The sequence below is a fragment of the Gastrolobium bilobum genome, unplaced genomic scaffold (genome assembly GCF_033153095.1).
Source record: "Gastrolobium bilobum isolate Gb01-03AN ecotype WA unplaced genomic scaffold, APGP_CSIRO_Gbil_v1 utg1374, whole genome shotgun sequence".
NCBI lineage: Eukaryota > Viridiplantae > Streptophyta > Magnoliopsida > Fabales > Fabaceae > Gastrolobium > Gastrolobium bilobum.
The window spans coordinates 29,221-101,309 of NW_026897474.1; the positions used below are offsets into that span (position 1 = coordinate 29,221).

General features: G+C 36.0%; 2 protein-coding genes and 1 non-coding gene across 4 annotated transcripts; 2 read left to right on the forward strand and 1 right to left on the reverse strand.

Annotated features, from left to right (window-relative positions):
* The first annotated feature begins 2,944 nt into the window (after positions 1-2,944).
* LOC133307227 (ABSCISIC ACID-INSENSITIVE 5-like protein 3) lies at positions 2,945-7,994 on the forward strand. Its single transcript, XM_061507707.1, has 4 exons — positions 2,945-3,209; positions 3,484-4,169; positions 4,302-4,373; positions 7,405-7,994. Exons 2-4 carry the CDS (start codon positions 3,507-3,509, stop codon positions 7,483-7,485), a joined length of 816 nt encoding a protein of 271 aa, XP_061363691.1. The 5' UTR covers positions 2,945-3,209; positions 3,484-3,506; the 3' UTR covers positions 7,486-7,994.
* Positions 7,995-24,628: 16,634 nt separating this feature from the next.
* On the forward strand, positions 24,629-24,734 carry LOC133307230 (small nucleolar RNA R71). Its single transcript, XR_009751017.1, has one exon. It is a non-coding gene; the product is annotated as a small nucleolar RNA R71 (small nucleolar RNA).
* Positions 24,735-47,031: 22,297 nt separating this feature from the next.
* LOC133307218 (calmodulin-1) lies at positions 47,032-49,380 on the reverse strand. Of its 2 annotated transcripts, none has more exons than XM_061507693.1 (2): positions 49,154-49,380; positions 47,032-47,797 (listed from the first exon to the last, which is right to left on the reverse strand). In XM_061507693.1, the coding sequence occupies exons 1-2, from the start codon at positions 49,234-49,236 to the stop codon at positions 47,413-47,415; spliced, it is 468 nt and encodes a 155-aa protein (XP_061363677.1). In that variant the 5' UTR covers positions 49,237-49,380; the 3' UTR covers positions 47,032-47,412. The 2 variants fall into 2 exon arrangements, with proteins under 2 accessions (XP_061363677.1, XP_061363676.1); XM_061507692.1 differs by having other exon boundaries at positions 47,037-47,786; positions 49,161-49,370.
* Between the last annotated feature and the right edge of the window lie 22,709 nt (positions 49,381-72,089).

Sequence of the window (72,089 nt, forward strand, 5' to 3'; positions counted from 1 at the left end):
GTTAAAGGTATAATTTTCATTTCTAATATTGATTTATCTGTCTTGTTTGATTCGGGAGAGACACATTCGTTTATTGCAGAACATGTGGCTAAGGGGTTAAATTTAAAGGTCACATGGATGATTCCCCTCATGCATATTACCACTGCTACAGGAAAGGTTAGTGATTCCTCCTTTATTTGTAGAAATGTTGAGTTTGTCTATGAAGGCCGGGGTTACATTATTGATTTGATTATCTTGCTTGTGGTCTCTGTTAATCTGATTTTGGGTATCAACTGGTTGTCTCAAAACTGTGCAATGATTGATTGCTGCAGAAAGAGATTGATATTATTTCCTGAGAAGCCCGCTATTTGTCCGACTCCTTATCTGTCTGTCTGTCAAACTGTTAAGGCCTTAAAGGCTGGTGATCTGGGTTATGTGTTCTTAAGTGAACTTGTTGGTGACAAGGAGGAAGAAATTTCAAATATTTCGGTGGTTAATGAATTTGCTGATGTATTTCCTGATGAGATACCAGAATTTTCACCTGAGAAAGATTGAATTCTCTATTGATTTGTTGCCTGGTGTGGGGCCTATCTTTTTGGCTCCATACCGGATGTTGCCACTGGAGTTGGCTGAGTTGAGGAAGCATATTGAGGAGCTATCTGCAAAGAATTTTATCAGACCGAGTGTGTCTCCATGGGGAGCACTAGTAATATTTGTGACAAAGAAGGACGATAGCATGAGATTGTGTACTGACTACCGGCAGTTAAATAAAGTTACGATTAAGAACAGGTACTCTTCGTCGCGAATTGATGATCTTCTGGACCAGTTGAGGGATGCTTATGTATTTTCTAAGATTGATCTCTGGTCCGGATACCACCAGATCTGGATTATGTCGAAGGATGTGCCTAAAACGGCGTTCCGATCCAGATACGGATATTTTGAATATCAGGTTATTCCTTTTGGGCTTACTAATGCCTCGACAGTGTTCATGGACTATATGAATCGCATTTTTAAACCATATCTGGACCAGTTTGTTATTGTGTTCATTGATGACATCTTAATTTATTCCAAAAGCAAAGAAGAGTATACAGATCATCTAAGAATTGTGTTGCAGGTGTTGAAAGATAAGAAGCTTTATTCTAAGCCGTCTAAATGTGAATTCTGGTTATCTGAGGTCCAATTTATGGGTCATGTTATTTCTGCTAGTGGTGTTGCGGTGGATCCGAGTAAGATTGAAGTGGTAAGTGACTGGGAACGACCTAAGAATATAACTGAGATCAGGAGCTTTCTGGGTCTTGCTGGTTATTATCGCAGGTTTATACAGGAGTTTTCTGCTATGGCACTGTCGTTGACCTGATTGACACGAAAAGATACTCCTTTTGTGTGGACCCAGGAATGTGAGGAGTGCTTTTCGACTCTTAAAGAGAAATTGAATACTGCTCTTGTGTTGACTCTTCCTGATTTGGAAGGTGAGTTTGAATTATACTATGATGCTTCCAAGAAAGGTTTGGGGAGTGTTCTGATGCAAGAAAGGAGAGTGGTAGCTTATGCTTCTAGGCAGTTGAAGCCTCACGAGGAAAAGTATCCGACGCACGACTTGAAACTTGTTGCTATTGTATTTGCCTTGAAAATCTAGAGGCATTTTCTGTATGGGATGAAATTTGTTGTGTTCAGTGATGACAAAAACTTGAAATATTTGTTTGATCAGAAAGAGCTGAACATGAGACAGCAGAGATGGGTGGAATTCCTAAAGGATTATGCGAGTGAGGACAAAGCACACTGAAAAGTCTCATGTTAGTGTGTGGGGACAGTCATTGATTCTTGCAAGTGGCCGGACGATACACCTATATGCCAGCCTATTCGTACTATTTATTTTAATTATAAAATTAAATAAATATTTAAATAATTTAATTAATAAAATAATATTATTTTATTTAATTTTTTATAATTTTTTATTAGTATTAAAAGCTTGGCAAGTTTAAATAGACTAATAGGCCTAGGCCAGAGTTTGATTTTTTAATATAGGTCAAGTCAAACTTATAATTTAACTTGCATTAGACTAATAAGCCAGTAGGCAAGGCAAGATTCAAAATATTTTATATAAGTCTAACATATTTAAATTAAAGCCTAATGCATCTCAACTCATTTACACCCTTAAATGCAATAATAATCCTTAGCATTGAAAAGTAAATAGCAATGGACTCAGTTCAAATAACGATAATAATACAAATGGATCCAGTAATTAATTTTGCACTCATCATATTGTACTTAATTTGTTTAAGGGGGAGTAATTGTATAATTATATGTAAGTCAATAATAACATATAATATCTCTTTATCATTTATATGCATCACAATTCTTGTACATACGTTGTCGGTCAACAACACTGCAAGGGGGTTTGATTGAAAAAAAATAAATTTTAAGACATAGATTATGAAAGTATGAAATCACGGGGCATATATAAAATAAACAATAATTGCACTTAAAGTTAATTTTTTTAACTAAAACTAATTTAAAGTTGAGAAAACGTTATGGAGTAGTTGAAGAATGACGAAAGCAAAATTGATGTTATATGCATTATATGCAACCTTTTAATTAAGTATATGAAAATAATAGGCAGTATTAAGTCATTAAAATGAATTTATTGTGAAAAGCTTAAATAATTTATATGATGTTATAAATTTGAAATATTATAAAAAAATACTTATAGATAATTACTACAGTCCCTTAGGAGGGATTAATTTGAAAAAATTTGAAAGTATAAAAATTTATTAAAAGCTTTTAAGTTATAAAAGCTTATATGAAGTATTTGTAAAACTGTAAAATTCAGAGACCTGGACTGCAATTTGATCAATTTTTTTAATTTAATATAAGAAAATAACAACTTGAATGAATAAAAAATAAAAAAAGGAAACATACAGGGAGAGTTTAGACGATTGTTCCCTAATAAGAATCCACAGGTCCCTTGTCAAACAGTGCCACTTACCAACATTTCCCACAAAATTCCTAATTACTCCACAACACAACGAAGTTCACAGCAACTAGACATTTTCCCTTTGCGTTTTCTTCTCAAATTGTTCCCAATTCCCATTTTCACTTTGATTCATCACACACCCACCCGCCAATGCGTTCCTCTTGATGTGTTTGCTCATGTTCCTTCTGCAGTTGCCAACCCCCAAATCATAGGGTCTCTGTTTTGCTTCAGACCCTTTCAATTTATTTTCCTTCAGGTAAAATTCTCTTCTTGATGGTTCTTTGTTGCTCTGTGATCTTATATGACGGTTTTGATAAATGGGGTTGATCATTTTTTGTGAATCATAAAGTTTTAATCTTGATGGGTACTTTTTTTTTTGGTAACAATCTTGATGGGTACTTTATTTTGATGGTTTTGGGAATTTGTTTTAGGAAAGGCTCTAGATAATGTTTTGATTTTGGGTTGTAATTTCTAGGGATGTAAGTTCAATGCATAGTGATATTTTATTCAATTGGTCCTTGTGGTTACAGGTTTTGGGTTGAGGGTTTGTTGAATGGGGATTCAGACAATGGGTTCTCAAGGTAATGGGCAACAGTCTCATTTACAGCCTTCTTCGTTGTCTAGGCAAAACTCTTGGTATAGTCTCACTCTTGATGAGGTTAGGAGTCAATTAGGAGACATGGGGAAGTCATTGGGGAGCATGAACCTAGATGAGCTTCTTCAAAATGTATGGACTGCTGAAGCTAATAATTCTGTTATAGGCTTAGACAATGAAAACATATTGCGGTCATCGTCTTCTCTTCAACGTCAGGCGAGCCTGACATTGGCTCGTGCTTTGAGTGGGAAGACAGTTGATGATGTATGGAGAGAAATTCAACAAGGTCAGAAGAAAAGGTATGGAGAAGATGTGAAAAGTCAGGATAGAGAAATGACTCTCGGTGAAACCACTTTAGAGGATTTCTTGGTGCAAGCAGGGCTTTTTGCTGAAGCTTTTATAAGTCCGGCCAGGGGGTTGGATACAATGGATTCCTCCACTTCTCAGAGTTTTCAACATAAAGCAGGCTTGTCATCCTCCCCTTCAATTGGGAGTTTATCAGACACAAGACCAGGCCGGAAAAGGTACGGTCCAGATGTGTATGAGAAAACTCTGGAAAGGAGGCTGACGAGGAAAATCAAGAATAGGGAATCCGCTGCCCGCTCACGGGCACGAAAACAGGTCTAGCTTTCATGTATTACATAAGCTAATATGCTATAGTGAATTGATTAGATTATTCTGTTGTTTCTTGATTTGTTTTACCTGTTGGGGATATTATTTTTTACTATCACCTGTCAATGTTTAATGGTGCAGGCTTACCATAATGAACTGGTTAGCAAGGTTTCCCGTCTAGAAGAAGCAAATGTAAAGCTCAAGAAAGAGAAGGTACCAGGCCTCATTCATGTTTTTATTTTTCCCCTATGTTCAGCATTCTTTGTATTTCTTTAGCTTAGAAATTCTATTGAGGGTTTTATTTATGGTTTGTTGGTCATTAATTTCCCATTCTTGATTGAAAAGTTTAGGTTGTGTGCTATGGATTAATTTTTTTTTTTTTTTGAACCTAAGAGTAGTTGATTGTCATTGAATTTTTTGATCCTTGGGGAAGTAGAATATTGCAAATTCCCCGTATTTATAAGATTCTAATTTTCTAACTAAATAGAATGATATTTGAGAACAAATTGTTGTAAATGATTGAAATTATTTTATTTTATTTTATTAGTTTTTGGGTTTATTCCCTTTGGCCCGTTAGTCTTTATAAATAGTGTAACCCTTGTACATGTTTTCCTGTGAATTAGTAATATATTAGAATTCTCCTTTCAAGTTGGCATCAAAGCTCTGGATTTAGGAGTTGCCTTTTGCTTCCACAGATGCCGCCTCTAGTGCGGATCTTTCCTTTTACGCTTCTAGTGCGAATTCTCTTTTGCCATCATTGTGCCTCTTCAACCGATCACTTTTCCGGTCACCAACCACCACTGGCCACTATCAGAAAAAAAATTCGAACTACTTTTTTGATAAAGAAGACAACTTTCTAACTCAGGAACTTCGCTATCTATCATTCTACATCACTCTCGTGTCCAAGAACTTATCCATGTGCTTCCAAACATAGTCACAACTGTCGTTGTCTCTCCGGCCAACCATTTTCATATCACTTTTCTAACTGGTCAACAAAGGTGGAGTCGCATGGCCTAGATCGGTTGGAACAAAGAAGCACATCGCCTAGAACAGCTCCACATGTTGGCCTGCCTCCTGCGTATGAGATCCACGTGCCATCACTATGGAGCGTGTGTGAGCCATCTCCTCAGCTCCAACTTGTCGTCGTCTTGCTTATGCTTGCTTTCTCTATCTTTATTTGCCCTCCTATCCTTGATCCCAACAACGTTTGGGTGGTGGGTGTTTTTGCTTTTATCATAAAGCTTCAATTTTTTTTGTTCTTGTTGGCCTTCCTTTCTCAGATTTGATGTTTTTATTTGCTATTTGGCATCTCCGGAGACCTTCATGATAATTACCCACCCCTTTTTGTGTTACTTTTTATGATTTTTTGTTCTTTTTCATCCATGCGATATTGGTTCATCCATTGTAATGGTTTTGGACACAAAAGATATGTGCTTTCTCCTTCCTTCATGGGAAGCAACAAGTTCTGGAGAAGCTAGGTAAAACAACCCCGTAGTGACTATTTGGTGAGGAGAGTTGTAGCATCTTAAGGTCATTGCTGATACTCTCAGTAATCCTCTTGACGCATGTTCTTTTGCTATGTAAGAACACACATTCTATATCTCTTGCTTCTTGCCTTGATTTCAATAATTTATGGATTATGGATTTTTGTGCAACTGATCCTATGACTTGTCTAGCTAAGCTGTTTCTTTCTCATCACCCTGCTCTTGGTATCCATACTATAGTCGTAGCTGATAGATCCTACAAATTAGTGAGTTCTAGTAACATTCAAATTCAACCCTTTTTGTGTCTAAAAATTGTTCTTCATGTTCCTTAGCTCTCCACCAATCTTATCTCTATGTATAAGCTTACAATATGACTTGAATTGTTCTGTCACCTTTTTCCCTACTCATTGTGTTATTTAGGATCTCACCATGAAGAGGACAGTTGGAGTTGTTGTGAAGTAGGGTGGGTTGTACTATCTCATTCCCGAGCATGTTACAACTAATACCTAGAATCAATTATTAATATTTCCTTCTTTGTGATGTTTCCATTTTGTTTTTGCTTGAGTCAATTGACTCTTTACATTGTGATATTTGTGAGCTTGCAGAATACCATTGTGTGTTTTTTCCTTCAAGTGCCATAAAATGTAATTAACCCTTTACCCTTATTATTCTAATATTTGTGGCCCTTCTAAAGTGCACAATGTTTCAAGTGCTAAGTGGTTTATTTACTTTGTTGATTATTGTACTAGGTGACGTGTTAGAAATATCAGATTTTTTTATCCGATTTTATCACATGATCGAGACTCGATTTAATAAAAGTGTTAAAATATTAAGATCTAATAATTGTACGAAATATGTCAACCAGCGTCTGTTACAAATCATTTTAGACAAGGGTATGTTCATGAGCTCATATGTGTGGATACCCCTCAACAAAACGAGGTTGTTGAGAGAAAAAATTGTCACCTTCTTGAAGAAACTAGAGCATTACTTTTTCAAACATTTGTTCCCGACTCTTATAAGGGAGAAGCCATATTAACTGCAGCCTATTTGATCAACTGCTTTCCTTCTTAGGTTCTTGGCCATATAAATCCAGTCTTTCTCAAAATAACTAAGCGCATTGAGCCTAATTGTCACTTTGTTTGAGATAAAATTTAGTTTGGGGAGATCAAAACATTTGTTAACTCACTTGATGAACTAACATATATTTTTACTAAGGCCCTTAGGGTCCCCGATTCAACTATATACATGACAAACTTGAAGCATATGATATATGCAAACTATATTGAAGAGGAGTGTTAGGATTATTAGAATATCCTCGCATATTAGTATAACAACAATTAGGATCATGTATATAAGGAAGGAAATCATTATCTAATTTCATACTAAGCTATATACACAAATGTGTGGTCTGCTAAGGAATCTCAGAATTCTCCTCAATATTTTGATCTTCAAGTTACACCTTTATCCTTGTTATCAGCTGCAGTCAAATTAGTATAACTATGTACTTCCGTTTTAATTTTATGGCAACCTCATTGTATAATATTTTAACCAGGCTGTTGATTGGTGCATCATTATATTAGTGTGTTTCAAATTCAAAAAACCTTAGTGACAGTTATTTTAAGTGTAATAGAAATCTGCCATTCTTTGTTAATTGTTGCAAGATAATTTTACTTGAACCATTAGATTATATGTTGAAGATTTGACATTTGAGCAACAACTGTAAGTTCCTGATTTCATATTGCATTCTTATCCTTTAATAGGAATTTGAGCAGAGGTTACCGTCTGAACCATTGCCTGAACCAAAATATCAGCTTCGAAGAATAAATTCTGCCTCTTTCTGACATGTGACCTTCCATGATGTTTTCTTATTTACAACTTTCTTGGCTTTAATGGGGACATGTCCAGGATTGCGTTACTGCATTGCTCATCGCTGCTGCTTGCTTCCGTCGGGGAGTTATCTCTATCTCTATAATTAACTAACTAAAGGGTACATATTGCACCAAAGGTCTGATGTTCATAAGTTTTAGCTTTGCTGGGAAACAGAATCAGTAATGGTTTGAGTCTAATGGAAGGTTTGCCTTTTTGTATAATGATTATCCGAGCATGCTGGGGTGATTACCAAGCATAAAACAGAATCAAAACAATTAACAAAATTTTAAAATTAATAGAGATTAGGGGGAGAGGAGTGCAGATGAGATTTATTTTGGTTCAATCACCAATCAGCGGTGATCTATATCCTGTCATTAGGCAAATTACCCCAGATTTTCTTTCACTATGTTTTAAGCTCTAAATGGTGCATGGGAATCGCTACAATACAACCGCTAAAAGTTATGGTCTTTGGAAAACTGTGCAACAACAATACCACATTTTTGAACGCATTAATTTTGTAAAATTGATTAAAACCTCTGAAAAATACAGCAGTTCGTGACCAAAGAGACAATGGAACCATATATATAGAAGATTGATTGCATTAAATGAGTAACTAATAGTTACAATTGATAACTGATCTTAGATTCCAAATATATTTTGGGCTATATTTGGATATATCCAGTCGTATATCTAGATATATCATGACAACTGACCTCTATTACACTTGAAATAGAATCCCTTTTCCTTTTAATTGGATTTTAACACTAATACACGTGACTGTAGAGAAGGTGACTAGGTGATAAACTTACATGAATAACCATTTTAGCACACTTAGGATGTATGCTATGGTGCAATGCAATCTTGATTTTCATTATTAAGGCTCATGCAATGCCATCAATCATTTATCTTTACAATTGAATCTAAGTGTAAAAATTATACAACTCAGATTTGCAGATTTACCTTCATGAGCTTTGAGTCTTCAATCAATACTTGTATCTACATTTGAACATGATTATTCACTTGGGCTCTTGAAGACTTTAAGCTTCATATGATCTTTGACTTAGCTTTTCTCTTGAATACTTTGATTTTTCAACACTTGAATTCTTCTTCTCTCTTTTGTGTGTTGCTAGGGCGAAGATATATGTTTGTCATCGTCAAAACACTATGTGAATTACCATGATATCTATCTTCAAATGCTCTTGATGCCACTATGAATACTAAATTTTGTCCTAAATATTAAAATAAAAATAAAAATTGAAGACACCCCAATTTTGTCTCTAGTCATAAATAATAATAACAAAAAATAGTAAATAAATTAATAAAAAAAAATGAAAGGAAGGGGCTTCCAAAAGCTGAGAAGGACATTTACTCAAGGAAGCACGGACACTTGTAAAAGCAGGGAGAGTTGTGTCGACACACGGCGACACGCTCTGTCACGTTCTGACACGGTGTCAGACACGTGGTCAACTTTTTCCGACATGTTGACCATTCCGACACGCGAATTTGACTGCGTCCGACACGGTCAATTTGACGGTGTCCGACACAGTCAAATGGCATTTTCTTAATTTTTTTTTTTTAAATTATTTTTTAAAAAAATTAAAATATATTAATAAAGCTTATACCTGATCATATCAATTTTATTTTTTTGTCTTTTTTTCCTTAAGTAGATAAGAGATCATCTCAGTATCATTGTTGTCAATTCCTATCACGCTCTTGTTGTATCTCCTTGTCTCTGATCTCTCTCTAATATGATTTGATCTCTCTATCTGATATTATATCTCTCTCTCATCTCAATTCTTATTTTTTTTATTAAAGCTTCCATCTTTATAACGTGTTGATGGGTATTATTAATTTAGTTTCATTTTTTGTTAAATTATTAAATATTAAATGAAATATACACTATATGAATTAAAAATATTATTAATATTAAAACGTGTCCCAATGTGTCGAAATCCACAATTTTTTAGGATAGACGTGTCGAAGTGTCGTGTTGTGTCACGTGTCGCGTGTCGTATCGGTGCTACATAGCATTTACTCTCCTTGGTCAATGGTATTTTCAGCTGGTACAATTTTTTTTTTTTTTTTTGAATAATCTCAAGGATATCTTCTATTGTAACAGAAGATTAATCCCCATTAAGCACTGTAGTATCTTTTTGGGGTAATTTTTCAAATCTTTTTTTTTTTTCCATTTCCAAGGTTTGCACTCAAGACTTTAATTAAGAGGCCCAGATTCCTTACCACCTGTACCAAAGAAGTTTGGTAGCTGGTACAAAACTTTGATCTTGTAGCTAAGTCAAAACAAAATAATTTAAAGTAGACAAACAAAAGTATGCTAAAAATAAGCAAGTATTGGAATTTTGAAAGAAAGGATTGTGCATAATATACAGCAAAGTAGTGAGTCAAAATTGCCTCTGCATAAAAGGAAAAAGCATGCTTATGATGCAGTCTGGTCACCAATGGTAAGAAAATAGAGGGAATCAAGAAGGGATGACGTTAGGCAGAAATTTTGGGGGAGTTGGCTGTAGAAAAGGGGGCAGAGAATAAAGGGCACAGAAGAAAATTCTGGTGAGAAAAAAAGGAAGTAAAGGAGCGATGCAAAAACATTCTGGCAGAGAATATATATATGTGTGTGTGAAACTTCAGAAATTTCATGGGGTCTTTTGGTTTTTTGATGATGATGGAAAAAAACATTCAATGTTTTTTAAAATGAGGTTAACAATTCCAACGTAGAAAATAATGAGAATTTAATACAACTGTATTCTACTGAAAGATGTTAAACTATTTTTCCATCTATATCAACTTCAAATTTTGAATTTTAAAAAAGAAATAGGATATTAATGCACCTGATTGCAACTAATTCCCATGTAAAAAATAATGGTAATTTAATACAGCTGTCTCCCACTAAAAGATGTTAAATTATTTTTCCATCTATGTCAACTTCAAATTTCGAATTTTAAAAAAAAAAAGTGGAATATTAATGCACTTGTCTGCCACTAATTAATACTGAACTCTTTTCGCACTAACTATTTATTTTTAAATATTTTAATTTTCAAATTAAAATAAAATATTTTTCATTTATTTGTGTTTTTAAATTCTATATCTCGTATAATTATTTTTTCGTTTTCCATATTATCATTATGAACATTGACAACTCTCATTTTTATAAGGTTTAGGTTTCTGGTCGAACTTTACCCGGGTACACCCCTCCCTACCTGGGTAAATAATTCAAACATTTTTCCAGATTGAAGAACTCTATCCGGGTACACCCCTCCCTACCCAAGTAGGCAAAAAATTTCAAAAAATACCCGGGTAGGAAGGGGTGTACCCGGGTAGGCTTGGTGGTCAACGGTCAAATAGGGGCAGATTGGTGTTATGTTTTCTGAGGAGGTTAAATTTTCAAATTAATTTGAAATGAAGGTCAAATTGGTAATTAATTATTAATTAAGGGTCATAAGAATCAAAAAGCCAGGATTCCATTCATATCTCATTCATCTTAGGATTAACTATTTCCCATTTTCATTAATGGAATTGGCAACTCATTATTAACATGAGCAACTCATTATTTGTAATAGGTATATTAATTACTACTATTTTTTGTATTTAAATTTTAAATTTAAATTATTTTTTATCAGCTCTACATATATTTTTATAATTTTAAATATTTTTTCATTTAATCTATAATTTTATATTATATTTAAATTTATTATATACATATATTTTTTCTCAGTGTAGAAACATTAAATGTTGAATTCTTCCAATACCAATCAAGTTCAAAATTTAAATTAAAATAGTTTGAATTTTAAATATTAAATATTTTCCCACCTAATAGACATAAAAAACACTATTGATAGGCTTAACAAATTTTCATGCAGAAAGTAGTGGGAAAATTAAAATAGTCTGTAAAAATACATAAGTGCTAACATCTTTTTACTGACACAAGAGTTGGATGGTCACTGAATAATCATTCATTTTTATATTGATTAAATTTTTTTAATTTTTTTTTTCAGAGTGATAGATGTCATTTTTTATTTAAATTAAAAATTTAAATCTTTTGTATTTTTTTATTCAAAATACTTTTGTATTAATTATACGTATTTTTTGTAAAAATAATTTTTTATCTTTTAGTTTATAATTTTTATATTGGTTATACATATATATTTAAAATGTTTATGTTAAAAAAAATTAATAAAAAATACTTGTACGAAAGTTTTTAAGGAGCATGAATGATTTCCTGATATGAACTGAATTAATTTATTAAGGATAATCTCTATCTACGTTTGCCTATGAGAATAATAATGCCATGCATGTCTAATATTTTTCTAGTAAATAATGCAACTAAGTTTACCAAATTGGATGGTCACTGGTTACTAAATGGTCACTCATTTTTACAGTGATTAAATTTTTATAATTTGTTTTTTTTTTTCAGAATGATAGATGCCATTTTGTTTATTTAAATTTAAAATCTAAAACATTTTGTATGAATTTTACATATTTTTTAAAAAGTTATTTTTTTTCTCTTTTAATTTATAATTTTATAATTTTATATTGATTATTACATGTTCATCTAATAGAAGAATAACTTGAGAAGATGATGAAGATAAACAGACAGAGAAGAGAATAAACATGTGCACAAAAGCTAGTTACCAAATGAAAAGAGCCGATAACACATATCCTATATATACATAAAATAATTTCATTTTTTAGTAATTAAGCCCAATAGTGAGATATTATTAATAGGGTTAACAATTACCCATGCAGAAATTTTTTTTAGGCATAATAATAAATATCATTAATAGACTTAACCAATTTCAAAGATGGTGCTTTGAGATGGAGAAAAATATGAAGCTAAAATTCCCCTTTTTTAAAATTTTCTCCTTGTTTTTAGGCAATAATTTTGGTTAATGTACAGTGGGAGAATTCATTTCTTAGAAGACGAAAGAAAGAAAAAGGAGATATAGATGTTAGCAAGCAATGGAAAAATCTGAAACTTCTGCAACTCTTTTAATGTCTCTTGATCTTGTTCTCCAGGCTTAGTTGGAAAAGAAAAAGAAAAATGTAAAAAAGTCTAGAATAAAAAATTCCAAAAAATCTCGATATAATTTTGAATCTATTTTCATGATTTGCAAAGGCATAAATTTCAATTCGTTTAGATTCCAATCCAAAATCAGGCTTAGTAGTCTTTTACACGGCGGGGTAACTAAGTTACCAAATTTGAAAGTAGCTAAATCAGATGAAAAAAAGGGAAATATCACTCAATTGATGTTAGTTTCAGTTGAATATGCTGTTTGTATAGGTACCCAAAACAAACATGTTTAATTTAGAATTTGTATTCATAACTTGAGTATTCCCCCTTGTGCCGATTAAAGATAAAACTAATATTTCAATTATCAATGGTTTAACAGAACAGGAGGATATGAACTGTACCAACCCATTGTACACCAGTATTGTTAACATTGATTATGATATTAAGCGCAGTTATAATCACAACAATTCATTTATAAAAATACGAGTAAACTTTTTTCTTTTCATTACGCGAGAATTTAAAACAATAATAAAGCGTAACGAATAAAAGTTGTGACCGTAACTGAAAATTAATTGCGGAATAAATAAAACAATTGCGTAAATATCATATTATACTCCTCTCAAGTCACTAAGGGGTTCCCATAAACTCACTTAGCCTAAATCTCACCTTTACGGTTTCTACCTATCCGAACATGGTTCAGTTATTTAATTACTGCCGAAAATATGCAAGTCACGAACCTCCCATCTTTTAGTATGTTATTCTACACTTAATTATCTTTCTAATGAGCTATTACACGCTCCAAAAAGTTCTCGTTTGCACCGGATATCACCGTTTGAAGTTGGACAAGCAAACCTGCCAGCCAACCTCAAATAGGGCTCCAAACATCCCTCACTCTTTGCTAGATTCCTGACAAACCACTCCACCAAATACTCTCAAAGTTTTATACAGAAAACCTGACACCTCAAGCTTCAATTTGAAATATCATGCACCTAATTTTACCAAGAAACGAAGCAGGAATAAATTTTTCAAAAACCGACAGTGACAGCCCCATGTCGAGGGAAGTTTTGGGCAGTCTGTGTTCACTGGTTTCTACAGGGCAGCGTTTAACTCCTATGGTTCTCAAATTTTGACACACGGTAGTTGACATCTCAAGCTTTACAATGGTGTATGGCACGTCCCTATTGGACCATTGTGGAGGAGATATGCTCTCCCAAAGTTCACTCAAAAGTTTCCCTTTTATAGAAATTTTGTCGATATCCCACTTTTCATAGTGTGTTATCTAACCTCAAATGGTACGTAATAAACATGGGTGGCACTCAAGGACCAACAATTCCTTGGTGCTCTTACAACCCATCACAATTTATATCAAAAGTTTACTTTACAACTAATTGATTACATTATCAAATCTTAAACTATTTCAATCACATTAGTTCCATTGCATGCATTCATTTGACATAAAACATAAATCATATCCTAGAATAGGCCTATTGCCCTTTCATCATATAGCATGTTTCAATATTACACAAGGTCTCAATATACCAATTACAATGCTTCTTTACAACAATTACAATAATCCTTCAAATATACATAATAAGTGCTCAAAATAAATCATGAGCAATAATGACTAAACTTAGACAAAATGTGAAATGAACAAAGATGAAAGTAATAAATCCTAGATCACATGCAATGTTCATATCCTAAGTCTAGCCTAGGCCCAATGGCCACAAAATGCAAATTAAACTCCAGCTACCATGCTCATCCTATAGGCCTGTTGCCCGTCGCTCCGGTACCACTGCCACTACCTGAAATAAAGTCCCCAAAACGGGGTGTGATATACGGATATATCTCAGTAACCCAGAGGCTCTGGAAATTACTCCGCCCAATGGCTCACTTTGATGCATATCAATAATATAATAAAACATTCAAAATAGGATAAAGCAAGTGATTTAGTGAAAAAGGGAAACATAAGGAATAAAATACGATGAAGCTGGAATGGTCGAAGCCAATACCACGCAACATCCGGCCTATTGGCCTCGGCATAATAGCCTATGGGTTCTCATCCAAGAAGTGTTCCCAGAACATCAACCAAGGCACTTTCCATCCATATACACCTGAGACTTCCTAGTGTGCTCTTCTACGGATGACAGACTGATGCTACCCGGCAAGTATACCGATCGCACAAGTAATACAGTGATAAGAAAAGTATCGTCTCCACAAGGATTGTGATCAAATATCAAATAATCGTTCCTTTTAAGACGGGAAGAGTTCAAATAAATGTGACAAAATATTGTGGATATGAGTAATAATAAGAACTAAGATAAAAACGTATTTTTGGAATTTTTGTTGTGAAAAATAAAACAGAGATTGATTTTATAAAATATGAGAAGGCATTGTAGCTAGAGTGCACTCACCATATGATCCCACCTTTTACTCTGGATTGATTTAAAATACTCATTTAAATAAATACTCAGATAATTTATCATCTAAAAGTTATTAAATAGTTAACCTTCAATCTCTTGCAAGGTTAACCCTTTAACCCCAATTGAAACCCCAATTCCTTGCGATGTTTCTAATGAAATTAAGCAATGAGAACGATAAATTAAACATCTGCAATGTTATACACGTCTATTCCTAGCACGCATACAAATTGTTATCCTACTCCCTTTCAAGATCAAAAACCCCAATATTCCTATCTAGGGTTCTTACCCTCAAACTATCATCAACTATTAGATTGATCAATTCTAAGAAAGAAGATAGAAATTACGCACAGAGTAGAGATAAATATAAATATATAAAAGAGTAAATATAAACCAATCCGTTGTAACAAGGGTTCACATAGGGTTTGTGACCCTAACTACAATAAAGAGTACTAGCCAACCATTGTCATGGGTGACATAAAATTATAAAAGATAAAGATGAAGAGTGTAATTACAAAAAGGAAGACTAAGAACAATCCTTCGTTCCTCTCCTCCTTCTAAAATCCTTGTTTTCTTTCTCTCTGACGTCTAAAAGTCGAATCCCTTTTTATGTCATGAAACCTCCTTTTTATAGTTCTCACATATCGTCTTCCAAAATTTCCCTTAAAAGACACGGTGATTTTTTTCTCGCAACTTGGTGTGAGATCGTGCCACTGTGCCGCAGAACTGCGCCACATCACTGGAAGATGGCCCAGCAACCCATCTTGCGCCAAACCGCGCCACTACGGCGCCAAGTCGCGCCATTTCTCTGGCATATGGCCCAGAAAAATCTGATGCAGCTCAGAACCATTATTCATGCAGATTCGTGCCAACCGTCTTTTAAAATTTCGTTTTCTTCTTGTTTCTCCCTATATAAACATAACAAATAGGTGAGAAATATCATTGAAATGGAAAAGTCAACATACTAAGCAAATATGTAAATAAACTACTCTTTTATGACTTAATCCTTATCAATTTTAGCTTGGAAAACTACATATGCCAGAGGCACATCAAATCATTCCCAGAATTAAATGTTGTTATCCCCAGCAACAGACAAGATTCAAACATAGAAGAACCAAAAACAACCAACTAGCACAACATCACACAGATAATCGATAGATCATTATGCTAAGCATGACTGAATCAATGCAAGGAGTTCCTAACAATGCCTTCTATTCTAATGAAAATGTCAGAAACTAACTTGAACACCCCTCACCAAGATAAACATACAACACTCAACACTCAAGTGTTTGGGGAAATAACAATCACTCGATCCACCACAGCAATAGCACTACCATAAGCTTGATCATATTCTCAAGTTCCTAAAGATGAGAAACATTAACACATGCACAATTAATCAAAAGGACTTCACATGGATGTAACTTGGCCTGGCTTAGGGGTATGAATTTATGGGAAGTGGCTAAAATTATAAGTTGAGATTGAAACACTGATATACACTTGAAAAATAATCAAATCTCAAACAAATTTTAGCTCCATTATTCTTTACGATTAGGGGTCCATCCCTTTTATTTTCCACCTTTTTCACATTGTTATACACACTATTTTTTTAGAGAGATATTACTTAGCTTCAGTGGAGCTTACCTCAATTGATTTTCTTTTCTTGTCAATCATTTCAATCTCAACAAAGCTAAGACAATAGGAGCATGGCTAAGCAATCAGCAGGCATCATGAACAAATAGGCTCAGCCTCAAAGGGGCTAACAATGGAAAAATCAAATAGGTGGGCTATCTGGCCACGACTAACAAGAATAAAATTGCCTTAATCATTTCAATCAATGCATGTATCACAGAGAAACAGAGCAAGTTCTAGAGTGCTACCACAGAGAGGTCTCTCAAGAATAAACTTGAAAGGGGTATTCTAATATATTATAGAATTGTAAATAATCTGTACAAAGGGTTCTCTATTTATAGAGAATACTTGACCTAATTTTAACCTAATGGGCTTGGCCCAATACAACAAATAAATGACTAAATAATAACTAAATAATTATTATTTACAACACTCCCCCTCAAGCTGAGGAATAGATATTTATCATTCCCAGCTTGCTAGTAAGTTCTTGAAATCTGTCTGAAGGAAGCCCCTTTGTTAATAGATCAGCTAATTGACGCTCAGTGAGAATGTATGAAGTGGTAATCAACCTGCTATCAAGTTTCTCTTTGATGAAATGGCGGTCAACCACAATATGTTTAGTCCGATCATGTTGGACTGGATTATGAGCTATACAAATAGCGAACTTATTATCACATAGCAGCTTCATAGGTCCCTCACATTTTATTTTGAGATCATCAATTACAATTTTCAGCCACAGTAACTCACAAATGCCTTGAGCCATAGCTCGAAATTCAGCTTCTGCACTTGATCTGGCAACCACATCTTGTTTCTTACTTCTCCATGTCACCAAGTTACCGCAAAGAAACATGCAATAACCAGTGGTAGAACGACAGTCAGTCACGGATCCAGCATAATCAGCATCTGTGTAGACTTCTAAAGATAGATTGCCATCACGTCGGAATAACAATCCTTTACCAGGAGTACCTTTAAGATACTGAAGAATTCTCTTTACTGCCTGCATGTGTTTTTCTTTTGGATCGTGCATAAACTGACTGACAACACTAACAGCATAAGCTAGGTCTGGTCTAGTATGGGCCAGACATATCAATTTCCCAACTAGCCGTTGATATTGTCCTTTATCAACTGGAGGACTCTCTTCTTCATAGCCCATCTTGTGATTCTGCTCAATAGGAGTATTAGAGGGTTTACACCCGAGCTTTCCTGCTTCTTTGAGAAGATCAAGAACATATTTCCTCTGGCTGATAAAAATTCCTTTGCTTGAATGAACTACTTCTATCCCTAGGAAATATCTCAGTTTCCCAAGGTCTTTGATTTCAAACTCAGAGGCAAGCCGTGTTTGCAGAATCTGTCTCTCCACAAAATCATCACCTGTGATAATAATATCATCAACATATACAAGGAGCACAGTAAGCTTCCCATTTTGGGAGTGCTTGAAGAAAAGAGTGTGATCTCCTTGGCTCTGTCTGTATCCTAAGGTCATCATAACCTTAGTAAATCTTCCAAACCAAGCACGAGGTGACTGCTTCAATCCATACAAGGCCTTTTTTAATCTACAAACTTTATTTTCCCCCTTCACAGAATCAAAACCAGGCGGGATTTCCATGTAGACTTCTTATTCTAACTCACCATTGAGGAAAGCATTTTTCACATCAAATTGATTTATATCCCAATTGTAATGGGCAGCAAGGGATAATAAGATTCTCACTGTATTCATCTTTGCAACTGGAGCAAAGGTTTCTTCATAATCAATGCCATAGGTTTGAGTGTAACCTTTGGCCACTAATCGAGCCTTATATCTCTCAAGAGTGCCATCAGAATTATATTTCGGGGTATAAACCCATCTGCACCCTACTGCTTTCTTTCCGTTGGGTCTATCAATAACCTCCCATGTTTTATTTTTCTCCAAAGCATTCATCTCCTCTTGCATGGCTTGAGCCCAATTCCTATCTTTCAAGGCTTCATGTACTGATTTTAGGATTGCAATAGAATCTAGTGCTGAAACAAAGCTTTTGTGCTGCACAGAAAGATTAGCAGAGGAAACAAAGTGGGAGATAGGGTATTGAGTACAAGAGGGACAGGAGGAACAAGTTTTCTTGTGACAAGATCTTTTTCCTTTTCTAAGAGCAATAGGTAAGTTATCAGAAGTAGAAGCAATGGGTAAGTCATTAGAGATATCAGAAGAAATAGACAAATCATGAGAGGAAATAATATTAGAATCAGAAACAGGAGATTCAGGAGACTCAAAAGAAATAGGAGATTCAGGATTTACCAGTGGTTCAGACGATTGAGGTTGCTGGTGAGACAGTATGGGTTGTATCTCAGGTGTATTTGAAGGTTCTGACACACCAGGAGCAGACACACTAGGAAGAGAGAAGATTGATCCAGACTCAAAGAAGGAAGGGGACGAGTCTTCTGAAGAACTATTCTCCCCCTGACGATGAGGACCCAGGAAATAAGATTCAGATTCTTGAAAGGTGACATCCATAGAAACAAAAAAATTTCGACTTGGTGGATGATAACACTTGTACCCTTTTTTATAAGGGTTATAACCAAGGAAGACACACTTAAGAGCCCTAGGATCCAACTTACTCCGATGTTGTTTATGAACATGGACAAAGGCAACACATCCAAACACTCTTGGTGGAAGGCTCTGCAATATGGGAATAGAAGGAAAGAAGGAAGTCATGGAATGAATAGGACTGATATTGTTAAGGACCCGTGAAGGTAAACGGTTGATCAAAAAAGTTGCAGCTAATACTGCTTCTCCCCAATAAGAACTAGGAACAGATGTCTGGAAAAGTAGTGCTCTAGCAACTTCAAGAAGGTGACGATTTTTTCTTTCAGCAACCCCGTTTTGTTGAGGGGTATCAACACATGTGAGCTCATGAATCATACCTCTGTCTGAAATGAATTGTGATAGGCGTTGATTGACGTACTCAGTACCATTATCAGATCTGAGTCTCTTAATACCCTTACCAAACTGAGTCTCAACCATGTGATGAAACCGAATAAATATCTCTGGTACTTCAGACTTTTCTTTCATCAAGTATATCCATGTTATCCGAGTACAATCGTCAATAAAAGAAACAAACCACCTTGCACCTGAAACACTGTGCACTTTAGAAGGGCCCCAAACATCAGAATGGATAAGAGAAAAAGGTTCCCTGCTTTTAATAGTGCTAGAAGGAAATGACACTCGATGGTGTTTTGCAAATTCACAAATATCACAATGAAAGGTCTCAACCGACTTATTGAGAAACAGAGAGGGGAACATAGACTTCAAAAGACTAAATGGTGGATGCCCCAGACGCTTGTGATGGAGCCAAATCATAGACTCTGCAGTAGAAGGATGACGTGTCATTAATAAATGATTTTTGCTAGCATGGTCTGGAAGGAGATGATACAACCCATCCTGTTCATTAGCAACTCCAATTGTCTTCTTCGTGGTAAGATCCTGAATAAGACAATGAGAAGGAAAAAATGTGATAGAACAATTCAAATCAGTTGTAAGTTTTTGAGTGGAGATAAGATTAGTAGAAAGCTGAGGAACATAAAGAACATTTTTAAGAAACAAGGAAGGTTGAATTTGAATTTGAATGTTACCATAACCAATAACTGATTTATGGGATCCATCAGCTACGGATATAGTATGACTACCAACAGTAGGATGATAAAAACAAAACAACTCAGTACGACAAGCCATATGATCAGTTGCACCAGAATCCAAAATCCATGAGGTTTTAAAATCAGTGCAAGAAGCAAGAAGAGATATAGAACGTGTGATCTTACCAGATAAGATCGAAGAACTATCATGCTCGGCCATTCTTTAACAAAAAAAGTTAACAACCAGCGATAAAATCAACCAAACAGAATATCAAATGACCTCTGATCAGAAAAATAATTACAGATCCAGACAGAAGACAAGAAGACGAGAAGAATGGTGGTGGTCCGGTCCAAAAACACGGCCGCACGCGCCTCCACGCGCCGGAGAAAGGAGCTGCGCGTGGGATTCACTCGCCGGGAAAGGGGCGGCGCGTGAGAGCGCATGGAGGGGATTCGCCGGCTGAGATTTTTTTGGTGTGGTCGTCCGGTGAGCGCGCACCTGTCTGTGGGTGGTCGCGGTTGAAAAGTCGCCGGAAAGTGGTCCAAACGGTGAAGATAGATCTGATTGGAGGCGGTCGGAGGTGTTTCGGTCGTTTGTGGCGGAGGAACAGTGCGTAGAATGATAGATCTGAGGAAAAATAAGGTCAACAATGGTCCCCTTGGTCCAAATGGTCCCCGGAAAATTTTTTCGGTGGCGGCTGATGGCGGCAAGAGGCAAAGAAATTAGGGTTTTGTTAAAAAAGAAGATAATATGTGCGGAAGCAAAGCCCTCAGATCGAGAGCTCTGATACCAACTTGAAAATGGGTATTCTAATATATTATAGAATTGTAAATAATCTGTACAAAGGGTTCTCTATTTATAGAGAATACTTGACCTAATTTTAACCTAATGGGCTTGGCCCAATACAACAAATAAATGACTAAATAATAACTAAATAATTATTATTTACAACAAATAAAAATAAGTGTTTAAGCACAAGACCTCACCAGCTATGGTATCAAGCTAGACTCTCAAAAGAAACATCAGGCATCATTAATCTTTCAAACACAAAATTCAGACAAACGAGCAATCATGAATTCTACTCATGCCTATGCAATATCATGGCAAAAGTTCATACAATACATGCTTTCTATGATGAAATCAGTCAAATTAACTAGGGAAAGCATATTTAAACCTGGGACTTGCTCAGAAAATATTTTCCAAGACCAATCAAAATACTAAGAAAAATAACAAATACTAAGAAAAATAAAATAAAAACGGGTTAGAATATCTCCCCTGATATAAAGTGCATTTCCACTCCTGCAACTATTCTGCATGACAATGCTTCTCCATTCCCAGATTTAGAAAATTGTTATCCCCAGCAATAACTAAACCCAAGACTTATCACATCTGCACTATAGAACAAACAGCATAGGATGGATAATAGTAAGAGTAGCACAATATCAGAGTATGAGGACATATACAACCCAAAATATAGTCTAAGTGACCTTAACATCAACCTAAAGGTCACCACTAAAAACAGCAAAAGACAAAAGTAAACTAAAAATATATACAATAAATCTCCGACAGTAAGGAGATATAATCAATCCTCCATGTCATCTCCCTCAGCAACATGGGATGACTCAGCAAACGAAGGAACTGATGGTTTCCTGGGCTTTCGCAGAAACAAACCGGAAATCATCAAAAGATGCAGAAGCAGAAGTCTTAGCCCTTTTTGGTGCCGCCAGTTTTTTTCTTAGACTTTCCAGCTTATGAACCCTGAAAACCAGAAAAAATTCCCAATGCACAGAATATGACAATAGGGAAATTAGATCACAAGTAATCAAACCGAGAGTATATAGCACACCACTATTCCCATATTTGATTCCAACTTTATCTCAAAACTAAAATAGAATAAAGCAACAGTTGGAATCAAATTCAGAAAACAATATGTCAATGCATCTTAGCATAAAACTCAGCATTTTAATCCAGATAGTCAACATAGCAAGAGGTTCAAAGGAAACAAATAACTAACTAGAAAATAAAATAATAATAATAAATAAACTCTACATTGGGTTGCCTCCCAATGAACGCTTGTTTAACGTCACGAGCATGACGTTTACCTTTTTCAAGTATTGTTTTCTTTGAGAGACAGAGTCTCGGTGTCTCTCTCACAGGTCCTCCTTTTTGTGGCATTCAAACTCCGGTAATCCACACACATCCTCCAACCAGTAATAATTATGGTCAGAATTAGTTCATTTTTTTCGTTGTGGACCGCAGTGATGCCTCCCTTCTTCGGAACAGTCTTCACTGGACTTACCCAACCAGTATATGAAATCGGGTAAATCATACCAGCATCAAGAAGTTTCACCACTTCCTTTCTCACTACCTCCTTCATTGTAGGATTAAGACTTCTTTGAGGTTGCCTCACAGGTTTGACATCATCCTCCATGAGAATTTTATGGGTACAAAAAGAAGGATCTATACCCTTCAAATCAGAAATGGACCGCACTATGGCGGTCTTGTGTTCCTTCAGAACTTCTGTCAACCTCCTTTCTTGCTCAGAAGACAACCCCTTATTAATGATGAGAGGGTAAGTCTCCTCATCACCCAAGAAGATGTATTTCAGAGTTTCAGGCAGCTCCTTTAACTCTACTTTTGGGGCACCATCTTCTTTGTCAGAATCCTTCTTCTCAAGAACCTCAAACACAACACTCTTTTCTTCCTTAACAGGAACAATATCATGTGCCTCAAGTTCTTCATCAAGGTCCTGAATAGGAGATCTCTCTTCTTTCACCTCTTCTTTTAAAATATCAAGTCTGAAACAATCACCTTTATCGGAAGCTTGTCTCATAGAATCAAAGACATTGATGGTGATAGTCTCATCATTCATTCTTAACTCGAGCTTCCCTTGTTCAACATCAATCATAGCCCGAGCAGTAGCCAAGAAAGGTTTACCCAGCAAAAGAGGCATTTCAGCTTCCTCTTCCATGTCCAACACCACAAAATCTGCTGGAAATATGAATTTGTCCACTTTCACAAGGACATCTTCAATAATACCACTAGGCTTCCTTATAGATCTATCAGCAAGTTGAAGAGATACCAAAGTAGGTTTCAACTCAGTGATCCCCAATGATTTACAAACAGAAAGAGGCATCAAATTAATGCTAGCCCTAAGATCGCATAATGCCCGGCCAATTTTAGTGTTACCAATTTCAATAGGAATGTTGAAACTTCCAGGATCACGAAGCTTAGGAGAAAATTTCCTTGTAATAATAGCATTGCACTCCTCAGTAAGTGCTACAATTTGGCACTCTTGCAACTTGTGCTTCCTTGACAAGAGATCCTTCATGAATTTAGCATAATTAGGCATACTAGCCAGAGCTTCAGCAAAGGGAATGTTGATATGCAACTTTTTGAAGATATCAAGAAATCTGTCGTACTGCTGCTTCTGAGCATCTTTCTTGAATCTTTCAGGATAAGGTGCCATGACTCTCACATATCCAGGACTCATCTCAAATTTCTTCTTTTCAGCAACAATCAGTTGCGCTTCTTCTTCACTTTTCTGAAGAGGTTTCACAACCTTAGAAGGAATCACAACTTCTTTTTATGGCTCCTCAACCTCTTTAAGCTTCTCATCAGCTCCCACATTTATGTTTGGCTTTTTTGGGGCTACCACCACTTTACCACTTCTAGTTGTGATGGCCATACAATCTTCCTTCGGATTAGTAATTGTATTGCTAGGGAAAGTACCTGGAGCTCTATCAGTAATTTGTTTAGCTAGTTGGCCAATTTGATTCTCCAAATTTCTGATAGATGCATTTGTGTTCTTTGTATTAGCTCTAGTCTCTTCCATGAAAGCATTAGAATGCTGAGCCATTTGTCCTACTAGCTTCTCCAAATCAGAAGGTTCCCTAGTTTAGATTGGTGGAGGCTGCAAATAGTTGTTAGACTTGAAATCAAGACCAATTCCCTGAACCTTCCTTTGAAAATTATTACTTCCAGCAAAAAAATTCTGATTTCTTGGAATATTTTGCTGCGGAGGTTTTTGATCATACCAAATGCCATTCACCTGCATTTGTTGAGGAGGATCAGAAGACAGCAAAGAAGGACATTCATTAGACTCATGATTTTCCTGGCAATATTCACACACAACAGCAGCAGCTTTATCCTGAACGCCAGAAATCTGCATCTTATCAAGCCTTGAAGTCAAATTCGCAATTTGCTGAGATAGTAGCTTATTTTCAGATAGCACAACATCATTGCCTTTCAGCTGAAGAATACCTCTCTTTGGCTTAGATGGAAAACCTTCATTTTCATTGGCGGCCATTCTCTCAATCAGCTCAAGAGTCTCATTTGCTCTCAAGGATTTAATAGTACCACATGTTGCACCATTCAACACCATCCGAATATCAGGTGTACAACCATTGAAAAATATTCTCACTTGATTTCCAGCAGTCAAGTTATAATGAGGACACCTCCTCATTAAATCCTTGAATCTGTTCCAAGTTGCACACATAGTTTCACCCTCTAACTGAGTGAAATTAGTAATATCATTCACCATCTGATTATATCTCTCCATAGAAAAGAATTCAGCAAAGAACTTTTGAGACATATCATCCCATGTAGGAATGCTACGTGCAGGCTGCCTTTCCAACCAACTAAGAGCCTTTCCCTTAACAGCAAAAGGGAACAACCTCAACCGGATTGCATCATTGGACACTTGAGGATGTTTGGTTGAGTCACAGGCCATGAGAAATCTGTCTATGAATCTGTGAGGATCTTCATTCTCTCCTCCTCCAAACTGGGCTCTCTTCACCAATTGAATAGTAGAAGACTTAAGCTCCCAATTATTGTTACCAATTACCGGATGGACAATGCTTGAGTTCGGCCTATTAAAAGCTGGAGTAAGAATAATATCCATGAGTGGATTTTCTTCATCATTATTTGCTGCCATGATTGATGATCCAACTGGTGTCTCCTGAGTCTCTTCAGACAGAGTATCAATTTCTTTGAACTGAAGCTTTTTCCGAGCAAGCTTTCTATTTCTCCTTTCGGTCTTTGCAATCTCAGGATCAAACAGAAATTCTGCAGTTTTACCTCGCATACAACTCAAGAAAGAGATTAGTAGCGCTTTTCAAATAAAACAAAAATAAAATAAAAATAAAAATATTCACAAAATCCAATCTTAAAGATCAAGATTATATGATATAAGAAACACCAAAACTTGATGCTACCCGGCAAGTATACCTATCGCACAAGTAATACAGTGATAAGAAGAGTATCGTCTCCACAGGGATTGTGATCAAATATCAAATAATCGTTCCTTTTAAGACGGGAAGAGTTCAAATAAATGTGACAAAATATTGTGAATTTGAGTAATAATAAGAACTAAGATAAAAACGTATTTTTGGAATTTTTGTTGTGAAAAATAAAACAGAGATTGATTTTATAAAATATGAGAAGGCATTGTAGCTAGAGTGCAATAACCATGTGATCCCACCTTTTACTCTAGATTGATTTAAAATACTCATTTAAATAAATACTCAGATCATTTATCATCTAAAAATTATTAAATAGTTAACCTTCAATCCCTTGCAAGGTTAACCCTTTAATCCCAATTGAAACCCCAATTCCTTGCGATGTTTCTCATGAAATTAAGCAATGAGAACGATAAATTAAACATCTGCAATGTTATACACGTCTATTCCTAGCACGCATACAAATTGTTATCCTACTCCCTTTCAAGATCAAAAACCCCAATATTCTTATATAGGGTTCTTACCCTCAAACTATCATCAACTATTAGATTGATCAATCCTAACAAAGAAGATATAAATTACTCACAGAGTAGAGATAAATATAAATATATAAAAGAGTAATTATAAACCAATCCATTGTAACAAGGGTTCACATAGGGTTTGTGACCCTAACTACAATAAAGAGTACTAGCCAACCATTTTCATAGCTGACATAAAATTATAAAACATAAAGATGAAGAGTGTAATTACAAAAAGGAAGACTAAAAACAATCCTCCGTTCCTCTCCTCCTTATGAAATCCTTGTTTTCTTTCTCTTTGACGTCCAAAAGTCGAATCCCTTTTTCTATCATGAAACCTCCTTTTTATAGTTCTCACATATCGTCTTCCAAAATTGCCCTTAAAAGACACGGTGATTTTTTTCTCGCAACTTGGCGCGGGATCGCGCCACTGTAGCGCAGAACCGTGCCACATCCCTGGAAGATGGCCCAGCAACCCATCTGGCGCCAAACCGCGCCACTATGGCGCCAAGTCTCTCTGGCATATGGCCCAGAAAAATCTGATGCAGCTCAGAACCAATATTCATGCAGATTCATGCCAACCGTCTTTTAAAATTTCGTTTTCTTCTTTTTTCTCCCTATATAAACATAACAAATAGGTGAGAAATATCATTGAAATGGAAAAGTCAACATACTAAGCAAATATGTAAATAAACTGCTCTTTATGACTTAATCCTTATCCTTTTTAGCTTGGAAAACTACATATGCCAGAAGCACATCACACACCACGACTCCAGGTCAACTGAAACTCCCTCATGGAGACCTATCCAATAGAAGTCCATAACGTCCGAAGGCAAACTGTCTACTGGCCAGAGACACGGTACATCCTATGTACCACCATACATACAAATATGCATTATCATGTTATACTATACTACCAACATACACCTCCAACCACTACCTTCAAGAGGCATGGTTGAGCACACACGAGGATTAAACCCCAGTACCAAGGGATTACCTGATTAATCCTTCTTGCTTGATAGCTCCAATTCAATACGTCCCCGAGCTTGGTACTTCAAGAAATGCCTACACATAGGCCATTTCCGACACAATTATAATCAATCAAAAGCATACACATGCTCATTGAATATTCATGCATATAATCATGACCACTTACCAAAATCCATTTGATCAAGGACCAAAGGCAACCCACCAAGCTCAAAGCTCTAAATTTTCGTCCGTGGGAGACAACCTACAATAATCACACAAAGATCATCAATACACGGTGCAATTATCAAGATTACAAAACATCAAATTCCCACCTCCCCACATGAATAGGTTCGGCCATTTAGGCCTAATTTACCTAACAATTTTCTTAATTATTTTTCAAGGTTCCCATGGTTTCCTAAGGTTACCACAACACCACTTTAAGTCCTTAATTCAATTTAAACCATGATAGCACCAATTTTCCTTAATTCCCCTCTAATGGCCGAAGCATACTCACACACATCACCTAATAATTTTCCTTCCAACTCAATGCATCAACTCAACACACCACCCATCTAAATACCATCTCCAATCACACAACATGAATTAAACAATTTGTGCATCATCAAGCCCTATATACCCTATAATGGCTGAATTCATCATGCTCACCAACCAAAGGGTATTCAATCCAATTTAATACTTTCACACACCTTACAATCCTATAATTTACTCATACAAACACTCCGCAACACACTTACACAATCATACCAAAAGGTCATTTCACAAAGTCATGAAATCACAACTCAAAATTGCCTAAGTTATCAACCAAATTCATCAACAATTTTCATGACTTCAATCACTCTAAAACATCATTCTAAGTCACTTTCATCTAATACACAATTTCAATTTGAGCTCTCTAACTACATCAATCATGCAAAATAGTTCTAGGGTTCATGAATTTTGATCTATCAATCCAATCAATCAAAAGTGTTAAAACTTACCCACAAGCTAGGCATAGGACTCCTCCAAGTGATATCCAAGCAATGGCTTAAACACACAACTCAAGAACTCCAAAAATCCTCCAATGGCCGCAGCTGAATTTGTGAATTTTCTCCCAATTTAGTGAGTTTCAAGACTCGAGATTACCATGGTTGTGTTTGGATGGTCCTCTACTTAAAGTTCGATGACAAACTTTGTTGGATTTGAGTTAGTATTGATTGAGTTTGGAGGAAAAGAAATTTTTGCACAAACTTGGTCATGGAAGGGGAAGGGCCGCGAGTTTTGGAGAGATAAGAGGGGAAAAGATGATGAATATTTCTATTTGACATGTTGTCATCTTATCACTTAAGTGGGGTGGGTCCCACCGTCACCTCACACGATTCAAACTAATTCAAATCTCCCGCATATTTCGCTTAACGTCCATAATTTCTTAAACTATTTAGAGACTTTAATTTTTAACATTAACCATTGTCCTTTAATTTCCATTAATCAGATGAATCCGGAATTTTCCGATCGTTCGGGAAAATCGCAGTTTTAAGCTGTTACGCGCGTTGTGTGCACGCTTCCCCAAACACTCTAATTTCCATCAATTTTCACTAGAAATCATATTTCCTAGTCCTAAGTACCATTTATAACTTATATCCAAACCTAGAGCTCAAAATTCATTCGACACGCTTTATGGTGCAACTGTACCGCGATATTTTTATCCGGTAAAAACACTATTCACCAAATTTCCAGAAACTTGCCTAACCACTCAATTTTTTCGTTCTGGATCAATTTCCAGGGTTAATTTTCCCATTTGAGACCTCCTACTCCATTTTGCTTTCCTAGGGTTACGTGTTTTGCAAATCACCATTTTACCCTTCCTTTGTATTTTGATTTTAGTTTCAGGATTTTCACTAATCCTACCCTTTAATCCACATTTTAATATATAATATAGGTTTTAGAAGTACGAGGTGTTATATGAACCGCGAAGATGGAATCTGTCATGTATCAAGTTTTGAAATGTTAGGCTGAAAGCATTTAATCACTTTGAAATGTATTAGTTATCTTGTGCAAAAAGCCTATAATTACTCTGAGATGGTTAGTTTAAAAGAAGTGTGGCAAGTTTTGGGTGGCCTGAAAAATTGGTTATAGCGGTTTCAATAGCCCTTGGTCTCTTGGTCTGATTTTTTGGAAGTTAGTCGCTTAGTTTCCAGAGTTTTGGATCTCTGATGGTTGTTTTCGTTTCCAACGACCCGAGAAAAATATAAAAGTGGCTTCAAAGATGTATGAGTTGGGCCAATATCATTAATAGACATAACTAATTTGAATGCATCAAGAAGTAGTAGAATTAAAATTTCGAATTTAGAAACTTATTAAATAGGAAATATTTTAAAGTGGTTTCATTGTTATTATAGTTTTTCTTGAATGTAGCGAAATTAATAGACTCAACACTTTCCAATGCAGAAAGTAGTGTAATTTTATATTTGTAATGAATGATGAACTATTTTCCCACACATCAAGTTCAAATTCCAAAATTCAAATTTGAAAAGTGAAATATTTTTTAATGAATGCTAAACTCTTTTCCCACCTATCAAATAAAAAATTCAAATTTAAAATGTTTCTAAAAGTGGAAAAAATTAAAGTGGTTTGTAGTGTGAATACAAAGTTGATATTGAAGGAGAAAGCGACACGTCAGCAAACTTGCCAAAGAATGATTTTCCTTTGGTATAGATACAGATATGTCATTTCTTTTTTTATTTATTTAAATTTTGAATTTAAATCATTTTTTAATCAACTATACATATTTTTTAAATTGTTTTTTAAATTGTTCACATGATGAATAAAATTTTCGTTTAGTATCATCAGTTTAACATGAAACCAGCAACAATGTTTATGTGCAAAGTAATCTTCTACAATTTCTATGCCATTGACAATCCCAGTCTAACTGAATACACCATCCATGTGAGAGCATTCATTGATATCCCAGTTCACCCACCAATTTTTTTTTCAAAAAGACGGAGAAAAAAAAGGCATATATTTTTATGTGAGTATTACATGAGAGATGAATCTTATGCAACATAAGAGTATAATTTTTCAAAATTTAAATACTGCAACCAATTACACAAATGATACAAATAAGTAACTTGTAGCAAACAATCTCATATCCTTGTGGGATCGAAATAATGGAGCCATCTCTTGATTTCTGCTGTAGCGCCTTGGTGTTGCAAAATAGTACTTCATATCACAAACAAATGAAGTGAGAACAAACTTGATAGGGTTGGCCATACTAAATGCGTCATTGCTATTAAAATAGAAAACTATACATACACAAATAATGGATAAAACTATGTAGAAAAAAAGAAACTGAAAATGATACCAATAGAACAACCCCTACATACACGAACCAAGAAAAAAATGCAGGCAAGCCAAAAAAGAAGAAGAAGCTACACTTCCCTATTTATACAAAAACTTAAATGTGTTATTTGATAAGCACATGTTCTTCAAGATATTGCTCCAAAAGATAACCCTACAAAAAGATGTAATAAAAAATATGTCATAAGAACAACGTTTGTTAATAAAGAAATCGAAAACGATACCAATAGAACAACCCCCACACGCATAAACGAAGAAAAAAATGCAGGCAAGCCAAAAAAAAATAAGAAGCAACACTTTCCTATTTATACAAAAACTCAATGCGCTATTTGAGAAGCACCACTAAATAGAATAGGCCCAACATTTTCCAAGGCAGAAGGTAGTGGGTTTTTGTTGCATTGAAAAATTGAACTGCAATAAAACTGCACTATTTTCACAAAAATAAATTAATTACAATTTTAATTTAAATTAATTTAATTTTTTTTAAAATGTTTCCAAAAGAGGAAAAAAAATTAAGTTTAAGTAGTGTGAACACAAAGTGGAGAAAGCGACACGTCAGCAAACTTGCCAACAAATGGTTTTACTTTAGAATATATATATATATATATATATATATATATATATATATATATATATTATAATTTAATATATTTTCTTTATCTAAATTTTATTTGGAAACCCGAGTTTTTAGTTTTGTCTAATCATAAATTTGAAATATTAATATTATTTCCTTTTATTGTTCCTGTACTAATTTAAAGAATATTAAAGAGAGTTAAATACATTTTGATAATAAGAAGAGTGGTTTAGCCGTGACGGTTTGCTAACTCTCTGTGCCTTTTACTTATATTCATTTTAACTGTGACAACTTGATGACACAAAAATTATCTTAATTTATTATAAAATTTCAATGATAATAACAATAGAATTAAAAAGAGTGGTTTAGCCGTGATGCTTGCTAACTCCGTGACTTTTACTAGAATTATTTTAGCTGCAACAACATGATGATTCAAAATGGCTAAATTTAATTAATCTTCTAAACTAAGATTATCATTAAAAAAATTAAAATTAACTAACACACACATATATATTTTTTAAGAACGACGTAGCTTTGAATCCCTTACTGCACCAGAAAATACGTCGGAGTGGAATACTTTCCGTCAAGCTAAAATAAAAGTTTAATAATTTAGTTTTCCTTTTTCCTAAATAATCAAATTTATCTTTTAAGGGACAAAGAAAATATTTTTAAAAATTATTAATAATTTGCACAATTAATTAAAGGTAACCATTTTTAAACGGATGTATCAATGGTGCAATGAGATTAAGTTTTCACTCTTCTCTGTGCATAATTAGACTCCTGAACCTTTAATAAAATTTTAAAGACCAGTTTGCTAAAATAAAAGGTTTTCCAAATAAAATAAAATTGATGATGACTCTATATTTTTATTTATTTATTTTAAAATAATTTCTAGTCGTTAGAGCTACAATCCTCGTTTTGACTATCAAGGGGCACGGGGAGAGGTAATGTTGAGTATATTAATAATATAATCCAATATTATGTTCACATATAAGCCCAATAAGTGAAAGCACGGTTATTTGGGTCCATATGGGCTGGAGCCCAATAACTTGCATTATATCTAGGGTTTCCTAAGCTGGAGGTAACACTGTTAAGCATTCCAAACTTGATGTCTCTTTGTGTAATACTTCAAGCATCTCTAAACCATTCTCTCTCAACCTCATAACCTCCAACAATCTTGAAGTATTAACTTCGTGTGTCGGATTTGAGCGACTAAGGTGTCTATTCAAAAATCTCATCGATTGGAACTCATATTTTAAATCACTTTCGCAATTTGACGGAAGGATCTATCGGGATCTGAGTTTGAAGAAACTGGAGCCGCAACTTTTCGGTCAAGGTCTCAAAAATTTCGGCCATTTTCAGAAAGTGAAACCTAATGGGCTTTGTTCTACTCTTCGAGACGATCGTTTTGAGTGGTCACTCGCCTTAAACGGAGATCAGACGAAGGAGATATGGTCATTTGAAGTTTTAGGTATACTTTTATGCGAAAAAGAATATTCCAGCGAAAAGAAATATTCCGAGGGAATATTCTGTTAGTAGGGGAATATTATGCAGGGGACATTTAAAAAAAAAATCAGAAAATGTTTCGGTGAGTTTTTGGCAATAGGGGTAGTCCATCTTAAGGTTTTTGGGCGCTCCGGATCTGTTTTTGGGGTCTGTTTTGGCAAATTCCAAGTCTAGAGCAGTTTGATGAAAGTTGGAGCCTTTGCTTTAATTTGCGAAGTCTGAGAGATCTATAAGGTGCACTCTTTCCAACTGTTAGCTCTGATTAAAATGCCAAAATATAGTTCCTATGATATTATGAAATGAAATCATTTGATGTTATTGAATTTTATGGTTGGAAATTACATGTTCAATTTGGCATGGAAGAACATGAAATATTTCATAATGTATTAAATGATTTTGCATTTACCATTGAAAATTATGGATTAATATCAATGGAACAAAGATGGATATTTTTGTAGGGATTACTTGCTAAATTCTCTAAATATTCATCTAGCTATGACTTGTAGTGAATATAAGACGATGAAAAAAGATATGAAATCACTTGAATGCTTAGTTCCAAAATAAGAGCGGCTCTCCAAAACTCTCATAGCTGAGAAGTTCTTTGAATCCAAATTTAATACGAATTCAGTTAATTAAACTTGAGAACATAAGGAACAAGCTAAAAGATGATAAATATGATATGTCTGATAATCTTTTTGTCGATCTTGCTTTGAGTAAACTACTTGTTGAATGGAGTTCTTTCAAGACTGAAAGAACAAAGTGAACTGGATAAATTAAAGAGGTTTATTTATATTTAGGATTAAAACTATTCTAGGAAGAGTTTGGAACAAATAGGACAATAAAAGTTAATTGCCTACTTAGTTTCACGTTCCAATAAATCTCAAAAGAAGTCCAAGTCACCAAAAGGTGAATCATCTTCATAGTTAGAGGCCAAAAAGACTATCTTCAAAAGAAGAAGAAGGACAAGTGCCATAACTGTGGAAAGTGGATCACTGGGCAGCAGAGTGTAAGCTACCAAATAAGTTAAAGAATAACACACCACAAAATGAGGCTAATATATGTTAACTAATGAACCTGAGCCTCAATCTTTCATTGGAATGATGAAGAATGGAAAGGCCAGTGTCTCTTCTGAGTGGTGGTTGGAAAGCGGTGCTACCTGTCATACTACAGATGATAGGAATTTACTCACTAAGGTCATAGAAATGAAAGACACAATGGAAAATTGCAGTGGTGATGAGACAGATGTGACTCATGTTGGAACTACAAATTTGGTGCTTTCTTCAAGTAAATTATATTAACTCTAAAATAAGTTAGAGTAGCACCTTTACTTAAAAAGAAATTGATATCTTTGCTTGATAAAGATGATATGTATTTCAAAACTATAAATTTGGTGTTTTCTTCTAGAAAACTACTAACTCTAAAACAAGTTAGAGTAGTACTTTTACTTAAGAGGAAATTGGTATCTTTGCTTGATAAAGCTTGTATGCCTTTCTCAGTTATGAATGGTAGAGTAACTTTATTTGGTAACTCTTGTTATTTTGGTTGTGCATTCATGATTAATGGTATGTATAGATTGAGTTTAGATATTGTGAGCATAAACCATGTGAGTTCAACTTTGATTGATCCAAAGTTGTTACATAATAGACTTGGACATGTGAACTACAGGAAAATGCAACATCTAGCTAAAACTCTTGAATGCTTCTATTCGATTTGACAAATGTGAAGTATGTGCACAAACTAAGATCACTAGAAAACCTGTTAAGTCGGTTTCTAAAAGCACACAACTTCTTGATCTGATACATTCTGTCCTTTGTCACTTTAGAAATTATATTACTAGAGGTGGTCAGAAGTACTTAATAACATTCACAGACAATTTTTCTAGATATTGTCATGTCTATCTGTTGAAATCGAAAGATGAAGTTTTTGAAAGGTTCTAGATTTTTAAGTCAAGAGTAGAAAATCAACTCAACTTGAAAATTAAGAGGTTTATGAGTGATAGAGGAGGAGAGTACACAATGACAGGTTCAAGGAATTTTGCACTTCGGAGGGCATAATACTTGAAACCACTGCTCCTTTCTCACCCCAATCAAATGGTGTTGTTGAGCGCAAGAATAGGACATTAACTGAAATACATTAACTGAAATGTCTAACTCTATGTTACTTACAACTGGTATGCCTTCCTCCTATTGGGGAGAAGCAGTTCTAACTACCAATCACATCCTGAACAGGTTGCCACACTCTAAGTTGTCTATGACTCCTTATGAGATATGGCATAAGCGCTCTTGTAGGTATGATACTCTTAAGACTTGGGGATGTATTGCTTATGTAAGAATACAAGATCCTAAGAGACATAAGGTGGGGGGACCTAGAACCATTACTTGTGTATATCTAGGAAGTGCAAAAGACAATGCTGCAAATAGATTTTTGGATCTATTTAACTATGGTGATAGAATCCAGAGATGCATAATTCTTTGAGAATAAGTTTATCAAAGATCATGACTTGAGTCTTTTCGGATCTACAGATATGATTTTAGAAACTCCTATAGAATCTGAAGCAAGCCCTTCTGACACTTACCCCACATAACTGGTTGTTGAATCAGATAGAGTATCTACAAAAGAGAGAGAGAGAGAGAGAGAGAGAGTTCCTAAAGACTTTGGTGAGGACTTTGTCACTTACCATCTAGAGGATGATCTATTCTCCTATCATGAAGCAATGAGATCTAGAGAATCTCTACTATAAGCAGAAGCCATAGATGATGAAATGAGCTCTCTGCTGCATAATCATACTTGATAGCTAGTCAATTTACCGTAAAGGGCTAAGGCTATATGTTGTAAGTTGGCAATGAAGAAGAAACTGAATAGTGATGGATCGATAGCCAGATACAAAGCATATTTTGTAGCTAAAGGCTATAGACAAAAAAGTGAAGTAGACTATTTTGGTGTCAACTCACATGTGTGTTATCCATCAACTATAAGAATTCTTCTTGCTTTGACATCTATTGAACACTATGTAGTGCATGACATGGATGTAAAGACAACTAGTGGATGACATGTTAATTCTTGGTTTTTGATCATTCTGCAGTGAGTGACATGAAAGCTAATTTAGCTAAAGAATTTGGCGTGAAAGATCTTGGTATTGCAAATACCATTCTTGATATGAAAGTAAGCTTTGATAGGCAAGTTATCTCCCTTATCCGGACTCATTATATTGAGCATCTATTTTCTACATAGGGATACAGTGAGCGCAAACTGAGTGAGACACCATGTGATTATAATAAAAGACTGAGTCCTCATGAAGGGACCAGCGTGGATCAGTTAAAATATTCAAAATTGATCGGTAGTCTTATGTATGCTGCAAGTTGCACTAGACCTGACATAGCCTTTACAGTTGGCATGCTGAGTCGTTTCACTAGTAATCTTAGTAAAGAGCATTGGGATGCCCTTGATAGGCTGATGAGATACCTCAAAGGTACCAAAGATTATGCTCTACACTACTCTGGTTATCCTTCAATTGTGGATGGATATTCTGATGCTTCATGGGGCTCAGAAATAGGAAATAGTAAGTCCACTAGTGGATATGTATTCACTTTGGCTGGAGCTGCTATTACTTGGAAATCCAAAAGACAGACTTGTATTGCATTGTCGTCTATGGAATCAGAACTTTTTGCCCTAGCCTCAGCCGGCGAAGAGGCAGAGTGGATAAAGAATCTGATTATGGATATTCCTTTGACTCGGCTAAAGATTAATTCTTTAAGTCTATTCTGTGATAATCAAGCCGCTATCCAAGTTGTTAAAAATGTTCTCTAACTCAAAGAGAAGACATATAAGATTGAGACATGCATTGTTGAATTATCTGAGAAAACAAGGAGTTATCACCTTGATCGATACGAGATCGAAGGATAACTTGGCTGATGCTCTCACAAAAGATATGCCTAAAGATCGATTATTCAAAACAGTGGGGAAAATGGGGTTCAAGACTATATAGACAAGTCTTAATTACCATTTACTTACCTTTTAATTGTGTGTTTTGAATTATCGAATCTTTCTTTTGTTGGCCCAAATGATAAGCACTGTTTATATGTTTCATCGATGTTCATAGTTGCTGATTAATTCGAAAAGGGTACGTTGTCTCATTCCAAACTTGATGAAGATAACTTGAACCTGATTCAAAGGTTCTACCTGGGAAACTTGTGTCATTCCAAACTTGATGATACAATCTAACCTAGCTGGACCATCCTTTTGGTTAAATGATCTCATTCCAAACTTGATGCTAGATTATTTGACTTTGAGGAATCAGTAATTGTGACATTGCAAATTGAAACATTGAAATAGTTGTTTGCATAAGAAGCCTATGGGTCATGTTCTTAATTGAAACTTGACATCACAGACTAGGTTATCGTAAGTAACTTGACTATTGGTTCTGTTCATTGAAATTAGACAATAGTTACTCTCTTACAAATAAACTTAAGTTGATGGCTCTTTGCAAAACAAACTGTTTAGGCCTTGTTCATAATTTATGAAACTGGCTTGATGCTTATGAACATAATATTGCGATGCTTTATGGCATTAATATATGTTCTCCTTTGCCTGATGATATGATGCTAAGTCCTTTTAGTAGAACTAGACATCTTTAGTAGATTATTCAACCGATTGAATTCATAATAATATGAAATTCATATTTGATATTCTACAGAGGATGGTAGAGATGAAGGAGAGCTTGATGAGAGGGATCTTGACTAAGATCACCTCCTTGATGAATGAATATATCATTTAGAGTATGTGGGGACTTGACAATTCACCCGCTATTGCCCATTTTGATGGAGTCCATTTATTTGAGACTAACATTTTGCTATCTTTAATTTATGAACATTGTTGATTGTGAACTGATTTTGAGACTTATTTTGGATGTTGGGATATGGATGAGTTTAGATTGAATCTAAAACTCTAAATATTTACTTTGGTATGTTGGTCTCAAAACAGATTCATGATAATGATGATTTATTTATTTAGATTGAAAATGACTATTGAGTTTAATGTTTTACAGTTAAAACTCTTTGATTGATCCGAGTTAGTTGTCTTGGATTGGATATGAATGATTCATATTTGTTTGAACATTACATTGATCACTCTATTGGATTATGCTATATGGTGAACATAGGAGGAGATTGTTGGGTATATTAATAATATAATCCAATAGTATGTTCACATATAAGCCCAATAGGTGAAAGCATGGTTATTTGGGTCCATATGGGCTGGAGCCTAATAGCTTGCATTATATCTAGGGTTTCCTAAGCTGGAGGTAACATTGTTGAGCATTCCAAACTTGATGTCTCTTGGTGTAATACTTCAAGCATCTCTAAACCCTTCTCTCTCAACCTCATAACCTCCAACAGGTAAGCCATGTGTAATCATCCAATGTTGTTATATGTATAATTTTTATAAGTTCCCAAGATGCACATGTTTAGTTTCATCTTGGAGCTACATACTTAAGTGCCTATTATAAACAAAAAGATTGAAAATGGGGAAGATTTATAAACTACTTATGGACAAGATTCTGTTATAGGAGGTGTTGAGACTAGTGATGAGACTACGAAAAATATTAATCAAGAAGAGAATGCAAATAATGTCAATTGACTAAGCAACCAAATCTTCTATGAAAGAAATCACTCTAGTGACATACTTACAATTGTAGTTAGTCATATGGCTAATTAAGGTTAATCCACATTATCCTATTCGGATAAGTGTTGAATGGATATTTACTGAACTTTCCAAAATATTATATTTAGAAAAAAGGTTCACTTTTTTTGCAGTTACTGCAAATAAGTTATCTGCAGTAAGCTCAATATGACGTCGTTTTGGGACAGAAATCATGGTGTTTTTGCAATTTTAATTTATTTCAGGGTTATTATAGTCTTTATAATTATATTTTTTAATATTTCAATCACAAAACGACGTCGTTTTGGAAGTAAATACAGATAATTTATCTGCATTAACTGCATAAATATTTTTCTGTTAGAATAATTAGAACTATTTTTCTGTTAGAATAATTAGAACTATTCCAAGCTTATGATGTTTCTACTAGTTATTCAAGAAAGTTTGAGTCATTTAAGACTTTCCCTGCTGCACCTAAAAAACATTAAGCCTTGATGCAAATCAAGAAATTATTGAATTCATAATATGTCCAGTTTTACCTTCTTTTTTTATTGTTTATTCTCAAAGATGACGTGCTTAATTCTAAGTTTTGAAGATGATATTTTTACACTAGAAATTTTATGTTTGAAATGAAGATTGAGTGTATATTGTATTGAACATGTCTACTTTTTCATTTTGTAAAAGATTTTTGGCTATGTTGGTTACATTCACAAAGGTTTGAGAAATAAAAATTATTTAGTATATATAATTTTGTTATAAAATTAATAAGAAAAATGGGAGGAAGTACGAGAAAGAAAAGAGACACAGAAGTAGGGTAGGTTCTAATTCTTATTCATTATCACATTTACATAGAAGTCATATCCTTATATAGGATATACATGAACAAGGAAGTAAGTACTTCAATACATCATTATATGATGGTTACATTATCATAAATTGGGGGATAAATACCAACGGTTTTCAGATTTGGAATTACCGTTTCAGAATACAAAAATGTCATCCATCAATATTTTGTAACACTCTCCCTTGGATGACGATTTAATATGAATATGCCTCATTAAAACCTTGCTAAGAAAAATTCAGTGGGATAAAACCTTAGTGAAGGAAAAAAAGTACAATATTTGTAATTAATATACCACATTTTCCCTTCCATTTTCCATGGTTCTTTTTTGCAGTTGTGATTCCATTTTACACCCTTTTCCATGGTTCTTTTGTCCATGATACTGTGTAGAATGTGCTTCTAGAACAGGTGCAGAACTAACATGTCAAGTGCTATGGTTGTGCATCCATAATTGGTTGTGCTTTTCATTAACAAGTAAAGAGGATATTAGCTCTAATGCTTTGAATAATTTTTTGTCCTATACTACTGCTAGAATATTAGATTACTAGCATGGAAGGTAGATAATATTTTTTCCAACATTTCAGTCTCTGTGATCTTCTGGCCATTGAGACTCATTAGGGACATAATTCGATGAATAACATAATTGTACTCCCCTACAGATTTAAAATCATGAAAGTGCATATTGATCCATTCCAATCTGGCTTGGGGAAGGACAACATCTTGTTGATGGTCATAGCCATCCTTCGGGATTGCCATAAAATTGCAGAGTCCTTGTAACACTCGTATGCATCTAGTAATGTTATCATCAATTATGATATCAAGCGAAGTTACAATCATAGCATGTCATTTAAAAATACGGTAACAAATTTTCTTTTTAATACCGTTTACAAAATCCATACATTTATAAAACGTCTGTATTCAACATTTCCCAAAACTGTGATTATAACTCAAACTATTGTAGAATCATAAATGTTATTGCTTAACATCATACAATGTCTATTTAAAGTTGCTAGGTGGTTTCCATAATCCAATGAAGCAAAAATACACAATTTGACGTTTTACCTACTTGAAGTACATTCAGTTTTCTCAAAACTGCAATTGGACTACTTGTCCATAAATTTCATCTTTTGGTATGTTATTCTATACTCTTTTTCCTTTCCAACAAGGTATCACACGCCCCATTTGGTGTTTACAACTCCGGATACGCTCGCCGTAAGTTACTTCCTTAAAATAGTCAAAACTGCACAATTGGGTTCACTAACATCCTTCATTGCTTTTGCAACTTCATTCATTCTACTTCATTGTTTTCTAACAAATTTTAATATGTTCTAGTAGAAATATCAAGCTTCAATTTTATATATAATAAGCCTAATTTGGGTAAGAAATGAGAGAGATATGAATTTTCCAAAAACGTAAACTCATGCTGTCAACTTCAACGCGAACAGAACAACCTTCACTCATGCGAAAACTGGGAAGTTTCTACAACTCTAAATGACACAAAATTTTATGAAAATACAGAGGACATCTTAGGCTTCAAAATAAGATATGGTACGCCTTATTTGGACCACTGTGGAGAGAGTTATGATCTCTTAAAGTTAGGGTAAAACCTTACTATTTTTCTAGAAATTTTGACATATTCTCTTTTATTTTTACAACTTTTTCCCACTTCATACAAGTGTGTTCCAATATTCAAAAAGGGTACCTAATAGACCAAAAGGGTGGCATCCAAAGGATCAACATACCTTGGTGCACTTACAACCCATAATATCCATCAATTCATATTATGTCTCTATACTCAATTTACAATTCCATCTCACATTATTAATTCCTATCATTACCCTTTCATACATAATGTCTCATTTATCTTCTATTATAATTAAACATTATCAATAACTAAAATAGACCTAAAGCCCTTCCATCACATACATCAACATTTACATATACAAAGTTCTCCGATGATGCAATTACATTTATATCAACTATCAAATTTAACTATTACATAATCAACATAATATCAAATGACTTAGACTCAAAAAGCATGAACAACCCTAAGCATGTCCACAATATCACATACAAGACCAATGTTCATACACTAAGTCAATGATATCAAATAAGCAACTACCATGTGCATCAAAATAACATTTCAAAATGCCAAGTAAATTCTCATGCACTCCTATGTACACGTCAAAATACTCCATATGCTCATATCCACACTAAGTGAGCTTTTTGGCCAAGGCTTCTCCAGCAGCACAAGTGGTACCTGAAAAGAATGCCCCATAACGCGGGTGAGATTTGACAATCTCAGTAAATCACAGGTCCTGGAGGGTCACTCCACCCAATGACTCTCTCAAATGTGCAAACAGTAATAGTGCACATATAACATAGCATACATCAATCAATCACAACAGGGCCTGAATCCAAGAACATATCCCCCAGGATATAATTCAAGGGATCCATCATATAACTTCTGAGACATTCCTAGTATTGCTAAAGACAGCACTATGGCATTATACCAACTGAAACTTCGTACGGAGGCCTATCGAGTGAAAGTTCCCTCAAATCTATCTGCTGGCCAGAGATACAAGTATATCAAAACATATACCAAACAACAATACATGTATATCAAAAATATATCAATCAACAATACAAGTATATCAAAACATATACCATTCAAGATGTCAAAATGCATGAGCATATTATATCATATACCATTACAGTCCACAAATTCCAACCATTACCCCAATGGGCGAGGTGGAGCACACATAGGAATTAACCCCAGGACACACCAAAGTTTACCTGTAAAAAGTTTCACAAGCAATTTCACAAACCAACAGAGAGAAGCTTCCAAAGCTTAATCCTCCAAGATTGGATTAAAGAGAGTCAACCTACAATGATCATACCACAATATGATCAATCATATGCTTGAGAATACACAAACAAACACAAATAACAATTCTTAGAAAATCCTAGCTCACAGTCATTAAGCCCTAAAGTGTAACCAATTGTGTTTAATTTCAACAAACCAATACCATCACTTAAATAACCTTACCAACCAAATCATCAATACATTCACACACCTTCTATTAAGCCACAACATAATTTACATTATTTTCCCTAATTTCCTCAATATGGTCGAATGTGTACATAATGTGGGCTAAGGTAATTTTCAACAATTCGCAAGCTTAAAATTCTTATTAAACTTCATAATTTATGATTCAAACAACCACCAATCAATTACATCATTCATCAAAAACTTCCTTAAAAAATCATCAATTTTTCATCCTTGAAAATTTGTGTAAGTGTTAACATCAAAATCACTTAAATTTTTATTGGATTTCTAGGATTATTTATCCGTACGAACAATAAATTTTAAAGGAAAATAGCCATAAAACCTCTCTAACCATAAGATTTCGATCCATAAGAAATACTAAGTGAAATTGAGAAATCTTACCACCAATGGATTCCTAGGCTTCAAGAGAGTAATATACAAGCTTTCAAGCAACAAAACCACCAATAATGGCTACTCTCACACCAAGAAACTGCCACCTTCAAGCTCTTGGATCTCCTCACACACTCACTTTCTCGAGGAATTATTTTAGTGTATTTGATCACCAAGCAATTTCAGGTATTTTTCATGTTGTAACTTTCTTGATTCGGTGTCAAAATAAAAAGTTACAAATCTAAGCTTTTCCTACCATTGAGGTTCGGCCAAGCACTATGGAGAAGGAAGAAGATGAGCTTAAATGGCTGATTTCATGATGAAATAAACTTAGCCACTTTATTTGACTTTTTGAAAAAATTAGAAAATATCTAAATTCAATTTACTTAATTCTTCTTATTGAATCTTAATTAATTTAAAGACTTAGAGGTATTTCCCAAAATTCAAGATGCACAACTATAGTTTAATAATGTCACGCTAAATTATTTAAAAGATCAGGATAATTTTTGCATAATTTCATTTTTTCGCTATACTCACGTTAATTGTATTTTTCCAAAAACCGTCAAAATTCCTCAAATAATTCAAATAATTATTTCTCTTGGTTCTAAACACTTCTTTCAACATATATCCATTCCTAGAATATTAATGTCATTTTTGAGTTTATCAGTGAAATTGTAATGTGGTATTTCATCCGCTAAAAATCACTATTCATCAATTTTCCCTAAAAGTGCTTATCCACTTTCAAATTTCATTTTGAATCCAAATCCAATATTATTTTCACCAAATAATTTCTAATTATATCATTCAAAATTTGGGTCACAGTAATTGTCAAATTACCATTTTGCCCTTCGAGTGTATTTTCACCCTAAACTCAGAATTTTCACCAATTAATCCTCTAATCTTCAATTTAGTCATTAATAATGCATTTTAAATATGTGAGATGTTATAGTCCTTTTCAGTTAAATATTTTGCCTTTAGATCTTCATGTAGATGGTGGCGAATAAAGATCAAAGCTTTGGCCTTCTGGGAAGAAGTACAATTAGATTCATGGAGAATGGCTTCACTCAGATTTAGTGATGTTAGATGAATCTTAACATCAAAAGCCCATGTTAGATAATTACTTTCGGTAATATCTAACATTGCAATCTCCCTCTTTGTAATGTTTGACATGCTATATAAATAAATAAACAATTATTAATATAACATACCAACATACATTAAAATAAAATAGGAGCTATCATGTTGAAATCAACAAAATAAAATATTTCAGAACAAAATTTTCCACCTGAGTAAATTCCAAAATTTCTAATCAAAAAAACAAACTGATAATGTGTTGTGAAAAGAGCGGTGAATAAATGAAATCAACTCAAGAAAAGAAAATTACAAGACAAATAAGAAGAAATTATAAGATAGAGTGAAAGAGAGTAAGGGAGAAAGAGTCAAAGATTCTATTATTCAGTGACTACAAATACAAGCCATACCACCTCAACATATAGATGAAGGCGGGGGAAGAGTACAAAATATCTTCTCATCTTCTAGTCTATTCGTAATCTGTTGTTTCAATACTTAATCTCCCATGAAGTGTGATAAAGCCTAGTAATGTGCATTTTTAACATTCTGATGCAGTAATGTCCATTTTTTTAACAAAAACATATTTCAGAATTTGAATTTTAAATTTCCCCTTCACCCAAATGCGCATAAAATATATGGGATAAGATCAACTTACACCGATATAAAATAAATATGAAAAAGGTGTTATATACACAAGAGAAAGTGCCTTGATATATGACATGATGTTGTAGGTATGATATGAAAGGATTAAGTACCATTGTTTGCTGGGATTTTTCTCACCCTTTTCGGGGCTGTAAATTATATTTGCAGGTATTTAAGAATGTGAGAGCTATGTGCTCAAAGGAATCCAACAAGCGGCATGAACTTGATTGCTTATGTTTGTGTCTGATCATGGATTGAAGGACAAATTGTAGTGCACTTAATCCTTTGATGTATTATGTTGTAAGACTTGTTGTCTTGTATCCTTGAGACATACTATGTATCATATTAAATGTATTCTGTTTGAGAAAGAATGTTATGTGTGAGTCTTATTGTTGAATGGATACGGACCTAAGTTGCAAGGACCCGCACCTCTAAAATTAAAAAATTATTGAGTTAAATATGATTTTGAAAATATTCCATAATTGATATAGGATAATTAAGAGGAAATTATAATAATTAATAATAAGTCTCTTTTCAGAAGAAACTGAAAAGAGGAGAAACTGAATATGGTAAAACAAGGTCTCCTAGTGGATGGTCCTAAGAAAGGGTGGTTTTTTAGCTGCAGAATGCTCAAATGTGGCAGAGAGAAAGGCCGAAGTTCTGTGACATCGGGCATAAATTGCGCACATAAGGTGGTTGTGAGGAATATTTTGGAGTGCATGTAAGTGAGTGAGTAGTTAGTGCAAGTGAGAGGATGTGTGTAATATCAACCTTGGGGAGAATCATGTTGCACGTAAAGAAATGTGATTTTACGGAGAGTGAGAGAATATTGATAATGTGAAAGTTTTTTTTTTTCCCTGTAATAAGAGTGGAGAATGGGCCACATAAAATGCCCATGGAGAATGGGCCACATAAAATGCCCATTACACCCCCCTAGAATCACACACCATTGCGAGGTTGTGCCATAGGAACTAGGAAGGGTAAAAGAGCATCTTTGAAGAGAAAATTGACCTTCCACTCTTCCACAAGTTGGTACCCTACCATTGAAGCCAAGCCCCGTGGGCATCATGTCTGTGAGTGTAAATTTTAACAGTTTAATTACTTTTGAGAAGCTATGCCGCTTATGACCATTGAAAATCAACATTGTCAATCTTGGGCACCATGTCCTCAAGAAAGAAATCAACATTGAAAACCACGACAGTTATCAAATGATAGTAACTCAGTTGGCGCATAAAAGCTGAACAGATGAAAGAGAAAACATGTATTCAATCATTTAGTGGAGGATATCTGTGGTTTATAAAAAAAAATAATAATAATACCACAGCAGTTTGAAAATTCACCAATTTATTGGATTTTAGTCACTCTAGCTAGTTATCACCACATGCTGAGCAACATTTGATTTTCATTATTACATGTGAAACCTAAAAGTACACGTTCACAAGTCATGTGTTATAATTCTTCATGATATATCAGTCTCAGTTACATTTAGAGGATGGAACATCGACCTCTGGTACGAGGAAGACCTTTCTTATACCTTCCGGAAGTCTCTCTCGCGCCGGAGTTGATCCCCTTCTTCCTCCTGTTGACAACAAAATATACTTCGAATTTAAAGTGCCGAATAACTAAAGCCACCCCTTAAGACAAAACGAGATGCATCATGCATAAGTCCATGAATCTCAAAACTCTTTTTCGTTTCACCATTATGCATTCAATTTGCTGGTCAGTGCCCACGACACAAGATTCACATCCTGTACAAAGATTTTGACACCTTTTGCTTCCTTGCACGGAACAAAATCATACAAGATGCTCTCCACTTTATTCTCATTCTTCTTTTTGGGCTTGTTTTTAAATTTTTTATTGCTTATCTTTTTCTTTTAAATTAATTCTTTTTATTACTTTGCACTAGCTTTAAATCCGCGTTGTCATCTTTTTCTAACTCGTTGCAACGCACGATGCCACAATTAAATCCAAATCCACCACGTTGGTTGTGTCTCCAACTAATGCTTTGATGTGAAGCAACGAAAAAAGTTTGCAAAACCATAATATCCTCGAGACATTCAGCTAAACAAAGAAGGCGCAAAATAGAAACTCGAAAAAATGGCTGAAATTGCGCGAATCCACGGGGCAGAGTACTTGATACTTGCTTGTGAGAAGGTGACATAACGACTAGCGCCACATATAAACTAGTTATTTGTATGACATTCTCTTATGCATTATTTTATGACAGATTTGAATACAAAGAATACAGTAGAGCGTTTACTTGAGAATCTTCTTAGTAACAGCTTTTTATTGCATAGCTAGGACAGCAGACTCAGAACTGTGAAGCGAAGAGACCCGAGCAAACCTCAGCTGGATGAAATTTAACAAACTAGAATATAATAGGAACCGCCAAAGGGTGATAACAAGGTTTCACTGAAACACGCCCCAGTAAACTAGAATCAAACTTTCGCCATTTTACTACACCCTTAAAAGCCTACATTTATTCAAAGAAAAAGTTCACTAATACCTCTGTAGTTTGCTTCAAAATCACCTATGCTCACGTTTTTTTTTATCACATATACCCCTGTGATTTTTTATTTTTTACAAAGCACAGGGACATATGTGATAAAAAAAAACCACAGCGGCATAGGTGATTCTAAAGCAAACCACAAGGACATTTGATAAACTCTTTCCTTTATTCAACTACCAACTGCTAGGAAGGTACATTCACATTCACGTATCAGTCATTATCATCCCGTATATGTAGAAATTTATACTCGCTATCTTCTAATTTTAGAAATAAAAAAACAAATTTGCATACGCATTAAATATTAATTTCTTTTATCAGAATCATTGGTCATGCTAAATACAATATAATACTTCATAGTGTAGACAAAATAGTTCTGCTACCGCATCTCTAGCTTCACACTCGAAGAAAGGAACGGCGGCAAAGCAATTCAGATTATGTGATGACGAACTTTAGTTCATTCAACAATCAATCAAAACACAAAGTAGAACATAATTAATTCTAAATTTTAAACTTATAAGTCATGACATATGTTCAAAATGATCACATAAACAATCATATGGCAGAAGTTTTAAGTATTAACAGCATTAGTCATCCACATGTAAAAAAACACAAATTGCATCCAATTGTTCTAAGTTCATAATAATAACCAAAAAAGATGAAAAGTAAAGTAACAATGCATGGTGAGACACAGCTAACCCAAACTACTAAAACAAGGGGCGAAGCAAACAAGCAGGATACTAATGAGCAGTACCAATTAAAGCAAACAAGAAAATAGACACTCAACCAACAAAAACTAATGACCCCAAATGAAGATGTCCTAACGGAAATAGAATTTTCACCAAAACTTATCTGCCCTGTCCCTTTTCTCTTTATATGCTTTTCAAATTTTGGTTATGGTTGATTGGTCCTCACTTGGCCATCATGACTTTGACAAACTCCTCATAGTTGATCTGCCCATCACCATCAACATCAGCCTCACGAATCATCTCATCAACTTCTTCATCTGTCAGCTTTTCACCAAGATTTGTCATAACATGACGAAGCTCAGCTGCAGAAATAAAACCATTCTGATCCTTGTCAAATACACGGAAAGCTTCCTTAAGCTCCTCCTCTGAATCAGTGTCTTTCATTTTGCGGGCCATCAGGTTGAGGAATTCTGGGAAATCAATGGTTCCGTTGCCATCAGCATCAACCTCATTTATCATGTCCTGCAGCTCTGCCTCAGTTGGGTTTTGCCCAAGTGACCGCATTACTGTCCCAAGTTCCTTGGTAGTGATACAACCTATAGGATGTTACAAAATAGTTAAACACAAATAACTGATTCAGCTTCACAAGAGAATTGCATGACTCAGTTTTAGAAACATGAACCAAAACAACACAAATCTGAGAAAAATATATCATCCAGTTTTGTTGAAAGCTAAGCTTCAAAAAGAAAATGAAAACTTGTGGCATGAGTACAAGCATGGAAAGTGAAAAATATTATTATGTATCATTGTATTAAAGGCACACACAAGCCACAAATTTGGAGAAATAATTCTTCACACGAATGTTTATTTTGTGAAGTGAATATGTAATCAGAACAGAAGATCCCCATGTGGTGTATGCATGGGTGTTGGGACTCACCTATCCATCATGACACACTCACGGTGGAAACAGCCACTGAATGTTACAATGGAAAAGATATCCATAAAGAATGATACCCGAAACCAGAAACCAAAAACATAGATACATAAGAATGTCTTAGCTATACGAAACCAAATAACCCATTCCCCCAAGAAATATATTTTTTCAAAGCCCTCATCACAACAAAGATGCAAATTTGCAGAGCTCTGACTCTGCAAATCAAGAAAGTTCCTTGGAAAACCGATCCTCAATTTCAAATGCACTAAGGAAAAAACGCTTTTCCAAAATCATATACAAGTCAATAATGCTAGCCAGGAAAAAGCTTATAGTAGTTAACCATAAATCTTACAATCTGATCATAGATACACAAGGCTGTGTCTTGAACTGACCCAACAGGATGACAAGAATAGATTGACTATCCACAATAATCTAATTCGCCATTCCATTAGATATCACAAAAATAGAAATCTCCAAAGAAAAGACCAAAAAAAAACTGCCACCCAAATGCAGCACTAGAAACTCAAACGGGGTCCATCCCACATTTAATTATTTGTAAATCATAATCCATCGCACCAAATTTCACATCCACGAAATGCATTCTGATTTGAGCACCAAACAACGAGAAATCAAACCCCAGATCAAAACCTAAAAGGCTAAAAGGGTATTTCCGATCTCATGATCGACGTCGACCCACACCAAGAATGTGCATATACCGAATATCATTGCATCAAGGGTCACAAAACCGCAAGAACAAACAAATTTCAGCAACAACCACCAAACCACAAGCTCAAAATCAACGTCCAAAAGTCAAACTAACAAAAACAAAGTAACCCTAGATCACCCACAAAAGTTTCATAAATTTCATTTTTCCCCCAAAAAAACAAAAGGGGCAGGGGAGCAAACACGAAACATGCAACAACAACAACAATTGAGTTGCACTAATCAGATCTAATAAACAACCAAAACTCAAACAATGGTTGCAGAGATAAAGAGAGAGAATCAAATGGAGAAAAAGGGATCTGAGAAAAGAGACCATCGCCGTCCTTGTCGAAGAGGCTGAAAGCCTCCTTGAACTCGGCGATCTGGTCGTCGGAGAGCTGGTCTGCCATTGGAGGTGAGTGAGTGGTGTTTGGGAAGCGAGAAAATCAAGGAGCGAAAAGGGAAAGAGAAGGAAAATGGTGGTACGAATGTGGGAAATAAGACCGGAGGAGTGGGGCATATATACACACCATGCGGCTGGCTGGAGCTATGGTCCCTATGGCATCTTTTTCTTTAATTCTTTTCTTTTTCTCTCAACTTCCTCAAATTATCATTTTTCCCCTTTTTTTCAAGGAAATTTTTTTTTATCACTTTGACAATTTTTTTTTCTTTTTGGATCTTGAAAAGTAATTCAGATTATGATATTTTTATATTATAACCCACGGGTATTGAAGTTAAAAATTTTAGTTATAAAAAAAAAAAATTGTTGTCATAGTTTCTATTAATTTGAGTTTTAGTCATTATAATTTATTTTTTTGAACAAGTATATTTTTGTATTTGTTGAAATTGAAGAGATATCTAGGAGAATCTTTCATTCTTGTTTGATTCAGTCTCTCTTGAAAGAGGTAAGATATCCTAATTTAATATGCATTTAGAGTAAGAAATCATCTCCCTAATTTGATTGATCTCCCCATTAATCATATCACTAATTGTTCTATTTTAGGATTTCTCTCTTTTAGAAAGGAATCAATCCTTCGTTGGGCAAGACTCTCCCTCAAGTCGGTTCATAAATGCTTGTTATGCACAACTTTTCAATTACTACATGGAATGTCCTAACTGAAATAATATTTGAAGTACATTCATGAGCTAGTTTTTCATATTTAATGAACAAAAATTGAATAATCTTCGAGTCCAACTTTTGCCTCATAAAATGGCAGCCAACTTCAACATGCTTGGTGTGATAATGCTATATAGGATTTTGGGTAATTTGAATCACATCTTTATTATCACATAATAAGTCTAATCTTGGAACATTCCCAACCTAGATCTTCTTGAACTCTTTCAATCCGTAAAAGTTCGCATATACCATGTGTCATAACTCAAGCACTAGATTAGGGAAATTACCTTTTGCTTCTTGCTCTTATAGGTGATGAGATTTCCTTTTACAAAGGTGAGATATCCTAAGTTTGTGGACTAATCTCTTGCATAATCTACATTTATTTACCTTTCTATCATGGAAGTGTCATTCTTTGAGTACAACAACCCCCGTTTTAGTGCACCTTTCAAGTTAGTCAAGATTCTATAAACCACATTCATGTGTTATTTATTTGGAGCATGCATGAATTGACTCACCATATTGAGTCTAATGTGTATAAGATAGATTAATCTCCCCACTAGTACTGGTTACCCTTGTCAACCAAATTTTCTCGTGAGGACATTTTTATTAGGTGATTCCTTTACATTGGTGTCTCAACTGATTTGCAGGATAACATCCCATTTTCAGTTAATAAGTTTAAGATATACTTTTGTTCAGAGATGGAAATTTCTCTTTTGGAGAGTGATACTTCAATACCTAGAAAGTAGTTTACTTATCATATATATTTCATTTTGAACTTATTTGTCAAATATTTCTATAGTGTCTCCATTTATTAGGGATAATTACCTGTTAGAATCATATAATCTATATATACAATTATTAATATAGGCTTAACTTCTCAGCTATCTATAACAACCCTCACTATTAAGTTATACTAAGTTAAGTAAGTGTTTAAGGGAATTCTGATAAGTAAATCATGTAATTGACAAGAATATAAGTATGAGGATACAAGTCATATGGGACCCAAATGGAATTATTGGAAAAGTTTGTGGGTCAAAGTATAATTATGTGAAAGTTTATGGACCATTTTGCAAATAGAAAAAACTTGGCCTAAACTTTATTTTGATGCTAGAATCAAATTGTTTCGAGAATTTGGTAGCCTCATAGTGGTATTAGTTTAATCTAATTATGATTATAGAAAATAATTAAAATAAGTCAAAGTTGATTAAAAAATCAACCCATGAAATGAGTTTTAACAAAGGAAAAGTCAAAAGTTGAATTAGTTGATTATTTAGTCAATTTTAACACTCAATGTCAGTTTTTTTATTCTTTGGCCTTCATCTCACATTGCCTCCTTTTCCTTCTTCTTTTAAGTTTAGAAAGTCAAACCAAGTTAAAAAACACAAGTAACTTATGTTATTCTTACACACTAAGGTCGGTTATCTTATTTGTTTCCCTCCTCCATGCCTTTCTTCCTTTCTTTTCTAGGTGCTGGCCGTGAGCTTCTTGCAAGCACAACCAAGCTTGAGTTTTGCTTTCCAATCACTTTTAGGTCATGAACTCTACGCAAAACTTGCACCTAGTAATTTTGTGAGTAAACCTTTCCACTTTGTTCCTTGTAAGGAGCCTTATTTTGAGAGATATCCCTCTCTAAGTAGTTTGACCAGCTAGGGAAAAGTGGACTATTTTGGTGGTTTCAAGTGAGGAGAACAATCCTTAGTTATTGGAAAAGTTATTGAAGGTAAGATATTTGTGTTTTAATGGCTAAAATTCCAAGTTATCATCTAGTTTCTTGCTATTTTAGGGTTGAATATATAATAGTATAATCATGAATATCTAATGGTATTTGATATTGGAGTATGGTTGTTTATTGGTTTTGATGTAAGTTAAGCATGTAAAACTAGTAAAAACAACATGTGATAAAGTGGCCAAGGGCCAAGACATAGCTAAATTAGTAAACCATGTTTTTGTTTAAATGTCTAAGTGAAATCATGATAGTTGATGGATATTTAGAGAGTTGAAACAATGGGATTTAAGTTTGAAGTTTGAAAAATGCATGAGACCTATATATAGGCAATTCGTCCAACCTAAGTAAATTGGATATGGATTTAGGTACATGGATAACAGTGATACTTTTATAGGTTAAGTCTTTCGCTTAAGCATTTACTTATGCGGCATTTCTGTACCATATGCATTTTAACTAATCGATCGTGAACGGGGTGTTACACTTGGAGTGAGGAAGTTAGGTCCCATATTTATTGAGCCTTACCATATTATTAGTAGGGTAGAAATTGTTTCCTACCGACTTTCCTTACCTATACACTTGGCAAACTTATACGATGTATTTCACGTTTCTCATCTTAAGAGATATATAGTTGATCCCTCTCATGTTGTCCAATCAGATGATGTGAAAATACGAGAGAACCTTAAGACTATTGTAGGATCGTACAAGATTCTGGATGAAGGTGAAAAGAAGCTGAGAAATAAGACCTCAAGGTCCAATGGGAAGGCCAAACTCCTAAAGAATTCATGTGGAAGCGGGAGGACGAGCTTCTCCGACAGTATCCTGAGTTTAGAGACAAGTACACCTCTAATTTCGCAGACAAAATTTTAAAAAGGTGGAGTGAATGTAAGAACCCTAACTATTAAAATGGTGATTTTAGAGATTTAATAATACTTAAATGAGTATTAATAAATGAAATTTTTAATTATATTAGTTATTTTAACATAAATTACCTTTTTTAGAAAAGGGGCAATATTGAGTGTTATGCGGTAAAAATTGCAATAGGCATAATTACCCGAAAATTTGAAGATAAAATTAATGATTAGTATTCCATAAAATACATGAAGTTAATATGACATAAAAATACTTATGTTAAGATTGGTGGAAAATTATGAGTGATTAGGTGGGTAATTACCCATTAAGTTAAGTGGACACACTTATGATAACTTTGACCTAATCTCCTCACTATTCATTTCATTTCCTCACCTTAAAACACCCCAGGCAGTAGCGCCCCTCTCTCTCTCCCTCTCCCTCTCCATGGATGCCTTGTGTTTTTCTTCATAAAAATTTCATCTTTCTCTCTTAAAACAAGAAAAGACACATACAAACCTTCAACTCTTATCATTTCCCCATGAGAACCACCGAAAGCCAAGAACTATGGAAGAGAAAAACCCAACCTTGGGGGGAATTTTGGTGGATGGTCTAGTGTTTGGGACAGACATTCGCCATAGCCTTCATTTTCTCCCTTAGAATCAAGCAAAAACCCTCACCATTCTTCATTGCTCTTCAACCCTCCATGGAAGTAACTTAAAGCTTGGAGAAGAAAAACCTCATCTTGGGAGGTTATAGTTGCTGCCATTTCTGGGTTGGGGGCTTCAAAGAGGAGTTCTTAGTGATTGAAGTGAGAGAAGTCTTCACCTTGTGGATTATAAGCCTTTTGGTGAGAAAACACCAACCTTTGGAAAGCTCAATTTCTGTGCATGCTTCTGGCCAGAGAAGAAGTATGGTGAAAAATCCTTGCAACTCCACTCCTTTTTGTTTTGAAGCTCATTGGTAAACACCACAACCGTCTCCTTTGTGGTTTCGTGTACAAATCATGTCTTAGGTGTGTAAAGTAGGGATTTTAATATCCAAAGAGAGAAGAAGAACACAACCAGATTTAACGTGGGAAAACCTTCTCCTATGAAGAAGTAAAAAACCCACGGGACCTAGTCCAGATCAGAAATCCACTATGAAAATAATGGTTACAAATAATCAAATACACCAATGTGGTGGTTAACTCAACCTCTCCAACAATGGTGATAATCAAACTACCCTAGAGGTGTTTCACTCAAACTCTCTCTAGAGATCTCTCAAATGCAAAGCATAAAGCCTTGCTCAAACAATCAAATAATTCTCTCAAATTTGTTCTCTCAAATCTGACCTAGCCTCCACCCACAACTAATGAGTATATATAGAGGAGGTGGAAATTAGGGTTAGGGTTTTTAGGAAACCCCTCAAATGGGCTTGGGCTTAACATTGAAGGAGGAAGCCCAACAAATCTCCCCCTCCGACTTCAATGCGTCGGCTTCAGCATCAATCCGGCTCCTTCACAGCAGTCTTCAAATTTTCTTGCTGGAACCAGCTTTGTCATCATGTCGGACCAATTTTGGTCAGTGTGCACCTCGACGAGTTCGAGCTCTCCACCTTCCACCACATCCCGGATCCAGTGATATCTTACATCAATATGCTTAGTGCGGGAGTGATAGGTCGAATTCTTCGCAAGATAGATTGCGCTTTGATTGTCACAACCCAGCTCGTACTTGTCTTGTTCATGGCCGAGTTCCATGAGGAACTTCTTCATCCACAACATTTCTTTGCTTGCCTCAGTAGCGGCAATGTACTCAGCCTCAGTTGTAGATAGTGCAACACATTTCTGAAGTCTTGATTGCCAAGAGACAGCTCCTCCGGCAAATCTCATCAAATATCCTGTAGTCGACTTCCTCGAGTCGGCGTCTCCCCCTAAATCAGAATCTGAGTAGCCTTGCAACTCGGCTTTGCCTTCTCCAAAATGAAGACATAAGTCGGTCGTACCTCGTAGGTACTTGAAGATCCACTTCACTGCTCCCCAGTGCTCTTTACCGGGGTTTGACAAATACCGGCTTACCATTCCTACAGCATACGCCAAGTCGGGTCTAGTGCAAACCATTGCATACATCAAGCTTCCGACGGCGGATTGGTAAGGGACCTTCATCATCTCATCTTTGTCTTCATCAGATCTCGGACATTGCTTTTGGTTCAGCTTTATGTGTCCGGCAAGGGGGGTGCTTACTGTTTTGGCTTTATCCATGTTGAATCTCTTCAAAATCTTCTCAATATATTTCTCTTGACTCAGCCACAGTAGTTTCTTCTGTCTATCTCGAATAATCTTTATTCCGAGAATCTGCTTTGCAGGGCCGAGGTCCTTCATTGCGAAGGACGAGCTCAACGCCTTTTTCAGGGCGGCTATCCTCGATTTATCTTTCCCTACAATAAGCATGTCGTCAACATATAACAACAAAATCAGAAAATCTCCGGCCTCATACCTCTTCACAAATACGCAGTGGTCGGCATCTGTCTTTTCAAACTTATGATCAGTCATGAATGATTCAAATTTCTTGTACCACTGCCGAGGTGCTTGCTTCAAGCCATAGAGACTCTTCTTCAACCGACATACCATGTCTTCTTGGTCTGGAGCTTGGAACCCTTCTGGTTGCTCCATATATATCTCTTCTTCTAAATCACCATAAAGAAATGTCGTCTTCACGTCCATTTGTTCTACCTCGAGGTCCATCAAAGCCGCCATGGCTAACACGGTTCGGACCGAGGTCATTTTCACAACAGGCGAAAAAATCTCCTCAAAATCAACTCCTTTCTTCTGATTGCAGCCTTTCACTACAATCCGGGCTTTGTATCTCGGCTTTTGCCCGTTCTCTTCATTCTTAATCTTGTAGACCCATTTGTTTTTCAAAGCTCGTTTACCTTTAGGCAACTCAGTCAGCTCATAAGTCTGATTCTCGTGCAGAGACTTCATCTCGTCTTGCATTTCCTTTTCCCATTCTTCTTTCTCTGAGCTCGTCACAGCCTCATCATAACTCTGAGGCTCACCGTCTTCAGCAACAACGGTGTATTCATCATATGGGTATCTCGTAAAGGGTCTTCTTTCTCTAGTAGGATATCTTGGCTGTTCTTCAGCTTGAGAACCCGGTTCATCATTCTCATCCCGGATCTCATCCTCAACTCGGACCTCAACGTCTTGGTCATCTTCAGTTTGTTACTGATCATCATTTTCTTCATTTTCTTGATTTTCTCCCCCTGCTTCAGCTCGGACAGGAGGAACGGGTTCTTCACGTCTGACAGTAACCCGGACTTTGGGCTTCGAGATGTCATGAATGTTCTTATGCTCATGAAAGATCACATCTCGACTTCTCACGATCTTCTTATTGATTGGATCCCAAAGTCGGAACCCGAACTCACATCTCGGCGAACCAAGATAAATGCATTCTTTAGTCTTTGCATCAAGTTTGGCCCTTTCATCTTTAAGGATATGCACGAAAGCTCGGCATCCAAACACTTTCAATTGATTATAGGCCGCTTTCCGACCTGTCCAGACTTCTTCTGGAATTTCTCCTTCAAGTGGCCGTGATGGTGAGAGGTTGATCAAGTCAACAACAGTTTTGACGGCTTCTCCCCAGAATGATTTTGGTAACCCGGCATTGGATATCATGCTTCGTACCTTCTCTTCAATTGTTCTGTTCATCCTCTCAGCCAGTCCATTCAGCTGAGGTGTCTTGGGGGCGTCTTCTCAAGTCGAATCCCAACCGCTCTGCAGTATGCATCAAATGGGCCGCAATACTCACCACCATTATCAGATCGGACCACCTTCAATTTCTTGCCAGTCTCCCTTTCAACCATAGCATGGAATTCTTTAAAGGATTGGAGTACATGGTCTTTAGTCTTCAATAAATATACCCAAACTTTGCGGGAATGGTCATCAATAAATGAAACAAAATACTGAGCTCCTCCAAGAGATTTCTCCGACATGGAGCAAACATCAGTATGGACGAGGTCAAGAATATTCCTTCGTCTTCTTGGTTGATCCGGTCTCGCAAAGGAAACCCGGTGCTGTTTTCCAGCTAGGCAGTGCGTGCAACTCTCCAACGCTTGGCCTTTCAACCCGGTCAATAATCCTTTCTTGTTCAGGATCTGTAGCCCTTTCTCGCTAATGTGGCCGAGGCGTTTGTGCCATAGCTCCAAGCTAGGTTCATCTCGAACAGAATTGGCTTCTCCGCCATTGATTTTTCCTTGCATCACGTACAAGGAGCCTTCCTTCTTACCTCGGGCCACGACCAAGTTTCCCTTGGCCAGCTTCCATCTCACACTACCGAAGTAGTTCACTAACCCGGCATCATCAAGTTTGCCTACCGAGATTAGGTTCAAACGCATGTCAGGAACATGCCTTACATCTTTCAACATAAGTCGGCATCCGACATCTGTGGTCAGAGTTACATCACCGACACCAACAATCTTGCTGGTCACCTGATTTCCCATCTTCACGACTCCAAAATCACCACCTCGATAAGAGGAGAAAAACCTTTGTGTGGAGTAACGTGGAAGGAGGCACCGGAGTCAACAATCCAGGTGCAGTCATCATATGCAACATTCAAATAATTATCCTCACCAAGGAGGAATATCTCGGCATCAGGGTTTGCAGCCACCGCAGTGGTGCTCTTGTCTTCCCTCTTCTTGGGAATAATCTGATCCGGCTTCACAGAGCCGTTCTTCTCATCATTCTGTAGGGTCCAGCAGTCTGGCTTCTTATGGCCTGTCTTTCCACAGTAAAAGCACTTCAACTCATATTTCGGCTTTGACCGACCTCTGGACTTGTCTCGTCTGTCACGACCTCTACCTCGGCTTTTGCTTCTACCACGGGAGTCGGATTTCCCTTTGTTCTCAGCAACGTTGGCCTCAGACGTACTCGAAGTACCTCGTTCTCTTCTCCTGGATTCTTCACCCAGGAGGTTGTCTGTCACGACATCCATCTTTAATTTTCCATCTGGAGTCGAGTTATTCAGGGTCACCACCAGAGTATCCCAGCTTTCTGGCAACGAGCTCAACAACAGCAATGCCTGCAATTCTTCATCAATTTTCATATCAGCCTTTGACAGCTGATTCACAATACCTTTGTAGGTGTTCAGGTGTTCAATCATGCTCATGTCGTCCTTGTATTCAAGCTTAACAAGTCGGCGAACCAGGTGTGCTTTGTTCCTGGGAGTCTTCTTCTGAATCATGGACTCTAGCTTCGTCCACAACTCATATGCGTTCGTGAATTCGGACACGTGCTCAAAGAGGCTTTTATCAATATATTTCCTGATCGTGGCTACTGCCTTCCGACTCAGGATCTCCCACTCCTTATCAGTTTTGCCTGCCGGTCTCTCATCAAGGATAATGGGCCCATGCAGATCTTTGCAGTAGAGATGATCTTCCATCATCGGTCTCCAATAAGTGAAGTTGTCTGCGGTCAACTTGAACATATCTCCATCATGAGTTATGCCACTGGTCTCCATCTCGTCTCCCTCAGAACCCGTCGAACTCGGGCTCTGATACCACTGTTGGGAAAACTCAGTTCCCTCAAGCTCGGCTAAGCAGCCTTAGTGCGGAAGTCAATCAACAAGATTCTGATCTCGGCAATACCTCGGCCTGAACTTCACCAGGTCGGGTAGCGCAGCGGAAAATCAAAACAAAAACAGGAGAGAGAGAGAAGAAGAACACAACCAGATTTAACGTGGGAAAACCTTCTCCTATGAAGAAGTAAAAAACCCACGGGACCTAGTCCAGATCAGAAATCCACTATGAAAATAATGGTTACAAATAATCAAATACACCAATGTGGTGGTTAACTCAACCTCTCCAACAATGGTGATAATCAAACTACCCTAGAGGTGTTTCACTCAAACTCTCTCTAGAGATATCTCAAATGCAAAGCATAAAAGCCTTGCTCAAACAATCAAATAATTCTCTCAAATTTGTTCTCTCAAATCTGACCTAGCCTCCACCCACAACTAATGAGTATATATAGAGGAGGTGGAAATTAGGGTTAGGGTTTTTAGGAAACCCTCAAATGGGCTTGGGCTTAACATTGAAGGAGGAAGCCCAACAAATATGTTGTTAACATGTCGAAAGATGGGTTAGATGTCTTAAAAATTGAGTTGGAAGCCATGAAACTCCATTGAAACCGTGAAAAACCAGAATTTTCGGGTTCTATCGTAGGGTAAAAATACAACAGTGACCTAGTTTAGTAAAATCGCCATAACTCGAGCTACAGAGCTCCAAATTGAGTGAGGTTTGGACCTATTTAAAGCTAACACAGAGGGATATAACCCTCTAAAATATCATATCCATTGGATAAGTGTATCAATCTAAGTTTTAGTTTAAAGGTACTTTCTAATTTTTGAATGTCCAGTTTGCGAAAGACATAACCTAAGTTATACAACTCCAATTGAGACGTATAATACGTAGTTGAAAAGCTTTAAAGGTCTAATTTAACATAATAAAATCTTAAAATTATTGGTAAAGAGTTTAAATACCAATTTTAAAAATGGTAAATACAGTTTAGTGTCGAATACGTCAATATAGTTAGTTTCTATAAATTGCTCTTCAAGGAAATGACTTATAGACTCTATTGTGCTAGAAAGTAATATTCCAAAGGTATAGGACCCTTAGGATATCAGCGTCGACCTCTTTAAAATGTGTTTAAGTCATAACTTAAGTAATCAATGCTTGTGGCTTTAGAAAAAGCCTCAAGTGTTGTAAATGGTAAAAGATAAGATTGAAATGAATATGGTAGATTAGTGTTTATGCTAATTACATGTGTATTTTGAAAAATAGTTTGTTACACTGTTAGAGACTGTGGTTGTGATCTCTTGGACACCAAGATTTCATTGAAGGACACTGCGACGAAAAGTAAGCTTTCAGTCCTTGGGGTTAATCCCCTATTTGTTTCACCAAACTCCATAGGAGGTTGGATTATATATATATTTGGTATGTTTTGAAATTGATTTTGTGATATAATGTGTTGATGTATGGATGTGATGGTGTGTTTACCTACATAAGATGTTGATGCATGTGTGTAGGGCATAAGGGGAATCTTTATATTTTGAGTATGTTGCAAGACGTTGCGTAATATATACATTATTCTCTGGCCAGTGAAATTGTTATTACACACATTACACAATATATACTGCATTATTTGTTTTAATTACTCTGTTTATTACTGTTATAGCTAAAAAGAAATTTGGGGTGGAGAAATCCTTCAAGGACCCCTAGTTTACTAAGATAATTATCTCACTCAGCATGGGGATCACATTTTCAGGTACCGGGACTCATGAGGTGGATGCATCTTGTGGCAAGAAGGCAATATAAAGATTCTAGCATGACATGAGACATGCGTTGATATCACATGATATTTAGTTATATGTATGAGACATGCCTTCCATTTAAGATATTATGTTATGTTTATATTTGTGAGGAGCATAGGGGTTATCTATGCCTTTGATAATAAGTATCCTTATTTTGGAGAACATATATAATTTATGGCACGAAAGGACATTATTATTCTGACCGTATAAGGTAATGTCATGATAATACGATGTATTACAGGTTCTCTTGTGTTATTATTGATTGAGATGATGTTATGCATGTGAGATTTACGTGATGGATTGCTAGGTTATTTGACAAATGCAATGTTATTATTGAGACAGAGCTTAAGACAATTAGAGCAATTAAGGTAATTGTGCTTGACATAATCAGAAAGTAATAAAGAGATTGATGGTGGATTGAATAATGGGAAAAATATGATATTAATTAATCACGTTTGCAATACAATAGGAAAAAGGGAAAAGTTTATTCATGTTATAAATATAAGATAACCATGAATCTAACAAGTAGTTTTCGCGTTTTATTTGATAAAACATGATGTGCCTAGTACCATATGTATGTTAATACGCCAATGGCCTACGAGATGTTACACGTTAGGGCTTCAGACACTGGTTGGTATTAAGGGGGAAAAAATAATACACAATAACCAATATTTCCCCTCTTTAATTTAATTGTGAATTTCTTGTTGCATACATCATGGTCACCTATAACAATATCATTTAATTTACTATTTTTTTCAACATAACGATATTTTAGCTGAACAAACGCAACTAATGTGAATTTTAGGGAGTGAATTTTTTTTTTTATTTTAGTAATTTAAAGATAGAAGTGCCATTACTTAAATTTTAAAAGAATTTTGGTATTTAGTTCTTTAATCGTGATAACTGATAAGCGATATCAGAATCAATACTTTATGCCCAGATTGTGATATTTGAGATTAAAGAGTCAAATTAACGTCGGCTTTTATATTTGAGAAATTAAATTCATAGTAATAAAGGACTAAATAGTAGCATTTGTTATAAAAAGTGTATTTTGCGATTAATATGTGTAGAGATAAAATAAAGGGAAAAATTACAAAACCTATTTCACCATCCTAAATTATAATTCAATCTAACTCTTGAAATTACTTCTTAATCCTAGTTTAGTTGTCTATTAAAAGCACCCACAGTTGCAGTTGCACTTTTACTCCTTGTTCTTGCAGAAGCAAAAGCATTAGTGTTCTGCCGTGTGGCAGAGATATCTAACCGTGGGCTAGTATGTTTATATTGGATCTGGTGCTCTCTCTAGATACCTATGAATTAGGTAGCTTGGGCGTAGCAAATCACAACACATGATATTGGGACCTTAGGTAGAGAGAGGGTGGTGTGTGTGCACTGTGATTGCATAAAATAGGTTAAAGGGTGATTAGTCATACCTGTAGTCTTTAGCTCATATATATAGAGTTTACCTTAGGGTTTGAGTCATTTGGGCCTTCCAAGAACATGGGCCTTACCCAGGTCCATAACAGTTGCCCCCCAGCCCGGCAGGTTGATAATTCAGGTTGCCGGGATGTATGTGTTCTGGGCTTGAGTGCGAGTATTACACCCCGGTTTCACTTATATCCCGGGTCTTGTTTTTTCTCAAAATGACGTCCAAGCTTTTTGATTTAAATTCCATTGTATACCCTGGTTTCTTCTCTGACGAAAAAGGTTGTAGCCGAGGTGCTTTATTTGGCCCCCTTTGTAATTTTGCTTAAAAATATTCAAAGTGCCTTATATCATAAGTCAGTGTCGGCTATTCTTGCTTAACCCTTTGTACTCCAAGAAATGCATCTTCTTCCCAACAATGATAACTGCTTTCTACGTGGCCTTTCCTTATAGGTGCGACCACGCCATCTCGCATTAATTTGCAACTGCCAGAACATCCTTCAATTGTCTTGGCTGCTGATGAATTTACCTTATTGCCCCTGACTTTTCATTTTGCGAGTTTTGCCCGTTTAATTTTACTTCCCTTTCTTTATTTCCACGCTTTCACCATTTCCCTCATATCTACTCCCCTTTGCATTGTTCTTTCTGAGTTTTATGCTTCTCCTTTTTCTCTTACCGTTTCAGAAGCTCTACGTTTGAATTCCTTCGAAGGCTTACTTGCTTCAGTTCAGGTATGATTTACAGACTTTGATCCATACCTATTTCACATCACGACCGTGAGTATATTTTTCTTTCAAATTTGCCCTTTTTCCTTGACAATTTCTTAATCTCTTTCTCATCCTTCAGTATTTAGACATGCATGCTTCTGGTGTTGTTGCATAGATTGTGCCTTTTTCTTCTAATCACATGTTGCTTACTATATTCTGATATGCATTATATTACTTATTAATCTCTTACTGCTTACCATACCCTAGTGTGCATTATATCCCTCATTAGGGATTTTCCTGGTTGCCCATTTTTTACTCTTCCCTTCTGAAACCACTTCTTAGTATGAGTGAGAGGAATTTCAAGTGTCGAGGGAAGTCCACTTGTCCTCGTGGCCTTGGCCGTAGTGATGAGATAGACGAAGAAGAAAAAGATAGGTTTATCTAGAGCCTTTCTCCTGGTCCAATGAATATTTGGTAAACCCCGGCCGAAGAAGAAAAGCAGGCCGCATTACTAGGGGGATAGCATGGAAGTGGAGGTAGGGAGATGTCTTCATCTCATCCTTCAAATCGAGGATGCGATCAAGGCGTCAGCCACAATCCAAGGGCTTTATCTAGGCCTAGTAGCTGTAGTATAGGTCAAACCTCTACTCCATTGCATATATCACATAACCTAACTCATAACCTTCCTTTATCTATAGTTCCTCAACCGGCCGTGGTAATTAAACAGGTTAATAGAAACTTGGATCCATGTTATAATTGTGTATACCTCAGTGCTCAATTTGTTGAGAAGGGGAATGACTTCATGGTCGACCTAATTCTAGGTAGTTGCACCCATCTCCATCAACCCTGGCATCCCTGGTTGTCTCAGATGACTCCTCAAGCTCTTCCCATAGTAATTTATTTAGTTCAGGTACGTACTTTTCCTGTTTTAATCCTCCCCTGTTGTTGTTCTAGGTATTTATGGAGTCACCTTTTGCAGAGTTAGGTGTCGAGGTACCCTCAACTATCCAAGGATAAGAAGCTGATGTAACCCTGGCTGAGCAAGGCTCCGCCCCTATTAGTAGTAACCTTCGCAGACAATTTCCTTGGGTAACAGAAGAAGTTTTGAGTTTTGGGTCAAGTATGTGAAAGTAATTGGCCTTGAAGGCCGATGGCATGTGAGGATGAAAACAAAAATTTTCAAAAGCGGGAACACACGTGTCAATAAAGATGCGTACTTTAGGACGCAATGATATACCTTGTTCGTGATTAAAACTCCACGGTGATCAATGTAAGGTTTGAAAGGGTTTAAACCCTCTAATGTTGATCCACACCACCGTACGTCAAGATGCAAGAACCCTTCTTGAAAAGCCACCAATTAAACACCACAAAGAAGGTTGGCTAGGCGTTCAATAGATGAAGGAGGAGGCAAGGTTAATGTGTTTAGATGAGTGAAATTTTCAGCTTAAAACTTCACAAAAGTGGCGCATGGGTTTGATGAGAGGTGGCTAGGTTATTTTTCAAAACCTCTTAAGAAAAACCTAACAAAAGAATTACCAAAGGAGATGAGAGAGTCTAAGCATTTAAATCAGATTTTTCACTTAAAATCTGATCAAGGTAGCGCACACCAAGGGAGAAAAAGATGGAGTTGTTGCAATTCCAATTTTGAACCAACTCAATCAATTATTCTCTCAACCAACCAAATCTGATTTGGAGCTTATTTGGTTGACTAAATGACACTCATAAGAACCCAAATCAGCGCCCCAGACAACATTGCGTGATGCTCAAAGATCTCCCCTTGATACTAGGGATTTGTTCCAACAAGATCTTATCTTATCCTTTTGTTATGAAACAACTTTTCATAGCCAATCCAAATTTGAATTCAAACATTTAAATTCAAACGTTCAAACATTTAAATTCAAAATTCAAATTCTAAATTTAAATATTTGATAATTAATTTAACTAATTAAATTAATTAATAATGTCTTAGACCATCCAAGCCCATTAAAATTACCATGCGCCCTTTCCCTCTTAGGTGGGCTTCCAAACTTCTTCTTGGGCTAACAACCTTTATTAGGCCCATTACCTTTAATAATATATCATCAAGACAATAACGCATTAGTGTGTGACCCATTAGGCCCAACATAGCCACTGACATAAATGAGCTTGGGCCCAAAAAGCCCACAACCCATTTAATGACAACACAGAGCACTAGCAATGCTTTATTGCCCCAGAGCTAGTTATATTAATGACATGATCATCCTATTACATATATTTGGTTACCGTATGTATTTTCTTTCGTCTCGGTTACCTTCCCTTTAAACCTAGGGTGAGGAAATGTATCAACCCTTGTGGTTTAGGGTACGCTTTAATTCGAAATAGAGAATCTTCAATTTACTGACTCTAAAGGCAGATCATCTCATGATCTCTTTTACTATGCATAGATTCCCGAGTCCCGTAAATGTCATCCCGATTTCTCCGGTTTACGGATAACCTAATCCCTTACAGAGATTTGACGAATTCCTTCAGCTTATCACCCTAGGCCTGTGCTCTTTCAGGACATTCCCAAAAATATACCTATGAGTCTCCTTGTTTCAGGCAGACGAGATGTACAATGAAAACATGCCTTCTAGAACACAATCTAGGTGACAACTTTTGGTCTAAGGAAAGACATACCCAAATATTAAGAGACTGCTCTAATGATACTTTTGTAAGATTTTCTCATAGAGTCTCTTTGTGGGTCTGTTCAGTGCGAGCTATACCCTTATAGGTCCACCCACGACTTTAGCTAAGAAATCTCCATATCTGTAGCTCATGAGGTCTTTACCTTGCATCCGAATACAAGTAGATAAGTCGTGCTAGTCTTACCCGAGATCACTGATCCTCATTCTCAATGTCTCTAGACTAGGAACATAAAATTAGGAATAAACATCCAGTATCCTTGAATCCTCATGATCGTGATCTCATCACAGATACTCAAGAGATACCTATTTTATTCCAAGGGGTTCATCGAGTTACTCATATAAAATATTAACTATAATATTGAGACAAAATATGAAACAGGATAAAGAGTGCTTTTTATTTATTTGCGACAATATAAAAGGTCCACATATGTCCTAATCTAATCAAAAGATTATCTCTAGGACATCCATATACTAACAAGCTCCCACTTGGCCTAGAGCCAGTCTGACCTAAGTCGTATACCTAAAGCCTCATAATGACTATCATGTTTTCTCTGAGAAACAGCCTTTGTCAGAGAATCGGCTAGGTTATCATCTGTTGGAACATAATCCATCTTTACATCCATCCTATCAATGATTTCTCTAATCATATGATATCTGTGGAGCATGTGCTTAGATATTTGATGAGACCTAGGTTCCTTTTACTGCGCAATGGCTCATGTGTTGTCGCAAAGCAACTATATGGGCTCATCCACGCTTGGAACCACCCTTAATTCAGATATGAACTTCTTGATCCACACGGCCTCCTTAGCCGCTTCTGAAGCAGCTATGTATTCAGCTTTTATCGTTGAATCTGTTGTTGTCTCCTGCTTGGAACTCTTCCAAGATACTGCCCCACCATTTAAGGTGAATATGAACCCTGACTGTGACTTGCATTCATCTTTGTCACTCTGAAAGCTGGCATCAGTGAATCCTTTCACTGAAAGCTCATCAACCCTACCATAGACCAGAAACGTATCCTTAGTTCTTCTTAAGTACTTAAGGATGGTCTTGACTGCTGTCCAGTGACCCTCTCCAGGGTCAGACTGGTATCTGCTCGTAATGCTCAAAGCATATGAGACATCTGGTCTCGTACATATCATGGCATACATGATGGATCCAATAGCCGAAGCGTATGGAATTCCACTCATGCGATCCTTCTCAGGCTGTGACTTAGGACACATAGCCTTTGAAAGATGTACCCCATGACTGACGGGAAGAAAACCCCTTTTTGACCCTTCCATGCTAAACCTCTTTAGCATCTTGTCAACATACGTGGATTGAGATAAACCCAGCAGCCTCTTGGATCTATCTCTATAGATTTTTATACCAAGTATAAAGGCCGCTTCTCCCAAATCCTTCATGGTGAAGCTTTCTGAAAGTCAGTCTTTCGTTGTTTGTAATGTGGGGATGTCATTTCCTATTAGCAATATGTCATCTACATAAAGTACCAGGAAGATGACATTACTCCCAATAACCTTCTTGTAAACACAAGGTTCATCCTTGTTCTTGATAAAACCGTTACTCCTAACGACTTCATCAAAACGAATATTCCAACTCCTTGATGCTTGCTTTAGCCCATATATCGACCTCTGAAGCTTGCATACCATATGTTGTTGACCTTTGGCTTCAAAACCTTTAGGTTGTGTCTTGTACACTTCCTCCTTCAAGAATCCATTCAAGAAGGAGGTCTTGACATCAATTTGCCAAATTTCATAGTCGTGATATGCTGCTATTGCAAGCATGATCCTACTAGATTTGATCATGCAACTGGTGAGAAAGTCTCATCATAGTCAACTCATTGTCCTTGACGATATCCTTTCGCAACCAACCTAGCTTTGTAGGTTTGAACGTTGCCATTTGCATCAGTCTTTCTTTTAAAGACCCATTTATTACCGATAGGAACTATTCCTTGCGGTTTAGGAACCAAGGTCCATACCTTGTTTTGATACATCAAATCTATTTCAGATTCCATGGCTTCAAGCCATTTAGAGGAGTCAACATCCTTGACCGCCTCCTCATAGTTACTAGGTTCATCATCCTCGACAGTTTGTTGATTCTCAATCACAAACCCATACCTCTCAGGTGGATGGGTGACCCTAGTAGACCTACAAAGTTGTGTTTACTTCTCCATTGGAGAACGTCGCATGCGGAGCAGACTCGGGTTCCTCAATCTGTTCTTGTGGTCCTTGAACTTCTTCAAGATCAATCTTACTCCCATTGGCTCCTTGAGAAATCAAATCTTTCTCAAGGAACTCTGCATTCTTGGACACAAACACCTTGTGTTCATCCATGGAGTAAAAGTAGATCCCTTAGTACCTTTAGGATACCCCACAAATAGACATTTAGCACTCTTAGCACTAAGCTTGTCTGATGCCAACGTTTTGACATATGCTAGCGATCCCCATACCCTGAGGTAACTCAGGTTGGGTCTCTTACCATTCCATATCTCATATGGTGTGGTCTGAACAGATTTAGACGGTACCCTATTTAGAAGGTATGTCGTTGTGTCTAAGGCATATCCCCAAAACGATTTTGGAAGTTGAGTCTCACTCATCATAGACCTGACCATGTCTAACAAGGTCCTGTTTCTCCTTTCAGAGACACCATTTTGGTGCGGTGTGTAAGGTGCAGTAAACTGCGAGAGAATTCCATTTTTTCTTAGATAATCCTGAAACTGATGGCTCAGATATTCACCACCACGATCTGATCGCAATGTCTTAATCATCTTGCCACGCTGTTTCTCTACTTCATTCTTAAACTCTTTGAATTTTTCAAAAGCTTTGGATTTATATCTCATTAGGTACACGTACCCAAATCTCGATTTATCATCAGTAAAGGTAATGAAATAGGTGTATCCTCCTCTAGCCTCTATAGACATTGGGCCACATACATCAGAGTGAATGAGTTTTAATAACTCACTAGCCCTATGACTCTCAAGCCCTTTGCGCTTGTGACGAGTCATTTTTCCAGCTAGACAAGATTCCCATTGTCCATAGGATTCCAAATCCATGGAATCTAGGTATCCATTCGCATGCATCCTAGACAATCTTGTTTCGTTTATGTGCCCTAGTCTACAATGCCAAAGATAAGATTGATTATCTATCCTAGGTCGTTTCACATTTACAATGAGTACTTCAGTTCCCATTTCCAAAACATATAAGCCATTTATTAAAGAAGCAATACCAAAAACAATATCATTCGAAATGATAGAAAATGTACCATCCTTAATAGTGAAAGCAAAACCATCTTGTTCTAAACAAGAAATAGAGATAATGTTTCTAGAAATGCTAGGAACATAAAGACAATTATTCAAATGCAATAAAAGGCCCGTAGGCAAAATGAGGTCGGCATCTCCAACAGCATGAGCAGCAACTCTTGCTCCATTACCAACGCGGAGGTCCACCTCGTTCCTCTCCAATTTTCTTGGGCTCCTAAGTACCTGCACCGAATTGCAAATATGAGAACCACATCCGGTATCCAATACCCATGAAGTCGGATTAGCACAAGAATAATTTATCTCAATCATGTAAATACCTGAGGTAGAAGCATCACCGTGCTTCTTGTCCTTCACATTCTTTAGGTAGTCTGGACAATTCCTCTTCCAATGGCCTTTCTTGCCACAATGGAAGCACTCATCATCGCTTTTGTCCTTGGATGCACTTTTACCCTTCTTTTTACCTTTCTTCTTCTTGGGTTTTCCTTTGGATTTAAGGGAGTTGCCTTTTGCAGGCTCCTCGCCCTTACCTTTGGCCTTGCTAGGCCCACCAATCAGAAGAGCATGTGTCTTATCCTTCTTGATAGACACTTCAGCAGTTGTTAACATACTTAACAATTCAGGCAAGCTCACAAGCATCCCATGCATGTTGTAATTCATAATGAATTGACTGAAGGAAGGTGGAAGTGAGGTGAGGACTAAGTCATTACTTAGCTCGGCATCCATCACGAAGCCTAGATTTCCTAGCTTCTCAATGAGCCCGATCGTCTTAAGAACATGACTGCTCTCAGACATCCTGCATGAGAACAATTATCTAGAGGCCTCATACCTCTCATGCCTGCCTTTAATGTCATACAACTCCTTAAGATGTAAGACAAAAGAGGGAGCATCCATATGCTCATGCTGCTTTTGCAGTTCAGGCGACATGGATGCCAACATGATGCAGACAGTCAACATATTGTCATCCATGTGTTGTTTATGAGCTTCGAAATCGAAATTCTCATAACCAGCTTCCCCTTCCTTAAGAGCTACGGGTAAATCAGCATCTAGAATATAAGCTATCTTTTCGGCCCTAATAACAATTCTCAAGTTCCGATACCAGTCCATAAAGTTTGAACCGGTCAGTTTGTTCGTATCGAGTATAGAGCGCAGTGACAGTGGATTAGTCATACTAAAAGCTGAAAAAATGTAAAGATAAATTAATTAATATATTGTCGTGTAATAAGAGCAAATTATTAAAGACTTTAAATAATATGCCCCTCCCACTATTTTATCTAAGTCAACAACCCTTGAACTTTGACTTAGGGTTGTTCTACTTTTAGATTTTACCTTAGTGGAATTTTAAGAGTGCGATTAATTATTTTAACCCTCGTCTGAGACCGCAAGATTAAAATTAAATAATGGGTTGATCTTTAACAACAGTATCTCATACCCTCTCTTAACATTAGGTTGACAACTCCTTGTCACTTAGTGGTGCATCTCATGCAACCAACCTAGCATTATTACCCTAAGCACATGAGCCCGGCTGAGCCTGCAACTCATGTTCTTAGTTAAGCATTAACCACCACCCTAAGTGTCTAACACTTCTAATACTACTCTTACTCAACGAAATAGTGGGTTCCAACTGAGTTGTGGAGCACCACTATTTAGAGGAGGTTTGAGTAATATTGGTGGTGGAAGGTAATCATGCGCTTAAGAATTTATTCCTTTTAAGGGTTCCTTTTATTTAGGGTTTACCAAGTCTCATCAAATGCATATGTATTATTATCATGCTAGTCGTAACCTATGTCAAACATCTATCGGATTACACTAGTCGTAATTGGACGTGCACGATAATACATACAAACGCGATTTGTCCAATTCATGCATACTAGTCGTTTAAAAACATAAAAGCATACATTCGCGATACACTATCTCATGCATACTAGTCGTTTAAAAACATACAAGCATATAAAACAATTTTATTTGAGACGGTCATGGTGCTCGTGCATTCGTCCATCTTGCTTCTTAAGCCACGACTCCTTGTCGTCTAAACGCCACTAGCCTAATTCTCTAATTACAAAATAATTAAAGAAACTCCAAAACATCTTTGGAGGGACAAATGAATATACAAAATTCAAAATTCAAATTTACATCTTTAATTTAAATAGAGCAAAATTACACCTTTAATTTTAAAAAAGCAAAATTACACCTTTAATTTAAAATTTAAAATTTGAAATTCAAACTCGGGCGCCATGACTATCCTCTTCCAATTTGCACCTGAAAAGTTAGACAACTTGCAAGTACAAAATATTATATTAAACATGTTCTCACATATACCTTGATAATTTAACAATTAAAATATCAAAACAATAATCAAAATTTCAAAATCTCCTAATTTTCCAAAATGTCCGAATCTTGTATCCTTATACATAATTCAAATCTTTTTAAATTCTTTCTCAAAGAACACAAAAAAAGTAAACCATAAACACAACCATATCACAATATGGCCGAACCACACATTCACATGTAAGAGAAATTTTATCACAAAAATTTATGCTATGATCATGAACAATTCATCTAACCAAAGCCCAAAATTATCAAGATCACAAAATCAAGATCGAGAACCCTAATTTTATTCACGTGATCAGGATATGCCATGAACATTTCATGCATCTTGAAATAAAATCATGGAGAAAACCAGGCATTTGAATATTCACATCATGGCAGAATCATATTCCTTTTTAAAAAAAATGTTTCTTTTGAAAACTTTCAAAAAGAATTATAAAGAAACTAAACCATGAGTACACGTAGATATATGAACACTATAATCATATTAATCAAGTTCATAAAAAGACAATCTTTAACATTTTAAAGTATTGAAATTTATATCCACATGCAAAGAATCAATCTTTAACCTCTTTAAAGAACTTTTAACCGTGAGAAAACAAATTTCACAAACAAAGTACCATCACCCGCCGATAGTAAAGCAACCGGGCTTTGATACCACTTGAAAGTAATTGGCCTTGAAGGCCGATGGCATGTGAGGATGAAAACAAAAATTTTCAAAAGCGGAAACACACATGTCAATAAAGTTGCGTACTTTAGGACGCAATGATATACCTTATTCGTGATTAAAACTCCACGGTGATCAATGTAAGGTTTGAAATGGTTCAAACCCTCTAATGTTGATCCATACCACCGTACGTCAAGATGCAAGAACCCTTCTTGAAAAGCCACCAATTAAACACCACAAAGAAGGTTGGCTAGGCGTTCAATGGATGAAGGAGGATGCAAGGTTAATGTGTTTAGATGAGTGAAATTTTCAGCTTAAAACTTCACAAAAATGGCGCATGGATTTGATGAGAGGTGGCTAGGTTATTTTTCAAAACCTCTTAAGAAAAACCTAACAAAAGAATTACCAAAGGAGATGAGAGAGTCTAAGCATTTAAATCAGATTTTTCAATCTGATCAAGGTAGCGCACACCAAGGGAGAAAAAGATGGAGTTGTTGCAATTCCAATTTTGAACCAACTCAATCAATTATTCTCTCAACCAACCAAATCTGATTTGGAGATTATTTGGTTGACTAAATGACACTCATAACAACCCAAATCAGCGCCCCAGACAACCTTGGGTGATGCTCAAAGATCTCCCCTTGATACTAGGGATTTGTTCCAACAAGATCTTATCTTATCCTTTTGTTATGAAACAACTTTTCATAGCCAATTCAAATTCGAATTCAAACATTTAAATTCAAACGTTCAAACATTTAACCTAAAGGCAAATCATCTCATGATCTCTTTTACTATGCATAGATTCCCGAGTTCCGTAAATGTCATCCCGATTTCTCCGATTTACGGATAACCTAATCCTTTACAGAGATTTGACGAACTCCTTCAGCTTATCACCCTAGGCCTGTGCTCTTTCCGGACATGCCCAAAAATATATCTATGAGTCTCCATGTTTCAGGCAGACGAGGTATACAATCAAAACATGCCTTCTAGAACACAATCTAGGTAACAACTTTTGGTCTAAGGAAAGACATACCCAAATATTAAGAGACTACTCTAATATACTTTTGTAAGATTTCCTCATAGAGTCTCTTTGTGGGTCTGTTCAGTGCGAGCTATACCTTTATAGGTCCACCCACGACTTTAGCTAAGACATCTCCATATCTGTAGCTCATGAGGTCTTTACCT

Excerpts from the sequence above, each read along its gene's own strand:
- LOC133307227 (XM_061507707.1), top strand. The coding sequence starts at position 3,507 with ATGGGGATTCAGACAATGGGTTCTCAAGGTAATGGGCAACAGTCTCAT. Across the intron at positions 4,170-4,301 it reads GCTCACGGGCACGAAAACAG|GCTTACCATAATGAACTGGT; the intron begins GTCTAGCTTTCA and ends TTAATGGTGCAG. Across the intron at positions 4,374-7,404 it reads TAAAGCTCAAGAAAGAGAAG|GAATTTGAGCAGAGGTTACC; the intron begins GTACCAGGCCTC and ends ATCCTTTAATAG.
- LOC133307218 (XM_061507693.1), bottom strand. The coding sequence starts at position 49,236 with ATGGCAGACCAGCTCTCCGACGACCAGATCGCCGAGTTCAAGGAGGCT. Across the intron at positions 47,798-49,153 it reads AAGGACGGCGATGGTCTCTT|ACATCCTATAGGTTGTATCA; the intron begins TTCTCAGATCCC and ends AACTATTTTGTA.